We start from the raw sequence: 72,089 nt of genomic DNA on the forward strand, positions 1-72,089 counted from the left end.
ATAGTTGTCGCTTCGTGATATTTTAAAGTGAATTGTGTTTAATTCAGAACCGAGTCAATCAAGGTATTTTTAATTACAACAAAAGAACACAAGTCAGGCTAAGACAGTGATTTTACATCACTTTTTATTATTATTTTTTTTTTATTATGTAACAGGTTGGAGACTGTGGCCTCGAACATTCGCTGGGCTAATGGGCAACTAGTTGAAGCTGAAGTGGCTGATGAAATGCTTGGGCTCATCAGTGAATTAATTCAGGAAGCCAACAATCAACATCATCCAAGTTTGCATGTCAAATAAAACAATTTCTATTTAATATAAGACAATATGAGTAAACACAAAGCAGCTTTTACATGTTTATTACATTTATCAGTGAGATAAGTTTACTCAATACATACAGAATGTGAGAAGATTAAAGCTACTTAAATTCTTTACTGTTTGTGCCACCCTTGGCATCATCAACTGCAATTAAATGTTTGTGTATAAACTGTATAACCAACATTCAAGGCAGTCTCATACACCCCACAGTTGGATATATGATATTCCAAAGCAAATCATTTTAGTTGGGCTCATTGGGCTTTCTATTTCAGTTAAAAGTTCAGAAGATGATTTGTTTTTTCCATTTTCTATTATATTTGTAAATTCTAAACTACTTTCTCATGGACTATAGTTTCTCCTGGTTTTACCGTACCTCAGAAGGCAGGACAAGCAAGAAGACCAGTGAATCAAATAACATGAGCAGTCGCAGATGTTATTATCATTTAACTTGTCTGGTAAACAGATTGCAAACATTAAGTGTATCAAGAAGCACTGTGAAAAGTATAAGGTATGTCTTTACAAAGCACTTATAGGAAAATATGAGGGTCAAGAAATATTTGTGAATTGTTCTGTATACAAATTGAATAATTGACACAAAAGTTTGGAACTGCATGTCAAATTGCACACTGAGGGGGATGTAGAATAACACGTGCTTCCTCCGATATATGTGAAGGCAGTAACTGTCTCTTTGGACCACTCTTCAGCAGTCCAGTCCTTTTTGGAAGTGAGACGCTTGTGACGCTGTCTCTTGTTCAAAAGTAGCTTGACACTGGAAATGCAATAGTTGAAACTCATGTCTTGCATATGTGTGTGTGGTGGTTGTTCTTGAAGCACTGACTCCAGCTGCAGTCCACTCTTTGTGAATCTTCCCCACATTTTTGAATGGGTTTGGTTTCACACTCCTCTCCAGGGTGCATTTATTCCTACTGCTTGTACACTTTTTTCTACCACATCTTTTCCTTCCCTTCACCTCTCTATTAATGTTCTTGGACACAGCTCTGTGAACAGCAATGACCTTTTGTGTCAATAGTCATCTTTTGGACAACTGTCAGTCAGCAGTCTTCCCCATGATTGTGGAGCAAACAGAACGCCAAACAGAATGTCAAATTGCACACTGAGGGGGATGTAGAATAACACGTGCTTCCTCCGATATATTTGAAGGCAGTAACTGTCTCTTTGAACGTCCGCTGATGCAGCATCTCATGTAAGCAAACATGCTCGGAGGAGAGCACTGCTTATGATCCATTACTGTGCTGTACCTGTGCTGACTAGAAGTTTTCTAGAAGAGAGTGCCTGATCATGATAGAGCATGATCTGTTATTCAGACTGGTAACTCCTTGATAATGGTGTCACTCTGACCCCCCTCCATCCAAAATAGGAAATTCTAAGTGGAAATAATTTAAATTTGTATATCAAGTAAGGGGATGGAGTAACTGTTCAATTTTACAGTATAATGCAGCTTAGATTGATTAAATTTATTTGCATAAAATCACATTTTTGACATTGCTCACACAAGTTTTGAAACTACAACTGTACATGATTATTAGTGTTTTTTTTTTATTCATTTAACACTGCAGATGAAAATGCACATTTACTAGCCATATTTTCATAAATGTAATTAAAATATGTGAATGAGTTAGATAGAAACCCAGTTATCTACCTTGTTACAATTCTGTTTGTTTTAGTAATTGATTTATGATTTCGTCACTGTAATGTTTTACCACTGCAACACAATATTAAAATGTTTTTTCCTTAGAGTAAAACTAAAAAAAAATTTATGTACTTTGTGTCTGTAGACAGTAACAATACAATGTATTATTTTTAGGTCTTTACACAGATCTATCAGAAGAAGCACTTGACAACTGTGTGCAGGACATTGTCTCTGCCAATGACGAAATGGGACCTTGCTGGTGAAGGCATCCTAGTCCAAAGACGACATGTTAGGCAAAGTGTAATCAGGGCTAATCCTGAAAGTGTTGCTCTTCGGACTATGTCCCACATTGGGGGAATGATTTTTTATTTTATTTTTTAAAGTGTGAATTCACATGAATGCAACAAATTTTACCCCCTCAATGCTATGAAAACCCAACTCTAGCATGGAGGTATAGTTCTCAGCGTAGCTACATTCAAACCATATAGAACAACATATGCTCCCATCTAAACGTCATCTCTTTCAGGGAAGACCCTGCATTTTTCAACAAGATAATGCCAGACCACATTCTGCAGCAATCACAACATCATGGCTCCGTAGGAGAAGGATCCGGGTACTGAAATGGCAGCCTGCAGTCCAGATCTTTCACCTATAGAGAACATTTGGCGCATCATAAAGAAGGTGCGATAAAGAAAGCCCAAGACGATTGAACAGTTAGAGGCCTGTATTAGACATGAATGGGAGGGCATTCCTATTTCTAAACTTGAGAAACTGGTCTCCTCTGTCCCCAGATGTCTGAGTGTTGTAAGAAGAAGGGGGGATGCCACACAGTGGTAAAAAAATGGCCTTGTCCCAACTTTTTGGGGAATTTGTTGATGCCATGAAATTTTGAAACAACATATTTTCCCCTTAAAATGATACATTCCTCAGTTTAAACTTTTGATCTGTGATTTCTGTTCTATTCTGAATAAAATATTAGATGTTGGCACCTCCACATTGCATTCAGTTTTTATTCACAATTTGTTTAGTGTCCCAACATTTTTTGGAATCCGGTTTGTAGTTTAAATAATTAAATTAATAGAAATGTAGTGCAAAACTAAATTTGTAATACAAAACTAAAGCTCAATTAAAAACACAGTAAAAAAATAAGTCTTTAACCGAGATTTAAATATTTCTACATTCGGGACAGATGCTTGGTTTTCTGGTAGTGTGTACCAGTTACCATACCTGTACCATACCTGCTGAATGCTGCTTCACAAAATTTTATTTGGACCGGGTTTGACTAGCTGACCTGAATCTGAGGATCTGAGAGATCTACTGGGTTTATATTTTCTAAACAGATCTGAGATGTATTCTGGGCCGAACCCGTTCAGTGATTTATAACCTAGAAGCAGCACTTTAAACTCTATTCTGTAGTTAACTGGAAACCAACGTTGAGATTTTAGAACTGGAGTGATTTGCGCCATTCTCTTAGTCCTGGTTAAAACTCTAGCAGCAGCATTTGTGATGAGCAGTAACTGTTTAACGGACTTTTTGAGAAGTCCTGTTAAGAGGCCATTACAATAGTCCACTCTACTGGAGATAAAAGCATGCATGAGCTTCTTCATGATATATCATCACCTTAATTCTGGTTATATTTTTAAGGTGATAAAATTTATACCTTAAAAGTTATTATACTTAAAAGTATAAATAAACAAATCAGCAAAAATATTATCAAGTTCCTCTTCTGTCGGAGACCAGCCGCTTTCAAACCAACGGTAGCTCCCGTGATGCAAAGGGAACAAAATGGTCCCGCTCTTTGTCCTCTTTGACCAATAATATTTCGAGTAGAAAAAAATTGTCATATATGATTGGCTACACCATGCTAATGTCGGAAAATTCTGCTCGTAGGTTGGTTGAGCGCTGCTGCGTCTGGGTCTTGTGGCAGCCAATGGCATGGCGAGGATGACAGTTCCTATTCGCGGATTGGAAGAGCGCTGCTGGTACGCTACATTCAAAGTGACTAACCGTTCGCATACTGTGTTGATGTGAGTTTGTAAGACCCGCTGAAGCAACATAATCGGGAGTTTTAATCCGCCTTTCAATTTAAGACGCTGACACGAGGGGCTACTCGACTACAAAACAGGTTTAGTTGGCGTTTAATTTTTTGTTAATATTCTGTAACAGTTGTGTGTTTATGTTTTTCTCTTCCCGTTGTTTGAAATGTACGTTTGATGTTTTCTGCTCCACCTTAAAAGCCGCCGTAGCTTTTACTTGTGCACCTCCGTTAATCAGCATACGTCTGAAGATGTATTTCTTATATTTTATTCAACAAGTGTAATGCAACGTCTTTTTTATTGTTGGGCATTTATTTGCATGCTTACTAACTACTCATTTTTGTTTTCGAAAGGGCTTGTTCAAACCTTAGTAAATGTGTTACTCGACATGTTTACGTTTTTGTCAGTAAAGGTTTTTAAATCTATTTAAAAATGTCTAGACATATTTCCACGCTTTAGTAACGTCATCATATCTTAAATGTTTATCTTCAAATGAAGTTTCACCATTAAGCCGTGTAGATAATATGGCCATTAAGTGATGTTAGTTAAGGGCGGAGTGATATGGAAGCTTTTTCACATTTAAGGCTTAAATTCTTGTAATGATGAATTGATTGTTTTTCATTTTTGAGTTGAAAAACGCTGTTTAACTAGTGGCATGGATGACCAGCACTCTGTCCAACAGCTAATAAATGGCACATCTTATTTATAATATGCATTTCCTGTCTTTAAAGCCAGTATACTGGCAGTCTAACTTTGTCAAATTCTGTTTTGTTTTATGCGTTACATTGAGGACTGATGGATAAAATGTCATTCAGAATAGTCCTGTGACTGAAAGTTCGTGTGCTCAGATGCTGACTGTTAAATTCCATCTCCAGTCATTGAGTAAACCCCTAATGATCCATCACTGTAAATCAAAGTGACATATTTATAAGTTATTGCTCAAGGGGAAAAAACATCTAATGTCTTAAAAATAATCTTAAAAATACATGCAGCTGTATTGTGTGTGTGTGTACATATATAAATATTTTACACACACACAAAGGTGATGGGATTGGTTACCCATTCTATATTTCCTTAGAGTTTTGTTCTTTTAACTATATATTATTTATTTAAATATTATTTACCCTCCCCTTTGACTTGCAGCCTTAGATCCAAATAGAAGACAAAATTTGACAATGTCTTCATATGGCTCCTTGCCGGCTGCCAAAAAGGAAGAAAAGGGCAGAAATATTCAAGTTGTTGTACGAAGCAGGTGAGCATTTTAATTTCAGCACTGATACATGATGGTAAATGGTGGGTGTTGATTTTTACTTTCTGCACTTGATTTATGCTAGGCCCTTCAATGCAGTGGAACGCAAATCCAACTCGCACAGTGTGGTGGAGTGTGACCAGAACAGGAAAGAATTGACTGTTCGAACAGGAGGAGTGAATGATAAAACGTCCAGAAAGACTTACACCTTTGACATGGTGAGTGTTTGGATTATACTTCAGGTTATGAAGCAGTTTTTGTACCTATTGGCCTGAAGGTATTACATATGCTCCCTGTGTTGAGTAATCTGCTCTATGGATCATAAACTGGTTCATTTGATGCATTCTGCAGTTCATAAGTTGCACTCTAGAAAAAAATAAAACTACTGAATAATAATGTAATATCAATTTCTTTGCTACTTGTTGATGGTACAAATGGATGATTTTTCTGCTTTAAATATTTTAAAACATTTCCTCAAATTAATCTCATTTTCAAATATTCAGGTGTTTGGTCCATCTGCGAAACAAATAGAAGTGTACAGGAGCGTGGTTTGTCCCATTTTAGATGAAGTTATCATGGGATATAACTGCACAGTCTTTGCGTAAGTGAATATTCAAATATTTATTTATTTATTTATTTTTTGTGTGCTGGAGTTTATGTAGGTGTCTGTATTAAAACACACTACTTAAAGTAGATTTGTTTCCTTTTTAAAGATATGGACAGACTGGCACTGGCAAAACTTTCACAATGGAGGGTGAGAGAACACCCAATGAAGAATTTACATGGGAAGAGGATCCTCTGGCTGGTATCATTCCTCGGACACTTCACCAGATCTTTGAGAAGTTGACCAGTAATGGAACAGAGTTTTCTGTAAAGGTGTCACTGTTGGAGATCTACAATGAAGAGCTGTTTGATCTGCTCAGTCCTTCACCTGACGTAACAGAAAGGCTGCAGCTGTTTGATGACCCCAGGAACAAGGTATATATTTTAATCTGTCTCATATACAGCAACAGATTATTATTATTATTTAAGTACCTTTTTTTTTTTTTTTTTTTTTTTTAAATAAAAAAAAAAAAATCAAAAAGTGTCTTTTAGAATATTTTAAGCAATACATAAGAGAGAATGTGGTAATGTGTGGTTTTTGAGCTGGTGTGCTGCAATCACGTTGTAGCACAAACTAATATACAGTTTTAAGATGAAGACAGAAAAGTTAGTTGTTTATCAACTGTCCATAAGGTAACATGCTTGCATTTCGTCACATTTGCCCCTTTCAACACAATCTCTGTTTTTAACGGGTTCTGTTCAGGAGCCAGTCTGCATTTCCGCCAGATTTAATGGGGAAACGAGTTGTTCAAAGCTGCTCTTTTTTTTTTTCTAAAATCAGGACAGTGACAGAGCCAGAATAATATAATTGTTTGTTTACAAAGGGTTTGGATCTTATTGAGAGATGATACAGGTTTAAAGGATGTCAAGTTCTGTTTAAGTTAAGTGAGTATTTGGGCTTGAGAGCAGTCCTGCTGAACAAGAGCAGCAGAAAAATATAAGATGTGCTTCAGTTTGTACAGACAACTGCCACAGAAACTATAGACATAAAATATTGCTGTTTTTATTAGCTTACTATTGCCTTTTGTTATCAAATCAGAAAGCTGGTAATGGCACCAATTCTATGTATACACTGTGACTTTCATTACATCTCTGTACATTTCACACTAATGTCATGTAATCTGCAGTCTTTAAATGTTTTTGTTTGCACACTCATTGATTAATTGGTGACATAGGATCAGGAATGACAGAATGTTCCACCAGCAGGTCACCAACTAGTCTGTCTGTTCTCCTGAAATAGTTTGTCAAGAGTATGCACGAAAAGTGATGTGATGCTGTGTGTGAGACACATGGGTGGCGGTTGTGTTTGGTTTGAATGAGGAAAAACATTTAAATAAGAGGTGATACAACACAGTAGGATCCTCTGTCCATATTATTATTTTATACATTTTTAATTTATATATTAACTTTTTAAAAAACATTTTGGAACTTTGTCTTGGTACAATGTTTCAATGAAATATAGGCGTTAAATGATTCATACATCTTTGCAGTTTTTAATTACATTTTGGAGAGTACCTAAAAAAAAATCTTTGGAAACGGGTTCCTAGATGTACCAAATGTATATTATACATATTAAGATGTCATAGTTTTTAATTCTATCTAAAGACTAAACTTTAGTTATTTGGCATAAATTCTGAAATCTCTTATTTAAAAAAAAAAAAAAAATCATAAATTGTGTTTTGCTAGAGAGGTGTCATTGTTAAAGGTCTGGAGGAGATCACTGTACACAACAAGAATGAGGTGTATCAGATCCTAGAGAGAGGAGCCGCCAAGAGGAAAACTGCCTCCACCTTGATGAACGCATACTCCAGGTACAAAAGACAAAATATTCACACATTCACATTCCACTGGTTATTTGGGTAGCAGCCTTTTAAAAAATGTAAGAAGTTATGGCTTTTTTTAAAATTTCACTTTCTCTCTCTGTCAGCCGTTCACACTCTGTGTTCTCTGTGACCATACATATGAAAGAGATTACACTGGATGGAGAGGAGTTGGTGAAGATAGGAAAACTCAACCTGGTGAGAACTTGGTTGCTTAAGTCTATTTTCGTTCCCTGCAGCATTCTACACACGACAATTTTCACTAATTTATTGACTTTACATATTAGTGAAATGGTATCAAAAGCAAATTGCACTCATTTTAAGTTGCTTTGCTTGGATAAATTTTATTTGTGGATGATTGAGAAGGCATAACAACACATCATAATGAAGTACATATTTCTGGACTACATTCAAATTTTTTATGTCACTATGGATAAAAATATCTGAAAAATGAATGTAAATTTAATGTGTCCACCCACTTTCAGGTGGATCTTGCGGGCAGTGAGAACATTGGCCGTTCGGGAGCAGTGGACAAGCGTGCTCGTGAAGCCGGCAACATCAACCAGTCTCTGTTAACCCTTGGCCGTGTCATCACAGCTCTGGTGGAGCGTGGACCCCATGTACCATACAGAGAATCCAAACTCACTCGAATTCTGCAGGACTCCCTGGGGGGACGTACAAAAACCTCTATTATTGCTACTGTCTCTCCAGCGTCAATTAACTTGGAGGTGGGTTTCATTACTTGGATAATGAGGCATAGGTCTTGATCTCCTTAATATCCTTTTAGATGCATACTAATTTATTTATTTTTATTTCTATTTAAACTTTATTAATTAACTTTTTTATTGTGCTGTTTTACAATATTATTATTTTACAACATTATTTTGAAATGTGCACAAATACCCATTTTAAATTGTCAAAAAATGTGCATTTCACATACTATGGTTTTTGCCTAATCCAATGAGAAAATACTTTCTATTTATTGAAAATTTAACTTGAACAGCAACTGAACTGACCTGGCTCTTAACTCTATAATTAAAGGAGACTCTTAGCACTCTGGATTATGCAAACAGGGCAAAGAACATCATGAATAAGCCTGAAGTGAACCAGAAACTCACCAAGAGAACCCTCATTAAGGCAAGTTACTTTAGACTTATGTGCTTTTTTGGTAGTTTCTATTAAAATCTGTTTTGACTAATAAATCTTGTTGACTAATGTGTTCCGTCCAGGAATACACAGAGGAAATTGAGCGCCTAAAACGGGATTTGGCTGCCACCCGTGACAAGCACGGGGTGTATATTTCTCCTGAGAACTATGAGTATGTGCACAATTTCTTGTTTGAATACCGCAAGCTTGATGACATTTAGCTTACAAACATTTAGCTTTTAAGTGAATTATGGTGAACAGAAAACCAGACATTGTGTCTTGTTGCTTTTATAGCTTAATCCTTATTTGTTAGATTAATATTTTTAAGAATGTTTATCTGCATGTTTGTAGGAGCATGAACAGTAAACTGGTGAGTCAGGAAGAGCAGATTACAGAGTACACAGAGCGCATCGCTGCAGTGGAAGAGGAGCTGAAGAAGGTGAGCCTTTCAAACTTGAAACTGTTAAGTATGGAGCACTTCTGTTGTCTATACAAGTATGAAGCAGTTACTATTTACCTTTTTAAAATTGCACTTTCAAAATCATTGTGATGCTTCATTGACCTGTATTGACAATACATGAATGTAGCCTCTGTTATAACTATTCAGAACTCAGCAGTGCAGATTCTGCAGTGCTATGTACAGGTAGGAAACCACATAGCCCTCCCCATTAATTTCTGTACAGTGTAAATGAAGTACAATGGGCAGAGCCTCAGGAGCAAAAAACTCCAAGGGGGTTTTCACGTGACACGCGGTCTCCCAATCGCTGCTTTGCACTCCGCTTGGCTTCAAGCGGTGTTTGCATCAGTGTGTGCTTTTTAAGCAGGCTTGTTGCTAGCAGGCCTTGTAAATGTGAAATTGTTATCCAAGTGTCAACCTGGTAATTCGCCATTTGTGTTTTTCCTCACTATGTAGTGATACAGTTTTAAAGTGGTGTTATAGAGCTCTGGCTACTGGGAAACTGAGAATGAGTTTCTCATCCACATCTACAGTATCTGTCAACCTGAGGTGCTGCTTGTTACATCATACACTTCAGTCCATCTCATTGGTTGTACTTCAGAAAGGTTAACGGAAAGTAGGTCAAACTTTTTGGTTGAGCTTTGAGCAAAGCAGCAAAACTCTCTCCATAGAAAAACGATGGCATCGTCGGTGCAAAGCAGTTTTGCTGCATATCATGTGAAAGTGCCCTAAGTGTTTCTTTTAAGTGGAAAGATTCATCAGATAACCTAGAAATTATGAACTGGCATGCTGCATTCAGTTTTCAAACCTATGAAATTTGGAAAAATTTCATACAAAAGAGGCACATTTCTGTCACAATTTGTCCTAAAATAAGAAAACTTGAATTCCCCCATCCCAAGTTTGTCAGGATTTGTGTGGATTACACAGGATGGTTCTGCCACATGCTACACATCATTTAGAATAAGCCAAACCATTTTTGTATTTGTAAATGTTTGATCTTTCAAAATGACAAGTTTTATTTCTTTAAGAATTTTGTGTATGTCAAAGTGGCTATTTTCTTGCTGTAGATGGTGGAGCTGTTCTCAGACAGTAAACAGAAGCTGGAGCAATGCACTGAGGACCTGCAGGAGAGAAATAATCAGCTAGTAGAGATTCACAAGGACTTGAAGGAGACCAGGCATAGGCTAACACAGGAGGAGTTCGTCAGCACTCAGCTGCAGAGCACAGAGGAGCAGCTGTATAGCACTGCAGACCAGGTGTTTGTGGAGTGTAATATAGTGTGTTTGTGTGCGCCACCAAACCAGTTTTATTCAAATACAAGGGTTGGTTTATCTAAATAAAATGGTCATATCCATTGTAACACCAGGCCTTTAATACTCTGTCACAGTTGTTGACCACTGTAGAAGCCAGCACATCTGATGTGGGTGGTCTCCATGCGAAGCTGCAGAGGGTTCGTGCAGTGGAACAGCACAACAGTAGTGTGCAGAAGAGCTTCAGTCAGCATATGGAACAGACCTGCAGAAGCATGCAAACTACATTGCAGGAGCAGAGCCTCAAACACACTGCCATCTTGGACCAATACTGCCATGCTGTTGGTTAGTCATTCAACTCATGAAATTGATGGTTGAGCTTACTTTTGGCCTAAATGTCTAAAAAAGGGTGTAATACATGTGAGTTGGGTAGCACTGGATAGTATGAAGCTTGTCATTCTACTCAGAATAACATGCTCAGTGGCAGGTGTCAACTAGTGAGTTATAAATTTTACCATCTGACTTGATGAAGCAATGTTTTTATGGCTTCACCAAAAGGTTTTCTCTTAATGAAGTAACTAGATCTAGAAATGCAGCTTGTCTAAAGCAGGTAAAGAGGTCTGTCTCTTTCTGTAGTGGAACTGCTGTCTGGAACCAAGCGTGTTTTTGAGGAGGCATCCAGCAGTGTGATGCAGTCCTTCAGCACAATGAAGGAGGCGGTTGGAGAAGGAGTGGATAGCTGTAAGAGCAGACTGCTGCAACAGGAGAACCTCACCCAGAAAAACAAGGACTTTATCATCCAGCTGCTGGTGAGCTGCCCCAAGACTGAACCATAAGATTGTCTTAATTGCTAGTTGCGCAGCAGGTAGTGTCACAGTCACACAGCTTCAGGGACCTGGAGGTTGTGGGTTCAAGTCCGGGTGACTGTTTATGAGGAGTTTAGTCCCCATGTTTCCTCCCGCGGTCCAAAAACACATGTTGGTAGGTGGATTGGTGACTCAAGTGTCCATAGATATGAGTGTGTCTCCCCTGTGAAGGACAGGCACCCCCCTCCAAGGTGTGTTCCTGCCTTGTCCCCAGTGATTCTGGGTAGGCTCTGGACCCACCACAATATTTCAGTTTAAATGCATTTCCCAGTTTAAGTTAAAATGTTGCATGTTATCATACAACAATTGTGTAAAAATAGTAATTAAAATGGACCTTATATCCATTTGTACTCTGACAATGCATTTATAATGTAATTTTCAAAATTATCACACCAGTAGAAGATGGCAAAATTCAAATGTTTAAGAAGAAGCAGCACCTCTCCACGGTGTAACAGCGTTATCATCCCAACTGTGCTCAGTCTGGGTCAAAATGCTTGTGGAGATGTAACTGAGCAGATTACGCTTTCATTTCCATAGACTTCTACACCCCTCAATCTTGCATTAATTCCCCACCAGTTAGACAGTTTGAGTTCTTTCTGTCCATCAGTGGACAGACGCCCATGCTAACCATGTGCAAAGGGTCTATGCTACCAGCGCAATTAAGCTTTCTAGAATTCCACCCTCAGATGACTGAGGCATCACCAGGGATCAAACCCACACTCCTAATAATAAGAATAATGAAAGGATCCTTTTTAATAATTTCTGGATGTTTGTTTGTAAAAGGCTGCATCAGTATTTAATAGCTGTTGTTGTGGGGTTCATATTAATGCATTGTTCTGTTCACAGGATCAGCATAAGCTTCAGCTGGAAGAAGTTTTGTTTGCTAAGGCAATCCCTGGCATCCAGTCAATCATGACAATTAATGACAGTTTGAAGGAGACACTCAAGCAATACAATGCCTTGGCTTCAAAGGTGTGTTTTCATGCCCTAAACAAAGTTTAACAACAGTGAACATTAAGTATATAGACATTTTTCTGCCAGCAAAGGAATGTAATAATGCAATGAATACTGTTTGTTGAGCCAAAGCACATCATGAAACTGACATGCCACTTGCTCACTTACTTTCCCAGAATGCTCTGCCATGGGTGCAAATCAGTTATTTACTTTAACGACAGTCTTTCCTGTTTTTTATTTGTTATTTATTTTTTTCTCCCCCCCCCCCCCATGTATTATGTATTATAAATGGATTATTTATTCCAAATATAATATTGGAATTTGTATTTATTTGTATAATTTATAATTAATAGTTAATATCTGGTTCTAGTTTATAATACAATACTTGCTAGTGAACTTTATTGTTCCAGCTAATTTATGGGATAAGGCATAAATTCTAGCAGCATTTTTTTTGAAGAAATTTCCTCTCTTCCAGATGGAGGGACTAAAGGCAGAGATGAGTGTTTTTTTCAGTGGTCATGTCGTGGCACTGGCAAGCTTGCGGGAGACTGCCATGCAGGGTTTCATCTCCCTTCAAGCAGAACATGACACATTGAAACAGCAGATCAATCAGGCCAACAACAAACACCAAACGGTATATTTATATATACAAAAACAGCATCATGTTATTACCCCCCCCCCCTTAATAAACATTTGGATTTGTGGGTTTTGGAAAACAATTCTTATGGTTTGAGGTTTTAAGCCAATTTCTATATTCTTTGTAGCGTGTGGCTCAGCTTCTTCAGTGTGTTCAGGATCAGATGAACCTCCTGGTTTTGGAAACGCAAACAGATTTTGAAGGGCTTCAAGAGATGTCAGATGCACAGAGGGTGCCCATGGAAACTCTGAATGACACGATACAGAGGTGAGGAAGTATTAAAGTTCTTAGTACTCATCATTTATTGTTTTTTGCTTGTGTTGAGTTGCTTTTGCAACAATAGATGGCGAAGGATAGTGGAGAAATTTAAATTTAAGCCTTGACTTTTTAAATTATAGGCCTATCCCAAAACATAGTGAGCTGCCTAGAATGCTTAGACAGCTGTTTTAAGTAGGCAGTGTTCTAACGGTTGTCTGTCCTTATGAGGCAGGTTATTGAAACACTCTAGGTGGAGAGCAATTGCATCACAGCTTGTGTGTGTGTTAAATTAACATCAGCGGCTTCCAGTTTTTATTGCAATTTTAATTATTTTTGCTCTGGGAGAAATAGATGGGAGTTCTGGCGTTGCATCATAGGATTGTCTTCTTGGCTTAGGAAGGGTTCGATGCTGTCTTAAAATTTGGCCAGATTATTATTTCTTAGAGGCGGCACGGTGGCGCAGCAGGTAGTGTCGCAGTCTCACAGCTCCAGAGACCTGGAGGTTGTGGGTTTGATTCTGTCTGTGAGGAGTTGGTGTGTTCTCCCTGTGTCTGCGTGGGTTTCTTCCCACAGTCCAAAAACACAGTTGATAGTTGGATTGGTGACTCTGAAGTGTGTCTGTGTTGCCCTGTGAAGGACTGGTGCCCCCTCCAGGGTGTATTCCTGCCTTGCGCCCAATGATTCCAGGTGGGCTCTGGACCCACCGCGACCCTGAATTGGATAAGCCGTTACAGATAATGAATGAATTATTTCTTAGTTGGCAGCATAATGGTGTATCTAAAAATTAGGGATCGACCAATATATCGGCCAGCTGATTTTTGGCATTTTTTTTATAATCTGCATCGGCCGATATATTAGCACAAGAGGTCGATATTTACACAATGCACACAGGCAATGCTGTGGGCAGTTCTGTCATTCTGGCTGTGAGAGCACCATTTGCGTCCATTTTACCATCTTACAGACAGAAATCATTGAGCACAAGTACAGGAGTACAAGCCTCCAACCTGTAGCTGCATGCCGTCTCATCAGAGAAAACGGTATGAATTATTTTCTCTTCTTCAGCTCTCACTATTTGTTACTGGCTGCTCTTTGTTACTTGCACTCAATCTGCATCATAAACGACTGAGTTGATAGTTGTAACCTAGAAACCCAGCGTTATTTAGCCTCTTATTTCGCTCATTAATCGGCGGTGCCTATTTTAAAAAAAAATAATAAAAGAAAATTCACTCATTGTTATCTCAGTCAGTATATCTCAAGTACTACAGGTTCATTAATTTCATAATTTTATATATAATCCCACTTGATAGATAAATATTTTTGCTGTTTGCAGATTTTTCACGGCGCCATATTTGAGTAATGTGTACATATCATACACCAATCGAATGGACAGACTCTCAGGATCATGAGGATATAAGCCATTATACGCTAAAATGTAGGACTAAGGAATTAAAGCCAAAAAAATAAGATATTCCAAACTTCAAATTTCTTCCTCGTCAATGACAAAACCGCTGCGTCTCGAAGCCTGAAGAGCCCACAACTGGCTCACACACAGTTAACACAGCAGCGCTTACCTTAGATAGTCCCCTTCAGAACGAGACTAAATCTGAGGCTCTCTGTCAAACGGTTTGTGACTCATCCTCATGTGTCGAGTACAGGCCGAAAAATAGTATGCATTTTCAAAAATAATTAAAATATCCCCGTGGAGCACTGCCGTGTAGCTTTCCAATGACATGTCAATCAAGTCTGTCGACCAATCGGGCAGAGTTATGGCGATGTGCACCCAAGGAGGAGGGACAAACACGCAGCAGAGCGCATATGTTTTCAGCGCCTAACAGACCCAGACACCGCGAGAGAGACTCAAATGGTTCTGTTTGGCAGCCACAAGCTCCACAAACAATAATGAAGTCAATAAACATGTTTTAAAGCTTAGATGTCTTTTACTAGTTATATTTCCCCCACTGAAGGCATTTAAATGCAGCAGGGGTGTTGGGGAGGTTGCTTTGCTCTACAGCCAATCAGAGTGCAGCTCTCGCCTTTTAACACGTCAGTCATTTAAAGGAACACTGTAGTCTGTGAGAAACACGTGTAAACATCAGAAATAAACTCAGTACATCAGGATACACCATAACTAAAGGTTTTTTTACTGTTTGGTGAGGGTTAAATGGCCACTTCGTGTGTTTCTTTACTTTCTATGAGAAACTCGTCTCCTGTCCCTCACCAAGATGTTGACATTAGGTCTAGACAAGATGTGTATATATACACTGTATTTTTGCAGTAAAAGTAATAATTTTCCTTTATGGAGAGCTTGGGGTCTAAAGAGACACTTGGAGAGGCCATCTGTCCACTGTCTGCTCCAGCTTGAATAACTTCAAATCCGTAGGAGGTATCAACTCCAAATTTTACCTGACGAAAGTAGACCTCTGGAGACACAATTTTAAAAAGAAAAAGTAATGGGACTCATGAACGCTTCAGTTTAGTCACTAACTTATTTTTGAATAAGAAAAAAAAAGACTTTTTTTTTTTTTTTTTGGTTTTCTTAAGCTTTTGACCACTTCATATATATTTCAGGACCTCTAAATGGTTTCTTTTACAAATTTTGAAGGGATTTCTGTAAAAATAAATCATGATAATGTCTCTAGTTTATTCACAGCTTGAGTAATGGGAATATCGGCTTTACATATCGGCCACTACTGCTGTCCAAAAAATCGGCATCGGCCATCAAAAAACCCATAACGGTTGATCACTACTAAAAATTTTGAATTGTTGTGTTTGGAGCGCGCACACTGATGTCATTTGCTCACTAGGTTTTGGGACAGACCCTATGTTGCATGGAGGGGGAGTGTTGTGCTGCATAATGCAACTTTCAAACTATAAAATTGATTTGCTCCCTCAGCAAATGCATGGAGGCTGAGGAAGAAACCTCATCTGTCCACTCCCATCTGGGCTCCTGTGCAGAGAGAGTAATAAAAGAGATGAGTACAGTGGCAGAAGAGGGCCAGAGGTCATTAGAGGAATGTTCTGGTCACTGTAGCCTCCTGCAAAGCTCTCTGAGTTCTTTGGCTGATTCAGGTCTGCAGTGTTGCTACACAGCCATAGATGTGACTGAAAAATATGCCCAGGAACAGAGAACCTTCATCAGTGAGAGCAAGGCTGTCATGCACGACCTTCTGGAGGTAATGAATGCTGCAGGCTAGTTTCTATTTTAAGTTGATTGTTATGTATCTATTTTTTTTTTAAATGCAGTTGTATGATGCTACTGACCTACACTTGCTGTTCTAATCTCAGTTAAGCTACTGTGTTGCTGAGATGTAGAGCTAAACAATATCTTGGTGGTAGTTTCTGTTTATGGCCAATATTTACTTGACAATACTGCTACAACCTTTTTAAGTATAATTTTCTCAAAATATAAAGTTCCAGACCCATTGTGGCTTGGGTTTGTGATGACATAGCACATGGGTAATTAGTTGCTACTGACTGGTGTAACCTACACAGCCAGCAGTTAGATTTCATACTTTAAGATGACCTCTCTGAAAGTAGGCTGTAACTAAAATGGCACCTTTTTGTGCAGCAAAATGAAATCCAAGGTCAGGCTGCAGTAGAGGAGTGCAGAAGTCGTCTCTCTCCAGTGCAGCATGAAATGGAGGGAGTTCTGAAAAATGTGAACCTGCAGGTGAACAAAGACCAGGCCACTTTGCAGCAGGACATAGAAGAACTCACTGTCCTCAATACAGAGGTCCTAGATACAGTCAGCAACTTCCTCAGCAAAGAACTCAAACAGGACCTGCCCACTGGTAAGACCCTATGGTTTTATTTGTGTGTAGAGATTAGATTAATTAGAAAAACTTAAATATACTGACAACTGTTTAATATAATTTTATGGAAGGTGCTAGTGGACTCTTTGTGGCACATCATGAACAGTAAATTGAAATTATTGAAAATGAATGTTCTCATGAGAATCACCCATCTGGCACAAACCTAATACCCTTTTTGCTAATTTTTTAATAATAAATTATGTCGAATTTTAGTTTTAAGCTCATGGCTGTGACCTAAAAGGTAAGCCTGCAACATGAAAGTAATTTTGTTGTTTTGACATTAACATCACGTCTTTGTTTGCTTGAGTCTGGCTTAGCTCATCTTGGAGGCAGTTAATGAGACATTCAATATTTCTATATTAAATGTTTAAGACATTTTATAAAACTATTAAAACATAATTGAAATGGTATAATGCTGTATTTCAATTTGCAAATCTGGTATAACAATTTTGTAAGAATTATGCTAATGCATACAGGCCATTAAAACACTATTGGGTTTAATATAGGCACAACACCCCAGCGCAAGGAGTTTGTGTACCCTCATGTCCTAGTCCCTCTAAGAAGCAGGGCAGAACTGGAGGACGAGTTCAGGAATCAGCAGGCACAGTTAATGAGTGCGCTTAATCAGTGTGATGCTCTCACCGAGGAGGAAGAGAAACCTGTAGAACAGGTATGACACAACAGACATTCAGCTACTGCAGTATATCTCATCTCTGCTACCTGCTTTTATGGCTTTTCAGTGACATAATTTGTAATACAGCAGATGTCATCATATATCATGTCAAGTAATCCAATAATACTTTCCAAACTCAAAGCTAAATGATAAATTGAAAAGATTTTATGTAATATTTAGAAGTGTATGTTTATGTTAATGTTCTGAAAACTCATTAAATTTAACTGGTATCTCCACATGGGCATAAAGATGAACCTAATCTAGTCTGTATGCATGTAGTAGAGGAATTTATACCCTTGATATATTATTCATATGTCATGTGTCTTTATTTAATAGGACTCCCTTGAAGATGAAGTCAGCAGCTCCAGTGACAGTAACTCCACACAGCAGTCTATTCCAGATGAGAATCTGATATGCTATGAGGAAGGAAGGGTTCCCTTCTTTAAGGTAAAATTTGAAGTCCACAGAGTAGATTTGCTGCTAACCTGAATTTCTAAGGATCAAAATTTTATGTTTATATTATATATTTGTGATTCCAAAAAAAATGTAAGCGTTTCCTTTTTATGGCAAGACATTTAAATGGGAGATATTTAAAGTTCTTACAAATGTATGTAAAGATTCGATGGCAGTTAACCACATAAACATTGATAGTGAGTGATTTAATTCTAGATCACAAACACTCATTCCAAAGGTACTGGTTGGAGTACACAGTCCAATAGGCTGACAGCCCAGTTTTGGCAAGATCTCCTGTAGCCAAAAACATGAGCAGGGTCACCTTAGCCATGTGTGCACTTGTGCAATATTTAGAAACAATGTCTACAAACTTTGATGTAACATATTAATTCTGGCAAACTCTCTTTTCAGAAAATGTCCAACAAGAAAGAAAACCTTAATAACAAGTCCATGAATCGCTCAAAGGTGGCAGAAAATGAGAGCCTCGTGACCCCTCCTCGGTCCAGATTACCTCTCAGGTCTCAGAACCAGTGACTCTTCCATGGCATTTCTTTACTCTCCATTTACTGTAGTAAATTGTACTTAATTCAACTATCTAGAAATGTCTTTTCAAGCTGTCTGTTTGTTCCATTAATTTTAAATATTTACATGTTTTGTCTTAATCAATGATCGGGGCATTTACCTTTCCCCGTGTCACTTGTTAAAGCATGTGTATGGTTGAGATGTTTGACATTGAGAAAATGGATGAATGAAGATTTGTGACCTTTTTTTTTATTATTATTTTTATTTAAATTTTTTTTTTTTTTAAATAGTATTTTGTGTGTATAATCTAAACTTTTTTGTGGATGTTTGCTGTGGGCAACTGCGCAGATATTCAAAAAGGTTTTCTCAGGCATGGGGATGCACTTGTGCAGATGGTGATGCTAAAATAAATATTTTTAAAAAAGTATGTCCTGTAATATCTTTATAGGTAAAACTGAAAGTATATGTTTCAGGTGTGCCAATTCTGTCAGTGGGTGCCAGTTCAGTTTGGGCTGCATAATTAGGACATTATTCATAGATTGATTAGAGTATGATGATAGTGAGATTGTGATGTCCCATCTTGAAGGCTCCTTTTGCATGTGTCTGTCAAATGCATCCAGAATAGGTTCAATTTAAGTAGAATAATCAATCTTATGGTTAAAGAAAAAAAATCCAGTGCCACCACAATTATTCAGTTCAGAGTGCCAGAATTCAGAAGGGAAGAGCTGGGGAGAGCCTTTTCTTATAAAGCCCCCCAACTCTGGAATGAACAAAGTCCACAATGTTCTGGACTAATTTTCAAGTCTAGCAATCGTAAATAATGAAATCAATGATGTTGGAAGTAATAATAATTGTAAAAACAGACAGATCATCCAATCATCATGCAGAAGCTGAGCGTCCGGGCCAGCCGAGGCCAGCCCACTGCCCCATAGACCCCCAGAGACGCTGAGCGTCCGATGGGCGGGACAAAGCCCAGCATTTATCCAATGACTCGTCTCGTTTCGCTGCACTTCGCTGCTTCGCTACTGAACTCTGGACGCTCAGTGTCCCCACTGTTAAAGCACTGTGCGGCTGCGGGAAAGCCGCGTCTTTACCAGTGATAAGAAACCGATTCTGAACATAAGTTGAGCGCGTTTTAGTGCATATTTATTCACTGACATGTGCACACAAAAGTATATATTTGATCACTTATTTTTTGACATTTTAGGGGAAGCTTAGCTTCCCTTGCAGTCTTAGAGCAATCGCCTCTGGTTGACGGTTAAGTAAAATACTCAAAGTCTATTTGAGTCCTGTAATGGGGGAAAAAACGCCGAACTGAAATTATCCACTGGCAGCAAACAAAAATGCTGTCCTCTCTCTGCGTGCAGTCAGCTGTCAAAAAGTTCAAGAAACCGCACTCTGGCGGGTGTCGCACATTGGAAGTTGTGACGTGTATTAAGAGCGACAAAATATTTTAGATATTAAAATATTTTAGATTTTACAAGATCGCCATAATCTTTATAGAATTACATTTTGAAAATGAACAAACTAAAATAAAATACATTTAAATTAAATACTCAGTAATTATTTTCAAAAGCTGAGCCTCATCAGAGGGACCAAAGAGCCTCGTGCAGCTCTGGAGCCGCGGGTTGCCGACCCCTGGGCTACACCCAACTGCACAGCTCTACTTGTAATAGGTAGTGTTTTTACTGTGAGGGTGATATGACCTTAAAATAATATGATAATTCAGGGTATTTTGGCAATAACAATATCATTGTCAATATGATTATATATATTATACAGGGGTTGGATAATGAAACTTAAACACCTGTCATTTTAGTGTGGGAGGTTTCATGGCTAAATTGGACCAGCCTGGTGGCCAATCTTCATTAATTGCACGAGTGAGAGCAGAGTGTGAAGGTTCAATTAGCAGAGGGTAAGAGCACAGTTTTGCTCAAAATATTGCAATGCACACAACATTATGGGTGATACCAGAGTTCAAAAGAGGACAAATTGTTGGTGCACGTCTTGCTGGCGCATCTGTGACCAAGACAGCAAGTCTTTGTGATGTATCAAGAGCCACAGTATCCAGGGTAATGTCACCAAGAAGGACGAAACACATCCAACAGGATTAACTGTGGACGCAAGAGGAAGCTGTCTGAAAGGGATGTTTGTTTGGGTGCTAACCCGGATTGTATCCAAAAACCATAAAACCACGGCTGCCCAAATCACGGCAGAATTAAGTGTGCACCTCAACTCCCCTGTTTCCACCAGAACTGTCTGTCGGGAGCTCCACAGGGTCAATATACACGGCCGGGCTGCTATAGCCAAACCTTTGGTCACTCATGCCAATGCCAAATGTCGGTTTTAATGGTGCAAGGAGCGCAGATCTTGGGCTGTGGACAATGTGAAACATGTATTGTTCTCTGATGAATCCACCTTTACTGTTTTCCCCACATCCGGGAGAGTTACGGGGTGGAGAAGCCCCAAAGAAGCGTACCACCCAGACTGCTGCATGCCCAGAGTGAAGCATGGGGGTGGATCAGGATGGGCGCGTCACTGCCAAGGACTACCGAAACATTCTGGAGGACAATGTGCATCCAATGGTTCAAACATTATATTTATATATATATATATATATATATATATATATATATGTGTGTATGTGTGTGTGTGTATACATGTATGTTTTTATTTATTAACATTTTTACAACTTTACAAATGTAAGTTTCAAATATTCAGAAGTGACCAAAAAAACTGTAAACATTATTTTGTAAACAATAGTATGTTACCTAGATTCTGATTCTGTATAAAAAATAATGAAGCATATAACTCTACCACACAACCAAAGTGCAAGAATTTTTAGTGTGTGCAAATAAACAGCAAAAATAAACAATTATACAAAAAGTATCCTTAAAGCTTCAAAGTAAATGACAAAACAAATTCAAAATAGCTTCTATGCTGAGTCATGGTCGTTTATCCACTGGGGTTAGAGCTCATTGGCTGTTGAAACTATTCTAATAGCATTTTTAATTTTCTCGTCCTCAATGAGGTGCTTCTGTTTGAGGTGGTGAAACAGATTAGTTGTGTTTGTCTCTTCTGTTACTGGTTTTCATTTCTTACATTTCTTTTCATTTCTTACACAACACCATGGTTAATTGTACATCTGATATTTTGCAGCCAAACCACCTCCACACGACTGAACTTGCTCCCCTATATCTGGAGAAAAATTCCTCCATCTCAGAGCCACTTTCAACCATACATGTCACTGTGCCTAAATGACTGTAATATGGCACAGACCTAGCTAGTACTCTCTTTAAAAATAAATAAATAAATAAAGGTACAGTAAAGGTACATTATTGGTTACTAAAGGTACAAACTGTCACAGAGGTGCATGGGACGAGAGAAAGCAAATGTATAGGTATCACTTGAACTTAAACATGAAAGTTTAATAAACAAAGCAGATAAAACATTGAAACACAAACTAACCAGATAGAAGAACACAATGAAATTGAGTACAAAACAATACAATACAATGTACACTTATGAAAGATCCCAAAAACAGCATATAAAGGGAACAAAATAAATGTACTTTAAAATGTACAACAGTGGTTTTAAAGTCCAGTTTTGTTCTCTAACGGTACATTAAATTCTCCTCTCCAGAATGAGGGGTGGTGTTACATGCCTGTGAGGCACATTGTGAGCAGTAGTGGTCTAATTCAGTTGCTTTGTTTGTAAAATTAAGTTATCTGCTGTAGTCTCACTTTGATATTCTCTATTCTCTATTGCCCTTTTCTGATACAGTTTTTCCTAGCAATGTGTGGCCAAGCAAATGTTGGTATGCCAGTACATATTATTATTATAATCATTCACAAGATAAGATGTAAAATATCTTATGCCAATCCATTAGAGGTTCACATAGGGCCCACCACACTCTCTTCCTACCTGCAGCCACAAAACTCCTGTTGAATCCTATACCTCAACACTAAGGTTACTGTGGCCATTTATGATCTGATAAGCACCAGCTATCCTTAACAACTACGGCTACTCGTTGAGCCCAGCCCATGAGTACCCAAGCCAACAACTGTATCACTAGCTCTTCATCAGGAAGGCATCTCCTCTAGTTAAGGGTTTGCTGAATTAAGCCAACAAAACCACCAGAAGGCTCAACAGTGAACTCTGGCATCCCAGACCCACCTCCCTCCCAGCCAGCTATACCTTACCCTTTACCATCAACAACCGTAAATCCACACTGGCCTTCCTGGTGACTAAGGCTGTATCTAGCCCCACTGGCACGGTTAATGTATACTCAGTGCCACCAGTTCCATGTGAACTTTATGTGCTACATCACCAACAATCACAATAGCATTTCTACACTGCATTTCTAAGTAATCTGTGGTTTCCTTATCGACAACCACTGACTAGACCTTTCAGCTATTTTTGATAACAACTTCACAGTTTGTGCCGAACTGCACAAGCAGGGATGTGGCCCACTTGGCTACAAATCCACTAACACCAATCTAAACTGGTCTTACATGTGCCTATCTGTTTACTTTCAAAGTAGATCACCATGTCTGGCCACAGTGTAGTTAACATCATGCACTCTGGGACCTGCAGCTTTTTCCTACGTCCACCAGTAATTTCCCGTCTCATGTTTCACCCCATCTACCAATATTTGCAGCCTGCACACATTCTCAAATCCTCCCTCACGCACAAACTATTTTATTACTACAGCCACTCATCAATGCATTAACCTGTAGCCATCATTCCAACATACTAAAACCCTTAGCACCTGATTATGTCTCCATGTATACCGACCCTGTGACAAACAAATTTTAAAAGCTGATAGAATATGCTTCAGCATGCCAACCTCTGTAAATAATCCACAGCTAGGGTCTTCACCTATTCACTGTGCAAGATGTTACTGTGTTGAAGGACATCACAAGTTGCTCCAAGCAAAAACTTAAAATGACTTGCCTCCATCACCCACAACTCTTGCCAGGAAATCTTCTGCTTTTCTTGATTATCATGTCAAAACCACTGGCATTGTTTTGCCTGTGATGCTGCTGTTGCGCACCGTGCCTCCTCTTCCTGGTCATGAATAAAACTAGTCATCATTTGCCTTCTTTCTGGTGATGTAGCCTTACTAAAAGCTTTCCGCAAATCACCTGACCCAAGGCCTGCTCTTCTGCATTGTACTTGGCCAATCACATCCCTTATCTTTAATGAGCTCCTGGCTACCTGCACGGCCACTTTCCATTTCCTTCCGGATTCCATTTCCTTCCTGCTTTTGTGATAGGCACTGCTGATCTTACCAATTAGAATTTTAGGTCCTTAATCACTTTGGGCCAGCACAAATACACATCTGATAGACAGTACTAAGCTGTTTCTCAGTATACATTCTTGTGTTCTTGGGGAAATGTCATCAGTCGCAGCCCAAGTACTGTTCCGTTTAAAAGTCTACATCTAGCCAATTACAGTCCAAATACCCATATGTGTTCTTGCCCTGCCCATAATATGGAGGATATTTGTTTCCTGATGCTCAGAATAGATTCATTGGTAGTAGACTCCTCATCAGTAAATACGTTTAGACATTATTTGGCGAGATGGCTTTGGACCCATACTCTGAATATTGTTTATTCCATATATGTACCACATGTTGCAGGAATGTGAGGAAGAATGTGAGTTCTTTAAGATTTAAAAAAGCATTTCAAACCAAAATCTCCTCAAACTCCTAAAGGAAAACACTTTTCTTCCCCATAATCATGCTAGATTGCAACAAATACACTGGTGTTATCTCTATGCCACTTTCTCCATCAGAAATCTGATCAAGAAAAATTTCCAGTTTTTCATTCCATTTTCTACACCATGTTTGTGGTTCTGGAGGAGGCGCTCAGTCACAGAACCAGGAGACCTCAGCCAATAGCATTCGATACATGCCTAGCGAGTCCTCTGATTGGTCACTGGTTCTCCAATCTCCGAACAGTACCCGCTCCCTGGCCCTACAAATTAGTTTTGCACCACACTGACTGAGATATTTGGTGCAAAAGTGAGAGCGTGCAGAAGGTGTCATGTGTGAGCGAAAAAGACAGCATTTGTGACTCATAGCTGCAGATTCGTTCAGGTGTAATCATTGACTTGTGTTTGTGCAAAAAATACAGGTGTGTAACTTGCATTGCACAGATTCATATTGGTTTGCAAATGTGCAACTTTTGTGCATATTTTATACGAGCATGTGAATGGGTTTTGCACCATTTTCACTGCTGCAACTGTAGCAAAACTGTGACCGTATGATATTTTTGTACTTGTGTGTGTAGAATTGGATTTGTGCACCTGCAATTAAGAATTGGTAAAGGTGTAACAGTTGTGTTTGTGTGAGAGTAAAAAATCTACAGGTTTGCAACTCCTGAACAGATTTTCTCCATGACTTCAAATGTATTGATACAAACATGTGAATATTTTCTACAACGATAAATTTCACTGTCATATGTGCTCAGGGGTTTTGCACCAAGTATACCTCCGTACCTCCACCTCCCCCCTCACTCCCCTTTGGGTGAGCTCACTCTAAAACTGAGAAGAACCTCCAGTTCATAATGTATAGCTAATAAAAATGAAGATAGTGTCACAGCAGATAGTGTCACAGTCACACAGCTCCAGGGACCTGGAGGTTGTGGGTTCAATTCCCGCTCCAGGTGACTGTCTGTGAGGAGTTCTCCCTGTGGATTTCCTCTCTGCGTGGGTTTCCTCCGGGTGACTGTCTGTGAGGATTGTGGTGTGTTTCTCCCTGTGTCTACGTGGGTTTCCTCCGGGTGACTGTGAGATGTTTGGTGTGTTCTCCCTGTGTCTGCGTGGGTTTCCTCTGGGTGCTCCAGTTTCCTCCCACAGTCCAAAAAACACATGTTGGTAGGTGGATTGGTGACTCAGAAGTGTCCGTAGGTGTGAGTGAATGTGTGAGTGTGTGTGTTGCCCTGTGAAGGACTGGCGCCCCCTCCAGCGTGTATTCCTGCCTTGCGCCCAATGATTCCAGGTAGGCTCTGGACCCACCGTGACCCTGAACTGGATAAGGGTTACAGATAATGGATGGATGGTTGGATAAAATTAATTACTTAGCACTTATTACAAGTAGATAAAACCATAGCAGAACATCTAGTGGAAATCACAATGATTAAATGAGCAGGGATTGTAGTGCTGTGGCCTAAAATAACATGAATCAGTTTAATAAGACAAACACCCAATACTTATTAGCGCTGGGCGATATGACCAAAAAACTCTCAATATGCCTGAAAGAAATGGCGATATACGATATGATCTGAAAACCATAACATAATATAATGTCAATGTATTTGTGTTCATTTTTAAATCAAATCAAATCAAATCAAATTTATTTATATAGCGCTTTTCACAACTGATGTTGTCACAAAGCAGCTTCACAGAATTCCAGTAAGACAAGATTTGACATGAAATGTAAAGACAAATGTAAAACCCTCAAGTGAGCAAGCCAGGGGCGACAGTGGCAAGGAAAAACTCCCCCAGCTGAGGAAGAAACCTTGGGAGGAACCAAGGCTCACAAGGGGTGACCCATCCTCCTCTGGTCAATCTACTGGTGATGATAGTTAGTAGTCCATGAGAACTTCAGTGTAGGGACAGCTTCAAGGCACTTGGTGGTTGCTGGAGCGTGGGCAGCTGGTCTGAAGCGTGGAGGAGGATCTCGACAGTCATCCATCAGTGTCCAGACAGACAGGTGGGCAGTCGTTTACTCGGAAAGATGTAAAGGGATGGAATTAGTTTTGAACTGTTTTGTGTTTGTAAAGTAGAAAATATGAAAATTTCCAGAGTGTGGCTAATGACTCCGGCAGATCTGACTATGACAGCATTAACTAAAAGGAGAGAACCAGGAGGACACACAGACACGGGAGCATCCTGAAACACTGGCATCCCTCCGCTCCACCGTCAACAAACCTGAGTGATCGCGAGAAACGGCGGGACGACAGCACCAGCATCTCAGTTTACTATAATTCCCTGTGTCCATGGACCCCCCGGATCTGCCGCCTTTATCTATGGGGGAGCATTAGCTACCAAATGATAAACTAAACAAATGAGTTTTTAGCCTACATTTGAAGATTGCGACTGTGTCTGAGTCCCGAACATTTTCTGGAAGATCATTCCAGAGTTGGGGGGCTTTATAAGAAAAGGCTCTTCCCCCAGCTGAGGCCTTCTGAATTCTGGGAACATTTAAAAATCCAGTATTCTGTGATCTGAGTGAACGTGGGGGCTCATAATAGGAAATTGTATCTTGAAGATATTCAGGAGCAAGCCCATGTAGGGCTTTATATGTTAATAACAAAATTTTGTAGTCAATGCGGAATTTAACAGGCAGCCAATGAAGTGATGATAAAACTGGTCTGATATGTTCAAATTTTCTAGTTTTAGTGAGGACCCTAGCTGCAGCATTTTGAACTAGTTGAAGTTTTCTTAAATTGCTGCTGGTGCATCCTGACAGTAGTGCGTTACAGTAGTCAAGCCTTGAAGTAATAAAGGCATGTACTAATGTTTCTGCGTCCTGGAGGGATAAGGCATTTCTAATCTTAGCAATATTGCGAAGATGTAAAAAAGCTGTCCTAGTGATACTACCTATGTGTTGATCAAATGATAAATCCGGGTCAATTATGACACCAAGATTTTTTGCTGCTGAACCAGGTTTAACTGGAAAGTTAGCTAGATTTAAAATTAAGTCTGATAATTTATTTCTTGTCACTTTTGGACCCAAAAGCAGGACCTCTGTTTTGTTGCTGTTTAGGAGGAGGAAATTACGCAACATCCAGCCTTTCACGTCTTTTACACAGTCCTCTATTTTCTTTAATCTGTGTTTGTCATCGGGCTTGGCTGAAATATACAATTGTGTGTCGTCTGCGTAACAGTGAAAGTTAATGTCATGGTTTCTTATAACTGTGCCTAGCGGTAACATGTATAATGTAAATAATAATGGTCCTAAAATAGAGCCTTGTGGAATTCCAAATCTTACTTTAGAATAATTTGAATTTAGATTGTTTACTTTTACGAATTGATAACGTTCCGTTAAGTAAGATTTAAACCATAATAGGGCTGTCCCTGTGATTCCAACCATGTTTTCTAACCTTTCTATGAGAATATTGTGGTCTATTGTATCGAAGGCTGCGCTTAGGTCAAGAAGCACCAACAGGGATACGTGGCCTTGATCAGAGGCAAGAAGAAGATCATTTGTTATCTTGACTAGAGCTGTCTCTGTACTATGATGTTGCCTGAATCCAGATTGGAATTTTTCATATATATGATTCTTATGTAGATATGAACTAAGTTGTTGGGCCACAGCTTTTTCTAAGATCTTAGACAGAAATGGCAAATTAGAAATAGGCCTGTAATTAGACAGTGTACTAGCATCAAGATTTGGTTTCTTGATCATAGGTTTAATAACTGCTAGTTTAAAAGCTTTGGGTACATGGCCCAGACTAAGCGATGAGTTTACTATAGTTAAAAGAGGATCAATAATAGCTGGTAGTACTTCTTTGAGCAACTTTGTGGGAATTGCATCAAGTGTGCAAGTTGTACAGTTTGCGGAGGTGATAATCTTCTCTAGTTCTAATTGTGGGAGTGGGTAAAAGGTTTCAAGTCTTTCTTTTACAGTTATATTATGTTTTATTTCATTCACATCAGGTGGCAGCCAGGATGGATTTGATCCTGTGGCTAGAGTTTGTTGTCTAATATTCTCAATTTTATTATTAAAAAAGTCCATAAAATCTTTACTGGTGAGAGTTGCTGGAATTAGTTGTTCAGAACCTGCTTGATTTTTTGTAATTCTAGAAAACACACTAAACAGTGCTCTCGGATTATTTTTATTATGGGAGATCAGCGAGGCCAGATATGCTGAGCGAGCTTTAGTGAGGGCATTTCTATACTCTATAAGGCTGTCCTTCCAGGCAGAATGGAACACTTCAAGCTTGGTTGATCGCCATTTCCGCTCTAGTTTTCGTAATGTTTGTTTTAAAGTACGGGTCTTATCGTTATACCATGGTGCGAGCTTTTTCTGTCTTATACTTTTATGTTTAAGTGGTGCTACCTTTTCTAAAGTAGATCGACAGGTATTTTCTAGGTAATCAGTTAGTACATCTAGGTCCATTTGGTCTGATGGAGTTGGAACTGGGGTCGATAGTTCTGGTAGGTTTTCTATAAATTGTAGGGCGGTAGATGGTTTTATTATACGCCTTGTAGAATAGCGAGGGTTCTTACATATATTATGGATAAAACGTAGCTCATATGAAATTAAGTAATGATCGGAGATTGCTGAGGATTGCGGTAAGATATTAATTTTGTCAATGTTAAGACCTAGTGTCAGAACTAAGTCTAAAGTGTGGCTGCAGTAGTGTGTAGGCCCTGTTACATTTTGAGTAATACCAATAGAGTCTAAGATTGAGGTAAATGCCTTTTTTAGTGGGTCACTTTCCTTCTCAAAATGGATATTGAAATCTCCTACAATTATAACTTTATGATTGCACACCGCTAGGTTTGTAGCAAAATCGCTGAATTCTTTCAGAAATTCTAAGTAAGGCCCTGGTGGTCTGTAAATGTTGCATAATAAAAATGCGTCCTTTTTTGTGACCGGATTTGTAATAATAGTGGAGAGAACCTCAAAAGAAGAGAAGGTGTCACATTGTTTAAGACTAATTTCTAGGGTATTTTGGTAAATTACACATACTCCACCTCCTTTGCCTGATATTCTTGGGCTATGTGCATAATTATAGCCTAGGGGGGTGGCTTCATTTAGTGCTAAATATTCATTTGGTTTAACCCACGTTTCCGTGAGACAGAAAACATTGAATTTATGATCACTTATAATATCATTTACGATGAGTGCTTTTGAGTTTAGTGATCTTATGTTGAGTAACCCAAATTTTAGTTCTGAGGTGTTGCTGCTAGGTGTTGTGTATGATTTAATATTGATTAGGTTGCTGAAACAGGCTGATTTTGTTTTTCTACTTTTACATTTAGTTCGGGGGAAAGACACAGTCTCAATACAGTTGAACCTGGGTGACGTCTCAAGACAGTTCGCAGACGGTCGGTTTAGCCTGTCTGTCTGCGGCCTGGTCCCGGCTCTGGATTGTCAGCAGCTATCTACACTACTCTGCCGACTAACTAAAAGACTATGTGCTATACTGCAAGAAAGTAAGGCAGCACCCTCCCGCGTGGGGTGGATACCATCCCTACCTATAAGACCAGGCTTGCCCTCAAAACGTAACCAATTGTCTATAAAGCCCACTTGATTTTCGGAACACCACTTGGACATCCAGCAGTTTAACGCCCAAAGTCTGCTGTAAGCTTCGTCGCCACGCCGCATTGGTATGGGACCAGAGCAGATTACGGCATCGGACATAGTCTGGGCCAGTTTAATCACCTCTGTAATATTACCCTTAGTTACCTCAGACTGCCGCAGACGAATATCATTGGCCCCTACATGAATGACTACCCTCGAATATCTCCTATTAGCTAACAGTCTAAGGTTGCCACTAATATCCGGCGCTCTGGCTCCCGATAAACAGCTAACTGTTACTGCCGGCGCCCCTAAAGGAGTAGCTAATTTCACGTGCCGAACAATAGAGTCTCCTATAACCAGAGCACTCTTAACAGGCTCCTCAGCGGGTGCTTCGCTGAGCGGGGCAAACCTGTTTGACACGCGAATCGGAGGAGCGTGGTGTCCCGGTGGGCTAGCTTTGGCCTCAGCGTTAGCATCAGCCTTAGCTTTCCGGCTATGACGCCGAGACGTCACCCATTCACCCCGCTGTGAGGGCTCTAACGCCGGAGTCGTGGGGGTGCTAACTCTCCCTAAGGCACCCGGAGTTGCTAACACTGAGTCTCGCTGTTTATCCCTCAACAATAATAAGCTCCGGATGCGCACTTCTAGCTGGTCCACTTTATCCACCAGAGAGCTAACTAGCTGACACTTACTACAAATACAACCACTATATTTATCGCTAGAGGTGGAAAAGGGCGTTAAACTAAACATGCCACACTCTGAGCAGGCAAAACAGCCAGTAGTAGCCATGGAATTGCAGGTACTTACCGCTTTTAGTGAATTTTAGTAACTTACACCAAGAACGTTACTCCAGGGTCCGGTGGCAGTTTTAGTGCCTCTGTAATGAATATTCCTGCGGAGACAATCCGAGCGATCAAAACAGCTTCCAAACGGGTACAGAAACAGCCAAACGGGTTGCCAGATCTCCACTCCCATTTTTAACACCAAATCATGCTGCATTATCTAACTGTAATTATCAACTGTATGTCTAAGAAATAGTGATGTCCCAATCAAGTTTTATTTTTTTTGCCCCGACCTCGATTTAAGTCTTTTAATATCGAGTAGCTGCCAAATCCGAGTCTGGATCAGATACTTAGATTTACCTAGATAGTGCTGTTACACACAGTGCACACTTCAAGTACACTCAGCCCAGTGTATATGCTTCACACTGAATATCTCGCATTAAGAAACAAGCTGCCTGCATCCAAGCGGCTGCTTTATTTTTGTTTTATTACAGAGTAAACAAATGGTGTCTTCACAAACAGTTCATATAAATAATTGAATAGTATATTTAATCTTATATGAAGTTATCTAATGTGATTTTCATGTATAAAGCATGAGTTTGATTCTAAAAGTCAGTCAGTTTTATTGTAATCACAGATGTGTTGAGGGAAAAATTAAATGTAGTTTCTTTGAGACAGTGTAAAAATATGATTTAAAAAAAAAAAACCCAACAAACCCCTTTAGGCGGGACCGTGACTTCATTGGCTGCAGCACTAAATGATAGACAGATAACTCTGGCTGCTGATTGGCTAAATAAAAGTGATGACCAATGGGAAGCACATTCTCTATTTAGGAGCCGTGGACTGTCTGCCCATCCCTCCGGCTGAGGGAGAGCTGCGTGTCTCAAACAAGTCATAGCCTTAACAGCACACCTTTTTGGAATTAAAGCTTCGCCACTGGATTCATTTTTGTCCATTGTTGACTTACTCACAGTTATCAGACCTGAGTGTGTGTAATAAATGTGCCGAGAACTGTTCGAGCGGTATAGACGAACAATAGCAGGACAACGTGGTGTGTGAATATGTGCCTGTTTGTTTGTTTGTGTGTGTAGGTGGTTCCACGCATGTGAGAGAAATACACAAGCTGAACGGGACATTTGTGCACTGTTTTAAATGTTCCAAAAAAGCCGAGCATCCTCGGCATACTCCATACAACGAATATTTACAAAATCGTGTAAAAATACTATAGAATACATGGATATTTGCCATATATCTACCAACTCTACCTTGAGCTCTAGTCACAATCACACGCCTGCGTTTGGAAGCTTGAGCTTATGTCACAATATGACGATATGGCAAAAGTCTTATTGACTTGATATGAAACATACCGATATTATCGTGAATGATATTATATATTGCCCAGCCCTAACACTTTTACAGTTATTTATTGAACAAAATTCTCAAATTCAACATATTTGTAAATGTCAAAATATTTTAAATAGAATATTATAAACAGAATGTGTTCTCCCCACCCAGACAGGGAGCATTTATCGGTCCACTGGCATAAAAAGGCTGACACACCACTGACTGTAGACCACTGTTGGTCCACCATCGGACCACTCAGATTACTGTCCTGTACAGGATAGAACTCATTTATAATCCCCTCAAACAGATTTTACATTCACAGAGACTTTTATTCTGGAAAACTAACTAATACAAATATTACCAACAACTATGAGAGGTATAATGAGTATAAGCCTGATATAAAATGATTATTATAAAACTGTTGACACTGTGCTGGATTAAAATTATGTTCTAATCTTATTTTTTAAAGAATAACAAAACAAACCTAATGAAGGAAAAAATGTAAATTGGACTGTGAACGAAAAAGTGCTAAAATGCGGCATTTTGTCTAAAATTCTGTTTAATCGCCAGCGGTCCGCCCAGAAAATGCTGTACACAACACTAGTGGACTTCCAACTTTGCCCTCAGTTGGTCAACAGTGGTCCACTGTCTCCTTGCTCTCAGGGCATGTCCACGTGGGTTCCCTCCAGGTGTTTCGGTTTCCTCCCATGGTCCAAAATCACACGTTGGTAGGTGGAATGGTGACTCAAAAGTGTCCATAGGTGTGAATGAGTGTTTGAGTGTGTGTCATCCTGTGAAAGACTGGCACCCTCTCCGGGGTGTTTGCCTTGCGCCCAGTGGTTCCGTGTAGGCTCCGGACCCACTACGACCCTGAACTCTATAAGCAGTTACAGACAATGAATTAATAATTAGAGTATGAATCACTGTGTTCTCTATCAAGTGCAACTCTCTCTGCCTTGACTTCTTTTAACCTTTTCCTGGTTAGTCTGAATAAGGCAAAATCGGCATGAAGGGCATTATTCCTAGGCATTTTCGAATCAGGACTGTAGTGTGATATGATGAATGTGTATTAATGTCTAATAAGAAATTGTGACTTTCTGAAAGTTTATTTTAAATACCAAAACTTTAGCTGGTTTCAGAGACATCTCCAAGCCACACAAGCCCAGATGGGAATTTCACATAACACGGAGCAGGCTCGTAAACCACTCTCCAGGGACCTTTTTTATGACCCAAGGACCCACAGGGCCAAAAAAATAATCTTTTGGGAGACAATCCTGAGGATCAGTTTATGCTCTGTATAAAACTGCTTAATGAAGAACTTCTCAAACTATAGAATTAAACCTTAATTCGCATTGGTTTAAAACAATTTGAAGTCACATATGTGCACAACTATTTGAAATTAATTCCATTCCAGACCTGCCCAGGGAGAGACCGGCATGGACGTTTCTCACAAGACGGCAGATCAGCGATGACGGAGAATCACCGCAGAGAACTTCAGAACGCCACCAGCCCCGACGTAGGGGTCGCCGTCTCTGAAAAGGGGGAGAAAAGAAACGCCCGCGACTGCAACGCTACAAGGCCCACGGCGGAAAGCACTCACCGGACAGCACAGCACGTCAGCGACATGATCCCAGCTATCTCCAGTCTCCATCTCCACGGATACATAAGGTCACATGGTCTCATTTCTTTCATTGCTCAGGGTTGGTGCTGAATGTTTGCTGGGCTGAACAATGGCCTTTTTAGAATTTAGAGTAATTATCATAGAGAAGTTCCCTCATATATTATTCTCCCAGTTCCCTCATGTATTGCTGTAATCCATTTCAAAATATGAATGTATAATCAATATTCATTATTTGATATTATTATTAATAAAACTGTTGTGTGATAAAACCCAATCCTTGGTTATTTGTTGGTGTGTGCACCTTTCTTGTATAGAAATATTACTTCTAGTTCAGATTCAGTTTCAGAGCCAAGAACATACAATGAGCATAATTCATTAATAATAATTAATTCTAGCTAATTCTGCTGTATAATATGTGAAGATGGCCTACTTGTCCAAGCTAAAATTGGACAGGTAAGGACACTACATATTATTTAATGACTCCCAAACAGGCAGCTTATCAAAATGAATTAAATAATTAAATATTAATAAAATAATATTTAATTATCATTGACTCCGCTATGTAGTGCTTATGCCACCACAACGCGTGCATGCTATTTCCACTACAGGACATAGCCCACTCATAGGGCTCGTACACAATATTCTCAGTCCCATTAAATGGTTTATTTGAACTGTGTTTTGCAACCAACCTCCATTGTAAGTCTTTACTCAGTGTAATAGTCTAAAAGCATACCTGTTTTAATGACCGAGCGCTATATATCTTTAAGATGCCATAAGAAAAGCTCTATCAGTACTTTAAACACAGCAGCACTACTTCATACAGTCACAGAAACCATGTTTAATTTACTTTAGAAACTTGTTTCAGCTACTTCAGGTACATACAGCCCAACAAGTTTCAGTTACTTTAGAAACGTATAACAACCCACGTTTCAATTACTTTAAAAACTTCCACCAATTTCAGCTACATTAGAAACATACAATTTATCCAATAACTTTTGGAACTTCCATACGCATACCGAATTCTGATACTATTCTGTTTACCACAGTATGTCGGAAGGATTGGCACGACTCCTCCTGCTATATCTAAATTAAATATTAAGCCTGAATTATCCCTGTCATTAAATTTTCTATATCTTTTTAAATGAAGGTATAACATAAAACCAGCAGTGTAAAGACAGAAATGTTTTTACTTAACGACTTATCTTCCCCAATTTTTGTTTTGGAAAATCCCCTGATTTCCCACGGCTTGCCAGTTGTAGGAAAAACGGGATGTCTCTCAAAAAATGATGAAAATGGAAAACCTTTATTACAGCAAACAGTAGCAAGATACAACGATGTACAGTGGATTTAGCAGAGCTGGACATTGAGTAGTAGAAAAATACAGCTGTTTGAAAAATACAGCCTTACCCCATGCTCCTCCTGAAGGATGTGATGTTGGTTATGTCTGAATACAGTCCATGTGCAAATACCACTCTAGTTCTAACTCTGGGAAGTCACATTGTTTTGGAACTTTTATTATTATATTAATATTGTTGATTGCAGTGAGGTAAGCCAGTCACATCTGAGTTTATGCTGTAATTTCTTAAACCTAGCTGTACTCTAATCTGGTGTACTCTACTGTACACAGTTGTACTATACCTGTACTCTACTGTATACTGCACATTGGTGTACCCTAACTGTAGTGTTGTATTATACCATTACTCTATGGTACTGTTATTATTATTATTATTATCGTTACACTTATATAGCGCCTTTCTAGATACCCAAGGACACTTTACAATCTACACTGCTCAGAACACTCAATTCACACACACACAGTGTTACACATTACCTGTACTTTAATGAACTTTGGTGTACCCTACCTGCACTCATGTGTACACTATTAAACTCTACACTATTCTGCTCTACTCTAGTGTACACTGTTGTACTGTACTGTACTCTGATAAGTTATACCAGTATTCTACTGTACACAGTAGTACTCAAGGGGGGAAACCCACGTAGACACAGAGAACACACCAAACTCCTCAAAGTGACTCCTGTGGTGAGGTTTGAGTCCACAACCCCAGATCTCTGGAGATGTGTGATAGCAACACTACCTACAGTAGTCTATGAATGATTTAAACATTTAGGAGAAGAAAAAAACACCTGGTTGGTGATGCCAGCTAAATAAGTTTATCCCAAATCAATTGGGCCATTCAATTTTTTCCCTTCATGGAATCATAACGTGTCTGCTGTGACAGTGTTGTCAGATACAAACCTAGCATTTCAATGAACAAGCTCTTGTTTTACAGGGACATATACCCCTTTTCTAAATATTAACAATCCTGTGGGATCTTAATGAAATGTTTCTAACATGCATTTGTTAAAATAGCACAAGGACCAAATAATACATCCTTGACAAATGTCCTTGTTCAGAATTAAATATCACAGCTCACTTTAACAAAAGTGACCAGGAGAGAGAGGCAATGAGCAGAATCTCTGGATTTTAGCCATTTTCACTTTGTTATTTTATCTCTGCACTCTGAGATGGTAACTCTCCACTTAACCTTGTCTTTGCAGTCAGATAAATGCAGGTCGAGCACTGTTATTGGAGAGACTCAGATGAGGAGGTTGGACAACTCTAAATTTGTAGAATAGCTAATAAACAACAGCAAATTTTATCCCATGTTTACTGACATGGGCATTCCAGAAAAACAAACAAACAAAAAACTGAATGGGCTGCCTTTTTTCACATTTCTTACCAAACGTATATGCACTGAACTCATTTATAACATGCCCATGTTCATTAGAACATCTTAAGTGTACGTTTTTAGCACTGCTGCCCCTAGTGGTGTCTAACAGCTGAAAACCTGTTCACAAATGTTTTGGCAATTTGGCTACAAATTTTAGCCCTCCATTGTGTACTACACACATCTATATGATATAAAAATAAGATATCCAGAAATCCTCCTCAAATATTCCAGGCAAATGGCAACGAAAACTTTATTGTCAGTAAAGATGAAAAGATACAAAACTGTAAAGCAAATTTATTACAGTGTAGAGAGAGAGCAGGCAGCTGGTTCCTTCAGATTACTTTAACAGGTGACAAAAACATACATACATACATACATACAGCAATAGTTCACTAAAAATAATCCCCCCCCCCCACCCACAGCTTATAATGTAGACCATACTGGAGCGCCAGATGGAACAGAAGCCTAGTATTTATATTAATTCTAAAATGTAAACAAGAAAAACACTAAATTTGAAATTAGATCTGTTTTCCTTGAACTATTCTTTTAATGCACATGGACGTCTTTGCCTGGAATCAAATATATATTTTGTTTGACATGCAATAAAAACAATTATACGCAGTTTATAGATTTAATTGAGCTGTGTACATAAGCACAAATGTTTTTGCATGTGTGTCTAATAAATTTTAATATACAAGACACTAATATGCAATTAGATGTAACAATTCTTCAGATGAACATTACTGTTCAAGCATTATTATTATTTGATCTTGGTTAAAAATGTTATTTAACCTAAAAAAAAACTGTCTACATGAGCAATAGGATGCAAGGCAGCATCCAGAATTATTAGGACACAAGTATCAGCACATACAATGGGAGTTTGTGCGTGTCTCTACACACACACACACACACTGAAATTTTGGTGGACTTTGGTATCAGACGGGGGAGATCATTTAAATCACAGAAGAAAAAAAAAATCCCTCTTCACTCAGGGTCTGTCTTTACTAATTTATTGCATATCAAACATTTAAAATGAGGTTCATCTACTAAGAAGTCTTAATGCATTAAAAGAGGCTGAATATTCCTGAGCAGTTCCGCTGTGATCCAACTTCACGTTTCAGGTTTCACTTTACAAACCGGGCATGGTTTAAAACGTTCTGCACTGAAACCCACCAGACTCTCCAGGACTCACCCTGGAGTTGTGCTTTAGAGTCAGAATCAATAAAAAAAAAAAAAAATACATCATAGTTTCAAATAACTTCAGATTTTATATAGTCTAGGCTTCCTCTCCTCTTTAAGGTGGTACTGGGAAACAGCTTAAGTTTTGCCATCAGAGCTGTTATAACTGCCCAATATTTGGGCTAATTCCTGTTTATTTTGGCTATTACATATTTCTCATGTCAAGTAACTTCCATTACACAAAATAAAAATGAGCCATAATCTGGGATTTCGCTGCTGAATCTGCACAGCATTCAGTTCAAACTCTCTCACATACACATTCTCTCTCAATCACTCACTCTCTCACACACACACACACACACACACAAACAAACAGACACACACATAGGGCTCACTGGGGCATGAGGTGCCGGACGTTGTATTTGGATGTGTCGTGGTACTGAGTCATCGGTTTGTCAGCTATGCCACACGTCCCCACTCCAACTTTACCATTCACACTCTCCGGAGATGCAAATATACTACGCTTCACCTGAGAGTCAAAGACAGGGAGGGAGGAGGGAACAGAAACAGAAAGCATGGGAGAAACTATTTGAGAGTGACTGAGCAAAACGTTACTCTGAGGTAACGTTCAAATTACCTGATTGAAGTGAGTGAAATCTGCTTTTATTTTGACTTGATATTTTCAGGTCTGTGTGGTCATTTTCATTAGTTTTCCTAGATCAGATACATATACAATTCCTGATCATGCAACAAAAACATGAACAGCCAGATTAAATTCAATGCTTCTCTTTTGCCTGTTACACATGCTCGTAGTGCAACAGAGGAAAGACTTGAATGAGTCCCAAATAGTGCTATACTCCCTACACAGTGCACTTCACAGATTATACAACTAAAAGTACTACACCAATACACAGCATAAGTTTAACATCAAGATGTGAATTTTATAGTCTAATATAAGTGGATTATTTCTACATACAGTGCAGTATGTTATTGCAGAAACCTACTATATACCCTAACATAGTGCCCTAGGAGACAGTTGGGATTCAGCACAGCAGTAATAGCATGCTGGCTTTTTTCACCTGCTCTTTCGCAAGCATTTAGTCTATAAGATGTTTGCTGTCCTCCTGAGCAAAATGTGCTGCACACAAGCTACTAATGTGTGGTTTTTCAGTTTCAATACTGTGAGTCATCTAACCAATATTATGTTTGTTGGTGAAGGAGGGGATGCACATAAACCTATAAGTGTGCGCATGCTAGAGATGGGTGATATGACCCTAAAATAATCTATTATGCGCCTCTGCAGAAATGTAACTACAACTTGCATTAACGCAGACAACATACAATCCTACTATACCAGCTTTAAATTAGGTTTTGTTGTTAAAATCTTACCTGTCCTTTTTTGTTTTTAGAGTAAGCTTTATTGTTGAATTGCTGCCATTTGGATTTCTGGTCTTCTCTTTCCTGCTCCAGCTCCTTCAAACGTTGAACTTTCTTCTGAGCTTTTTTCTTCTTATACTCTCTCTGTTCTGCCAATATCTCTTTCCTACATGCACATGCATGCACACACACACAAAGGGTGAAATATTTATTTTTCATCCAGTCCTGTGTTAAGGGTGTGCTGAAAATAAACTACTTATGCAGCTCTGCAGTCTAACACAAACAAATACACAATATGGCCAAAAATATTTGCTCACCTGCCTTCACATGCATATTAAATTGAGTGATATCCCTTTCTTAATCCATAGGGTTTAATATGATTCCGGCCCTCCCTTTGCAGCTTTAACAGTTTCAATTCATCTGGAAAGGTTTTCCACAAACTTTAGGAGTGTGTTTTGGGGAATTTTTGACCGTACTTCCAGAAGTGCATTTATGAGGTCAGACACTGATGTTGGACAAGAAGGCCTGGCTCACAATCTCTGCTCTAATTCATCCTTGGGTTGATGATCAGGACTTTGTGCAGGCCAGTCTAGTTCTCCAACACCAAACTTGTTCATCCATGTCTTCATGGACCTTGCTTTGTGCACATTTATGTCGGAACAGGAAGCTGTTCCCACAATGTTGGGAGCAGAAAATTGTCCAAATTCTCTTTGTATGTTCAAGCATTAAGAGTTTCTTTCACTGGAACTAAAAGCAAACCCATACCATAATCCCCCCTCCAATAAACTTTATGCTTAGCACAATGCAGTCAGACAAGTAACTTTCTCCTGGCAACCGCCAAAGCCAGACTCATCCATTGGATTGCCAGAAAGAGAAGTGTGATGTGTCACTGCAGTGAACACAACTCCACTGCCCTAGAGTCCAGTGGTGACACACTTTTCACCTTTGCGTCCAACGGTTTGCATTGTGAGGCTTGGACGCAGCTGCTCAGCCATGGAAACCCATACTATAAAGCTCTTTTTACGCACTGTTCTTGAACTAATCTGAAGCCCACATGAAATTTGAAGGTCTGTAGCGGCTGAATCTGCAGAAAGTTGGCGACCTCTGCACACTATGTGCCTCAGCGTCTACTAAGCACACACTGTCATTTTACACAGCCTACCACTTCTTGGTATAGTGTAGCTGAAAAGTCTGGGTTTGAATATTTCAGTTCAGCAGTTTCAGGTTATTTCACTTTATGTTAACTCCAGATTCAATCTCTTTACATGAACACTCTGAACTCTTGTTTGTGTTCCACGGTATGGAAATATTTACATATTGCATCACTGAAATAATAATAATAATAATAATAAAAATAATACTATTAATAAAACTTTTATATATAGCACTTTTCAGGAACACAAAAACACTTAATTTGAACACATTTGAAAACAAATAACAAGAACAGCATAATATACTTAGACAGGACTAGACATAGCAGGACAGGACCTGATGGAAGAACAGGTTAGGCTTGAGGCAGATGATATGCAAGTGTGAAAAGATATGCTTTAAGATTAGATCTAATTATGAAGAGAAACTTAGATTGTTTAACAATTAGAGCAAGAGAATTCTAAAGTTTAGGCACAAATCTAGAAAATGCTCAAGCACCAAAAAATTTTGGACCAGCTGGAGTTTATGCATAGGACCACCAGATACCAGCAAGAAAGGAGTTACACTAGTCCAAACAACTGGAGATGAAAGTACGGACAAGTGTTTCAGTAGACAGGGCCAGTAAACACTATTTTGTGCCATATGAAAGAAATAGAAAAAAGGAAAGCTATGTACTCATGAGTGCACGTGATCTAATGCAAAAAATGAAAGCTGTTCTATTTGTACCTTCAAACCTTTTTGGGGAAATTTCGCTCAGTGTTTTTATTTATTTACTTACTTTCAGGGTTTATGTGTTCCTTGAATAACAAAGCTAGAAACCTTAAGCTTGTAGTGGTGTTTATGATATCGTCCTCCTTTTGATATTTTCCATACTAAAAGTGTACATTGTTTTTATGTAGACAATTGGAAGGCTTGATGAATTTGGGAAACCTTTCATTTTCACCTCATGAATATATCAATATCTGAACACAGTTTGACCAAGCAAGACATAACTATCTGGTGATCTTAATCTATGCAAATAACTGCATGGAAATATAGATGTGAATTCACTGAAAATATAACACAATACAAATATCAAAAAAGTGATGGTCCTGAGGAACATTATATATAAATCTATACGTTTACTGAATGTTTGGTGGGTGGTGAACCCTCCCTTTAAAATGGGACATATATTTTCCCTTTTCAGATCCCCAAATTACAGTGCTAATGCATTGGAGTTTTTCATATCTCCCCTTGTATGTAACCATGATATTAAAAATACAGTAATTGTTACATTGTTGAGTAAAACACACAACTCCACAACACAGACACTCACTTTGATTTGGGTTTGGCTGCATTGTCATTGCTGGTTTTGCCTTGTTCTGCTGGTTTTAGTGTGTGCAGTGGAACCACTTCAGCATTTCCATATCCCATGAAAGTTACAGCAGCCGTTCCATTTTCTCCATCGATCTCCTCAATCTCTGCCTCGTACAGCCTAAACACACAAACACACACACAGAGCTGTGACCGGGTGAGTACAGAAAGCATACAAACAGACTCATACCACTTGATAAAAGTTACAGTGTGGGTAACTCCTACCAGTTGCATCTTGACAGGGTAGTAGTAGTAAATGTAATATACCTGACTTTAATTTGACTATAAATAACAAGACTATGGTTAGTGTTCAGTTAGCTTACAAGCAACTTAACCCTGGACACGTTTACATGCAGCCTGATAATCCGTTAATTCTCAGGCTAAAATCTCAATCAAAATAAAATATGTCTATGTATACACCTCAATCAGAATAGAGTAGTCTGGTTGGAGTCATTCTGATTACATTTTCTATTCAAATGAACAAGATGGGTAACCCTTTAATTAATCCGTTAAATAGAAGAATAATAACCATGTAAACATCTGTATCCAATTACACACACCCAATTGGAAACATTCTGCACACATTACTAACCTAGCTTAAATAAAATAGCATAAAATAATTTTTCCATCAACTTGCAGTTGATGCTGTGTCATACGGAAATTCTCTTTCCACTCCCTCTGTGATTTCCTTGAATTGGCAAGGCAAAATGAAGCTTTATAACTCCAGATAAGGGGAGAATTTATTTTAAGAGAATAGAAACACACTCTTTCTCCCTCTCCCTCTGCGTCTCTTAAAGGACGCCCTGCAGGACTAACTGCGTGTCCCTGTTTGAATTAGGCATGATGTCTTCCTCTCGAGGACAGTAAACTTCAGTAACGTGTATACTAAATGGTACTCTGTGCATGTGCATCATTTCGGCTCTGATTAGTTGTAGCATGCATATAAACTGCAATTTTAATCAGACTGGTGAGTGGAGTTTACATATAAACATCTCAGTCTGAATCTATGATCAGAAAGGATTCAATCTGATTGGAGGAAATCTTTGCATGTACACGTATCCAAAGTCTGTCAAATTGAACTTTTTAGATAGCATGGCAACAAAGGAATGGCTAAGAAAAAAATCTATTCCTTTAAATTTTCATTTTTGTATGTAACAAAATTGATGTAACCACAGCTTCATCATTATAAATAATTTTTATTTTTGTGTTAGTGAGTGTGTGTGTTACTCACTGTCCGTCTTGACTCCACACAGCCAGACAGTGCTCTCCAATCTTCCAGCTACTTTTTGCTGGAGTTGCATCTGAACTATTTGCATCAGCAGCGCCCTCTGCAGGCTGGGATCTCAAAAGATCTTTAGTCAGCTCTATCACCTCCTATAGAAACAAACATCAAAACAGCATTTACAGACTGCTGAATCTACTTTTTAATGACAAAATTCTGACAAACATGGGACTACAGTGTATTTGTAGTGGAATGGTATGGAGTGAGATCACTTTCTTTTATGCGAAAGCGCAAAAACGACACTAAATCAAGCAAGTCAGACTCAACGAGCGCACAGAATCGAGAAAACCGAGCAAAAACAGCGACAGCAGAAAATCAAGCACCATGCTCGCTTCCTGAAGCTCCACACTCAGTTTTCAGTGCGTGCTCCAGTTTTTTTCCTCGCTTCAAAATATTGAGCTCGCTTCTCAAAAATCTGCTCGCTACTCGGTTTTAAAAGGAAATACGTCACAAATTCAAAACCTGGTAACCGATTACTGATGTCACTCTTGAATCTTGAAACTTGAACGCATGCACACAAAATTCTCTCATGTTAAATACCTCATAAAGCAAGCCCACATGAGCCTTGCCTATGGAAACAACAGGCAATGGATTATTCATTCATTATCCATCCATCCATCCATTATCTGTAACCGCTTATCCAGTTCAGGGTCGCAGTGAGTCCAGAGCCTACCTAGAATCATTGGGTGCAAGGCAGGAATACACCCTGGAGGGGGCGCCAGTCCTTCACTGGGCAACACAGACACACACACATTCACTCACACCTATGGACACTTTTGAGTCGCCAGTCCACCTAGGCAGTGGATTAGCGCTGTAATAAATGTAAATGTATTATCAAAAGCCCTGCTCAAGTGTTTCTGCAACAATATTATAATTTTAGATATTAACCGCATAATTACATAACAAGAAGTGCCAACCTGCAACACTGTGAATGTAATTACAACAGTATAGTTTTCCCAATGTGCTTCATCAAGATGTGCTATGAGTGTATTCTAAACTTATTTTTAATATATTACTGTTTTATGTATTGTAACAGAATATTTTATTCTTTCATTCATTAGTTTTCTGCCAAATCAGCAATGAGATATTGAAGAGGTGCACAACAATTTAGTTTTAGTGGTTTATTTTATTTAAACAACAAATACATGGTTGTAATGCAGCCAAACACGATTAAAAGCTGTAAAATGTGACATCTCTTTGCGAGATACAGAAAGCACTTTAAGGTTTGGGCCACCAGATAGCACTTACGTGCACTGTGTCACGAAGCTTCGAGTAATTAACCATTTTCAGATTCAAGAGTGCCATCACTAGGAATCAGTTACCAGGTTTCGAATCTGTGACGTTTTTCCTGTTGAAACCGAGAAGCGAGCAGATTTTTGAGAAGCTAGCTAAAATTTTTGAAGCGAGGAAAACAGTGAAACAGTGAAGAGAGCGCGGAGCTACAGGAAGCGAGCACGGTGCTTGATTTTCTGCTCTCGCTGTCACTGTTTTCACTCGGTTTTCTTGATTCTGTGTGCTCATTGAGTCTGACTTGCTTGATTTAGTGTCTTTTTTGCGCTCTCGCATTAAAGACAGTGATCTCACTCCATAGAACGGTTGTCTTGAGGTTTGAGAGTATGGGTGTGTGTGATGCACTATGGGTACCTGCAGGTCTTTCTGCAGTTTGAGCAGGTCATCATTTTCCTGGTCAGTTGAGAGTGCTGCTTCCACCTGCTGGAGCTGAGCTTTATAACTGCTCAGCTGTTTCACCAGATCCTCTGACATCTACACACACACACACACAATCCAATTTACACACATATCTACATAAAGTAAATTAAATCCTGAAAACCAAACTCTGATTAAACTGTTAAAAAAATCTGAGGTCCATAACTATATTAAGGTGTTAGAAATGGCACCACCAGTACAGACAAGTAAAAGGTAATCCTCGAGCTATTCTATTTATTGTTTTTTTCCTGCAGTCTACTGAATCTCTCTTCATTAACTCTTATAAACACCCAATAAACAAATGAATCTGAATGCATAATTGCAAATTAAAAACATGAATTTCTCAGATATTACCATCTACACCAATAACAAGCTGATAACTTGTAGGTAATAGGACAACAGAATGTTTAAAGTCAGTAAAGCAGATGAACAAATTATTCTATAATTAAAATGTTGCAGAGTATACAAATGATAAAGGTACAAATAAGAAAGACTTTTTCCACATTTTGTGAATGAAACCAAGTGGACCTGTCAAGTGCTGCTATAAAAGCAAGAGTTGACTGTTTGACAGACGAATAATGGTAAAAACTATTTTGCCTCAAAAATACTAGCAAAAATGGATTATAAAAATGCAATTCAGTCTAAAACCTGCTCAACGCTCAGACATCAAACAGGTATAACCATTCCATGCCTCAACTGTGTGTCCAGGCCCCTTATTTATAAAGGTATCCATTCATAAACATATCCATCTATAAAGCATAAAGCTTAAAAAACAAAGTTTAAAATATTAAGGAAGATTAACACTCACTGTTTAAAATAACTTTAATGCAGAATATTAAAAAATATTTATTTACATTGCTTGCTAGATCTCATTCTACTTTTATTTGTAGTATTGTTTTACTACACTCAGTATTTTATTCAGATTTTTACATTGAAATTATTAGTCTATTTTGTTTTATCCCACTGTAATAGATTTAATTGCAAAGCACTTTTTAAACTTTGTTCTGAAAAGCGCCATATAGATTTGTTGTTATTATTATTAATAATAATAATAATAATAATAATAATAATATTATAAGAAATTAAACTCCATAATAAATAGACAGTATATTATTATGGACGGGTAATAGCTGCAGATAATTACAAGCCTAAACAACTGTAACTTGCACAGAATCACAGGTCTATATAAAAAGGCAATGCATCAGAGGCTGATGCACTGTCTGTCATAATGGCTTTTTTTAGCACTACTAAAACCTAGCTAACTGACAAATAAGGTGACGACATGTTTTCAAAGATGTTTTTTGAGAAGGATGTAGCTGGTTAATGAGCCAACTTAACACTGCTTACTGCTGCAGCAACATGTTGTCGCCCAACTAACTTGCGTGTGTTTGTAATGCCATGACTGAGCCCACCAAACAACATTTTTCCTCACCTCAACCTCTGAAACAACAACTTCCCCAAAGTTTCTCGTTTTTGTATTTCAGTCCGCCATTGTCTCGACTATCTCATACAAAAATGAACGGAGTCGATATTTACATATGTACAAGGTTATTTGCGTTGACCATTTATAGGTAAATGTGGGCGTTATGGAGCTGGAACATCTGCGCACATTTTGAAGAAGGTTATTTGTAAAGAGAAAACAGCATTCAGGTGTGCATATGCACGGTTATATAAATCTGACTATTTTTGGTGCACTTCCATTTTCTGGCTTTTCTGTGCATGCACTTTGACTCCAGAATTCAAGCAGAGTTTTATAAATGAGGCCCCAGAGCTTGTAAATTAATAGCCGTTTTTACCAGAGCCCACAATTCCACCAAATACAGATTTGCAAACTGCAACAATGTTTATCTAATTCAATATTATACGAATATTATGTAATGTCTAACTTCAAACTCCCTTAAATGCATCATTCACATGTAATATTGTTTTAATAATAGTTTAATTTTGATTCATTCATTCATTTAATCCCATTCCGACATCAATTCAAACCCTAACCCTCCAATCAGTTCATTAAAATAATACATTTAAAAAAAATTTTTTTGTACATTATTTCATTTTCATACATTATGCCTTCATAAAGCTGACATGATTTGTTCCTTAAGTTTATGAAATAAGAAACCCTGGTTGTCTGAAACAACCAGTTTGAAACTGCTTTGGAATACTGAAGTTTGGAAGTGGAAATGCTTTGAAAAGAGGATGACGACTATTTAATGATGGCTGAGACCCTACAAATGTGTACACTTTCATTCTTCTCCTTTGATCAGTCTACAGTTGAGCTAAAGGCTGTGACAAACAGTAAAGGACAGAACTTGCAGGCCACATCATATACAGCTTTATAAATTGTGTAATGGTAACCTAAAAAAAAAACCCTCAAACATTGGCAAAAAAATTGCCATTAAACATAAGGAGATAAATTGTATCAACGAACCAATCATTCGAAATCTATTAATATTGTGCTTTTTCTTTGCACATAATACTAAATATTTACAAAGAACACAATCACATAATGGGGTGTACCCATTTGGCCTAACATCAGTGTCAGTTAAAGGGTTTTCCCAGCAGCTGGAGACAAGCTACTATACACAGAGCAGAAAATTTTGATATTCTCACCTTTTAAAGGACATTCTCACAAAATACGGTTTGTGTTTTGTTTCATATTCTTGAAAACTGACTGACGAAGATCCTTAAGTTTTTAAACATGCTGAAAACACACAAATTTGGTAACATCAGTCTGGCATGGTTTGCACATCTTGCATTAGTTGTGATGAAATATCAATTGCAACAGTTTAACTTTTTAAAAGTTTATTGATTTTAAGCATTATGGTTGTCCAAACCTCGACGTTAAATGAAAGTATTCTAAAACAGAGATTCAAGAGACAGGAGTGTCCTGTTCCATTCACATAACTGTTAATAATTTAGAAATTGTAGGGAAAGGTCAGTAACAAAACCGAAAAACTCGTCAAATGCCCGGTCCACCTTAAATTGTGTAGCGGTTATACACAGCGTTAGCTGCTGGACGAATGAAGGTGGAAGGAAAAGATCCAACTCAGACGCTGACTTCCAGTTCCAGTAAAACAATGGGCTCAGTTTCGTATCTAACCGCGTTTCATACATTTAAATTTTGTATTATTATTCTTAGTGCTGCGAGTGTGTTTATTGCGCTATGTTAGCATTAGCCGTTACATTAGTTCGAAGAGCTGGGGTAATTTTTAAGCTCTGAGTGACTGTTATTAACTCCTCCGTCTCTATACGCGTTTATCTCACCTCTGTGAATCCCACGAGCCTCGTAATCCGCCCCAAAACTCAGTCTTTATCAGTTTATTATTTCTATTACTCGCTTGTTTGTTTCTCGGCTAAATAGCTCAGCAACCCACCGTCTAAGTACCAGATATGACGTTAAATGCGCGTCACTTCCCCGCTCCTGTCTCGCGATAAAATACAAAGGCGGGATTGCGCTGTAGACAGGCACTGTGTCCGAATTCACTATTTTGGTGTTCCGCCATATTGTAGTAGTGTCCGAAAATATACTGACCAAGTTTCAGTGCGCTCAAACAATCCAAGAGTACACCGCAAAACGTAGTGTAGAACCCATGCACACTAGCCGATATTAGTGGATAGTGGATACCCATGAATAGCGCTGTTTAGTAAAAAACTGCATGGGGTAGGGTCTGAAATTGTTCACTACTCTCCTGACTTCAGTTCCGTATAATAGTGTACTGTACAGTGAGCAATATAGGGCATAGTGATTAGGGAGCCATTTCGGACACAGGGATTGGCTGCGTCAGAAATCGCTGAATTCTTGTACTAAACAGTATGCAAAAGCTTTGCGCGAGAATGATTATGGTGTGCGAACACATAGGCTGCGTCCGAAAACGTGTACTTCCATACTGAACTGTGCTTAAAGGGTTTCTGAATACACAGTATTCGTCAAACAGTACGAGAAACGTTCCTGGATGGAAATTTTGAAGTATGCACCTCCAACACAGTCCTATCCCATGGTCCCATATGGCTGAGGAAGAAAAATGGTGGAAAGGTTTGGGGGTGGGTGACTGGGGGGACCAACTGTTTAGTGTATTATAGAACAATAAAAAAAAATAAAAATATTATGATTATGGAATACATGAAGTAACAGAGTATATCTGCAGAAAACAATTCAGTGGTATTAATATAACCTATTAAAAAATATTAGAAGTCCCTATGGGTTTCCTCCGGGTGCTCTGGTTTCCTCCCATGATCCAAAAACACACGTTGGAAGGTGGATTGGCTACTCAAGTGTCCGTAGGTGTGAATGTGTGTGTGTATGTCGCCCTGTGAAGGACTGGCGCCCCTCCAGGGTGTGTTCCTGCCTTGCATTCAGTGAATTCTTAGTAGGTTCCGGACCCACTGCAACCCTAAACTGGATAAGCGGTTACAGACAACGAATGTATGAACGAATATGACTTTAGAGACATCTGGGATCTGCAGATGTGGATTTATTTGTAGAAATTTACCAGAAAATGTTTTGAGTGTTCCAAATTTATTTATTTGTTATTTATTCAGGTCTAAATAGAGGATCTCATGTGTGTCTCAAAGTGTTCTTTTGGGCATCAAAAATTGTAAATTAATTGTAAAACAATAAAAAAAAACTTTTATAAATTACTGCAAATATACATTGTGTGGTTTATGTTTGGGCCATGAAAATCCATATTGGGCAATATTAGGTTCTAACAAGCAATAATGGAATTACTAGGTGTGTAACTATTTGTCCTTTTTGAAAAATTGGGGTAATAAATCTCCAGAGTCAAATATTGTGTCTAACAGTACTTCACGGCCTTGAATAAGGCGTTAAACGTATGGTTAGGGTGTCCTTTGTGTCCATTAAAAGTTATCGCACGATAACGTGCAATTTGCTTGAGGCGGGTTCCTCAATTATTTGTCTTTATATTTACATAAATTAGACCACTCCAATAGAAAGGCAGTTCCGGCTTTCATATGATGCATCATGCATATATCTTCTAAAATATGAAAGTTATGAAGCAGAGAATGTGAACATTACTGGAACCAAAAAAGTCTGAAACCACCAGCAGATCTTCGATGCCATTGCAGCTTTCTTCTCTTAGTATGTTATGGTGTTTGGTGATTCCTATCTGTGTTTTGTTGGTGGTACCGTGATGGTACAAAAGGATGTCTCCCGTTCGGCTTTAGTTTTACTCCAGCTGCATTTGCATCTACAATTTGTAGGGAAATTGAAGAGGAACGTCTTCAGAGAGGACCAGACTTGATTTGCTCCTAGCTCCAGGTAACCACAGTTCTTAGTAAAAGTAGAAATATTCTGATAAAATTCTGGATAAGCGGTTACAGATAATGGATGGATGGATGGATAATGAAATGGATTACAACGATACATGAGAGAACAGGGAGATTAAAATATGAGGGAATTTCTCTGTGATAATTACCCTAAATTCTAAAAGAGCTATAATTTATCCCAGCAACGATTCAGCACCAATATCTTGAGCTTTGAAAGAAATGAGACCATGTGACCTTACGTATCCCTGGAGATGGACTGGAGATAACTGGGAGTATGTCACTGACAGGCAGTGCTTTCCGTCATGGGCTTCCTGGAGCACTGCAGACGCAGGCCTTGTAGCGCTGCAGCAGTAGCCGTTCCTCTTCCCCCTCTTGTCCAGAGACATGGCGACCACTCCGTCAGAGCTCGTGGCGTCCTGAAGGTCTCTGTGGGGATTCTCCGTCATCGCTGATCTGCCTCCTGGTGAGAGACACGTCAATGCAGGTCTCTCCTGGGCCTTTGCTCAGAAGATAATTCTGAGGGAGCATGTAGCCTTCTTCTTTGTCGCTGATCCTGAAGCTCTTATCACCACTTTGAGGGTCAGAGGTCTGTTTCCTTCATGCTCTGGGTGTGGCATTGAGCTTTGCTGGACTTAAACTATAGCTTTTATTAAACTATAGATTTCTACTAAAAATAAAGATAAAATAAAATTTCTATTGTTTTTCCAAAATCCTAGGTTTGACTACTGGATGGATTCTACTTTCCAGCACCCTGGCATAGACATTCCCAGGGAGGCTGAGAAGTGTGATGCCACAATAACTGGCACATTTTCTTTGGTCACTTTTTTTTAAAAATGGGGACCACCACCACCCCCATGGCAATATTGTAGAGGCATGTCAGCCAAAACAGCCTCAACATATCAAGTGCCTTCAGTAAATCTGGGCAAATCTCATCCACTCCTGGAGATTTTCCACTGCATTTTAACCACCTCAGTGACTTCAGCCAAGGTAATCTGACACCCCAGACACTTAAGGCCCTACCTCCTGCACAGGATGCATGTCACTTGGCTTTAGGAGTTCCTCAAAATGCTCCTTCCAATTCCCAACGATACTTTCAGTCGAGTTCAGTGTTTCACTATCCTTACTGAGTTGTCGGAGTGTTTTCCAGAACCTCTTTGAGGCTGTCAGGAAGTCATTCACCATGGCCTATCCAAACTCCTCCCATGCTCTGGATTTTGCTTCTGCAAGTGGCACAGCTCTAGCCTTTTGCATCTGCCAGTACCTATCTGCGTAATTGGGCCCTGAGCCAGCCAAGCTCGAAAAGCCTCCTTCTTCCACTTGACAGCTTCCATCACCGCTGGTGTCCACCAGCAGTTTCTTGGGTTATCACCATAACAGGCACCAGCAGCCACTTCCACAATGGAAGTCCAGAGCAGGGGGCATTCAGACTCCATTCCACCTACCACCTCAGAACATGTCAGAAGTTTTCTTGGAGGTTAGCGTTGAAATTTCCCCTGACAGTGTCCTCTTTTCCCAGCACACCCTCACTATACGTTTGGGCCTACCGGGTCTGCACAGAGTTGCTCACTCACCCCCAGGTTTTGGCATAGACCCTGGATTCTATATTGATGCTCACTTTATGGGAAGCAAAGTGTCTTATTGATACTGGTGCACAGGTTTTTTGATAAATAGTCATTTTTTGGGTGGGTTATTGGGAGATTTATTCAGGGGCTTGTCAGTATACCAAGGGGAGGTGTGAACTGCAAACAGGGTCCAGATAGATTTTCTTTCAATGTTTGGAGAGGCAGTATATTTGCAGGCTTGTACTTGCCTGTTACTGGGTAAGAAGTTGCCTTTAATTGGTATTTTAGTTAAAAGAGAAGGAGGAAGGGTAGTAGTAAAAGAAGATATTGTGATTTGTCTTCGTTCAGAAATGATGTTGCTCTGATGTATATGGCCTTATTGAACCTTATTGATGTTTTTTTTAAACAGCAGGATGTACTTACAGCTAGGTCTATAAGTCGGGCTGATAAGGGAGAGGTTTTTGTAAGGGTTATGAATCCTTGTCCAATTCCATAGAATTAAAAACACAAATTACCCTTGGTTCATTTTCTCCAAATGTACAGCTTTGCTGCCAGAATGTCACTGAGGATTCACAAGTTGTGTCTTCTCAAAGCCAATTAGAACAACTATTAGAGAGCCTGAATATTTTTGAAAGGGGCTTAAAAAGTGATCAGTTTGAGTGAATAAGGATGCTTATAGGAGCTAATAAGTCAGTTTTTAGCTCAGGACATTACTTGGGAATAACTCACCTTAGCTCACGTAGTATCAACACCAGTGGCTCCTCACCCATCAATCAAGCTCCAAGAAGGGTCCCTATTCACCTGCAAGGAACAATGCAACAGGAGATCAAAGTCAAAGTGAACTTTGTCATTTAAACAACACACAGCAGTGCACAGCTAAACGAGATTCCGGTTCACAAAACTCCAATGTGCTAGGCAAAATAAGACAATACGTAACTTAAATAGACATACTCACAATCAACTATAGACAATACAACTACACAGAATAAGACACTATATCTAATTAAATAATAGCAGCAAGGAATTGCAGTGTGTATAAATAAATAGGTATACGCGTAGAATGTAATATACATATGAAGCAGAAAAATATTACACATGAATATTGCACATCGGGTATATAAATTAATGTAAGCTGTGCTGTATAAAATATGAATATATTGCACATCAGATATTGCATGTCTGCATTATTGTAGTATACACAGTATACATGGATTTATATCAAGATAATGGTGATGAGTTGTTGTATTTTTTTTTAATTGTCAGCATGTATTGTGTGAGCTTTTACAGTTCAAAAGTTTGATGGCCTGAGGGATGAAGCTCTTGCAGAGTCTGGCAGTCTTGCACTGGATGCTGCGGTAACGCTTCCTAGAGGGCAGAAGCTTGAATAGTCCGTGTGCAGGGTGGGTAGGATCCTTGACTATCCTTGTAGCTCTGCTGAAACAGCGTGACTGGTGCAGCTGGGGTATGAATGGGAGTAGGGTACTGATGATTCTCTCTGCTGTTCTCACCACTCTCTGGAGAGACTTCTGGTCTGCAGATGTACTGTTACCATACCAGACAGGGAGGCTGCAAGTCAGGATGCTCTCAATGGTGCCCCTGTAGAAGGTGGTGAGGACAGGAGGGGAGAGATGTGCCCTCCGCAGCCTTTGCAGGAAGTGGAGGCGCTGCTGTACTTTCTTGATGAGAGAGGTAGTGTGTTTTGTCCGACTGAGGTTGTCTGCAATATGAACCCCCAGAAACATAGTGCTTTTAACCGATTCCACGATACTGCCGCGGATTATTAGTGGAGTGTGAACTGTGTGTTTTCTCCTGAAGTCAACTGTGCTTTCTTTTGTTTTGTTTACATTCAGTATCAGGTTGTTTTTGTCACACCAGTCCACCAGTTGGTTCACTTCATCTCTGTAGGCCACCTCATCATTGTTGTTAATGAGGCACAATGTTGTGTCATCCGCAAATTTGATGATATGGATGATATGAGGCCCACTGTTGTGTTGTCCGCAAACTTGATGATATGGTTGGAACTGTACTTTGTACAACAGTCGTGAGTCATCAGTGTAAACAACAGGGGACTCAAAACACAGCCCTGAGGAACCCCAGTGTTCGTACTGATGGTTTGAGAGGTGTTCTTTCCCACTCTTACTGTCTGGGGTCTATCGGAGAGAAAGTCCAATATCCAGTGGCATAGCGGTGTTTTGATAATCTTTGTGAGCTTCTTTATCAAGTGCTGGGGGATGACTGTATTAAATGCAGAGCTGAAGTCAATGAAGAGCATCTGTACATATGAGTTTTTTGCTCCAGATGAGTCAAGCTCAAGTAAAGTGCTACTGATATGGCATCATCTGTTGATCGGTTTGGGCGATATGCAAATTGGAGTGGGTCGAATGTAGCAGGGAGATTTGCTGTAATGTGATCTTTGACCAGCCTTTCGAAGCACTTCATTATAATGGGGTGAGTGCAATTGGACGGTAGTCATTAAGTAATGATACAGGTGATGTTTTTGGCAATGGCACAATGGTGGTGGACTTGAAACACTAGAGATCCAGAACATGTTAAGTCTTGGGATCATTAGCCCCCCTCATAGCCCATGGGTATGAAGTCAAAAAAGGGTCAAAAAGATTTTGAGTTTGTAAAACAATACTCACAAATGTAACAGACTTTGTAACCGTGTTTGAGCAACTACATACACATAAAACGAAAATCCACAAATGTATTGGAATGCACAAATTTAAAAAAATAACAGCAATAATAATAACTTAAAATTACAAACGGGTAAAAAAAGATTTGCATTTGTAAATCAAATGTCAGGAATGTGTGAGTCAGTACCTTCTCAAACGGCTTAAAATGTGCAAGAGCAAACCTTTTTAAGGTTCCAAATGTAACCGTAACACATTCGCCTTCTCTGCTGCGTGTGCGAATCTCTTTTTGCAGGTGCAGATTTAAGACCCTGTTTTGACGGCCAATTGATGGACCAATAGGAAAGCTTTAGCTGGACTAATCACATCACGAGGTTTGTTTAACCAATCGGAACATTGATTTGTTGCTGTTGTCCATAGTGCTTTTCCACCAAATGAACTGAACAAATGGAAGAAGTTAAATGAGGTTACTGTAAAGAATGATTTTCCTTTGCCAAGGATAGATTATGCCCTGGATTTTCTTGCAGCAGGTAGATGGTTTTCTACCTTTGACCTAGCAAGTAGAGATTGATGCAAGAGGTAAGCTGCTTCTGTTACAAGAACAGGCCTATATGAATTAAATGTTCTTTCATTTGGATGGGTAGTGCATCTTACACCTTTCAGTGTCTTATGGAGTTAGTTCTGGCAGACTCCTGGCAATGGACATTTCATTCATTCATTATCTGTAACTGCTTCTTCAATTCAGGGACATGGTGGGTCTGGAGCCTACCCAGAATCACTGGGCGCAAGGCAGGAACACACAATCACATGTTCACACCTATGACATTTTGAGTCGCCAATCCACCTACCAATGTGTTTTCGGACCGTGGAAGAAAACTGGAGCACCCAGAGGAAAACCACACGGACACGGGGAGAACACTCACTCAAAATTCCACACAGTAAGACTTGAACCCACAATCTCCAGGTCCCTGGAGCTATGTGACAGCGATACTACATGCTGCGCCACTGTGCCGCCCTGCTTCCAATTGCTTTTTAAAGAACATCTTAGTCGTTTACAGATTGTGACAAAGAAGTTGAAGGGTGCTAATTTAAAAGTCAAGCCCAGTAAGTGCCAGCTTTGTGCAAAAGTGGTGCTGTATCTAGGCCATGTCGTCTCTCAAGATGGCATTATGACAGATCCAGCAAAAGTGGCTGCGTTTAAGAGTGGAAGATCCCTCAAAGTCATACTGAGGTGTGCAGTTTTCTGGGATTGGCCTCATATCACAGGAGATTTGTAAAGGATTTTGCCACAATTGCAAGGTCACTTCATAAACTGACAGAAAAGTGGGCTAAGATGGTATGGAGCGCACCGTACCAGAATGCCTTTGATGAGATAAAATAAAAATGGACTATTACTCCCATATTAGCATTCCCAGATCCAGAGAAACCATTCCTGCTTTATACAGATGCCAGTGATGTGGGCATTGGAGGGGTCCTGCCTCAAATAATGGATAGAAAAACTGAGTAAAACTGAGAGGAACTACACTACTACTAAGAAAGTGTTGTTGGCAGTGGTCATATTTATGAAGCATTATCTCCTGGGAATACGGTTCACAACAGCTGAAACAAAGTGTTGTATATACATAATTATTATAAATAATTAATACAGAATAAAAACAGTAAAGAGGAATAAAAAAAGGGTAAACAAATTAAAAAAGAGCAAAAGTGTCATGGGTTGAAAGCCAAAGAATAAAAATTTGTTTTAAAGGGGACATATTATACCTCGCTTTAAACAAGTTAGAATAGGTCTATGGTCTATACAAAACATGTTCTTGAATTTCTTTGCACAAAATCACTCTCATATAAAGAGATTTTACCAACTCTATTCTTGCCAGTTTCAGTCCCTTTCAGAGTGAGCCGTTGAAGGTCTCTGTCACTTTTACGCAATTAAGCTGTTGCTAGTCATGTCCCAGACTATGTTTATGCAGAGCGCTTACCACACGTGAAAATGACTATCCAACCCTATATTGTTGACGAAAATATGCCAGTGTTAGTGTGATTGTGTAAATATAGCGGCAGCATTTAAGGTGGAACTAATATACAGTAGTAAGCAATTTTTATACTGCAGTTTGGTTTGGGGAAGTTTAAACAAGTACTAGACTGTATAAAAACGTCTGTATATTTTCACCTTTCAGCTTAAGGTCTAGGAGAGCAGCTGCGCAGTGCATGGCACCTCTAAATATATTCCCACGGCTATGTACATAGACTATTTTTTATTAACAATACAACCTCGAGAAGAACAGTCACAGGTTTACCTCACTGCTGTTCCTGCAGCTCAGTCTCGTGGAGTCTTTTTTTCCTCTTTACCTTTCCTGAAGAATAGTTTCTCTTTACCTTCTGATTATACACAAACTCTCCCTAACACGAGGGGGGCCTTCATCAATTTGCGGGACTGTACGCAACATGTGTAGTGAGCATATAGAGCAGTCTGTGTCTGCCTGCACAAACACCTTTACGAATGCCAGGGTGGTTCTATGCAAATTTCCCTTGTGTAACGTTACAATATGGGAGCCATTCAAACGGCTTGTAGAAGCATATGATTCCTGACACCAACATCTTTCAACTGACTCACAGAAAACAAATGAATGGTTTTATTCATGCTTGGAGTGTTTATAGGAGCAGTAGAGACCCAAGTGGAAATACGAAAGCATGCAAAAAGTGAGTTTTGCATAATATGTCCCCTTTAAGACTACTTTTTAAAGATAGACAGTGAAAAGGCCTACCTAATATGCAATGGTAGGTTGTTCCATAATTTAGGCACAGCAATTGAAAAGGCTCTATCCCCTCTGAGCTTACGCTTTGACCTTGACACCTCCAGGAGCAGCTGATCAGCTGACATGAGGCACCGAGCAGAGACGTGGGGCAGCTCAGGGAGGTAAGGTGGAGTGAGTGAATTTAACAATTTAAAACCAAATAAAATAATCTTAAAATGTACTCTAAACTACACAGGCAGCTAGTGGATGTAGGCCAGAATGTGGGGTTATATACTCCCTCTTACATGATCCCATTAAAATTTGGGCAGCAGCATTTTGCATTAACTGGAGACGTTTGAGGGAGGACTAGCTGACACCAAAATAAAGGCATGATTACTGTTTGAAAGTGCTCATGTGCAAGGAATGACTTCACTGTTGCCAGCTGCCTCAAGTGAAAAAAGCTGGACTTGAATACTGCACCAATCTGGAGGTCCAATTTAAATTCAATGTCCACCTTAAAACCCAAGTTTGAAGTAATTGGCTTCACATACAGTGTGGAACCACTGGTAAGACAGAGCATAGTTCACTTAAGTGGCTTCACTGTTTTGATCAGCCTGAGGGCCAGATTGCATGGGGATTGGAACAACTGGCCTCCTTTGATTGTGACATAATCCACCGTCCAAGAAAAAGCCATGGGAATGCAAATGCTCTGACACGTGCCTCCATGCCCAGTGAGTCAAAGGCTGTATTGAGGTGTACGAAGATTTGGAAGGTGACTGGAGGCTGAAACAGGAGAAAGACAGGCAACTCCAGAAAGTAAGAGACTGGGAGGAAAAGCATGGACTAAAACCTCCTGAAAAAGTGAAGCAAGACCCAGATTTAAGGGGATATTGAGACATGTAGAGAACCCTTTGTGTGAAGAATGGTATACTTATGGAGTGTATATATATATATATATATATATATATATATATATATATATATATATAGAGAGAGAGAGAGAGAGAGAGAGAGAGAGTCAACAGAGGCGTGCTGGCAGCATTGATTTGTCCCTAGAAAAATTATACCACAGCTGAACTTTTACATAATTTCAAGACTGTTGGTCTTGTGGCAGTGGCAAAACTAAAAGATAAGCTCAGAACCTGGTTTTAAAAAAGGTGGGAATAGACATAGTAGGACCCTTTCCCATCACCTCTAAGGGACACTTTTCTATGAGGGCTCAAGATGCAGAGACTGTTGCTAGGGGTGTTGTAGAGCAGTTTCTTCTTAGTTGGGGTACCCCGTAGCATCCATACATATCAGGGGAAGAATTTTGACTGTACTTTATTTTGGGCAATTTGTGAATTATGAGATATTCACAAAACTAGGACTATGCCATTTCAACCCCAGTCAGAGGGGTTTTGGACCATCACAACTATGCTCTCAGTGTTTGTAGATGCTAATCAAGGTAGTTGGGATAAACTTCTCCTATATGTCATGGGTATGTAGAGGAGCTGGAAGGGAGACTTAGATCAGTTCATGCTGCTATCCATAAACATCAGGAACTTGCATCTCTTGCATTTTTATGACTTAACCTTCTGATGTGATAAATCAGAACTTGCACAAAAACATTTATACAAGTGTAACTCATATGAAGTATTGGGCTACTAAGCCTGTTTATGTGATTTAAGCTGCAATATCTGTTTTGTTCCAGTATAGAGTGCGCCTTGGTGATGCATGTTTATGTGAGCACGCCACAGCAAACTCTACACTCTGACTTTGACAACGCCAGAATCAACCAGCAGTTAGCGGAAGCTGACAAGTAATAAAAAATGTATGAAATATAAATAAAAGCTCACGATAAATAAGCGAAAGTTGATAAACGAGTCTGGACCACAGGAGTTTATATGAAAGCTGTCTAATGTTTGCCACACTTTGGTGCATGTTGTATCATTGCTAATTACAGAAATCAATGTTTTAGGTATGCTAATGCTAGCGCTAGTTGCTAATGCTAATTGCTGCATAGCATATTTTCTTGCCACATTTTCTAAAGTTGATTGACAGGTATTTTCAAAGTAGTCAGTTAGTATATCTAGCTCAGTTGGGTCTGATGGAGTGGGAACTGGGGTTGATAGTTCTGGGAGGTTTTCTATAAATTGTAGGGCGGTAGATGGTTTTATTATATGCTTAGTGAACAGTAAGGGAACATACATATATTATGGCTAAAATGTAGCTCATATGAAATTAGGCAATGGTCAGAGATTGCTGAGGTTTCCGATAAGATATTTAGTTTGTCTATATTAAGAACTAGTGTCAAAACTAAATCTAAAATGTGACTACAATAGTGTGTAGGCCCTGTTACATTTTGAGTAATACTAATAGAGTCTAGGGTTGAAGTAAATGCCTTTTTAGTGGGTCATGGGCTTTCTCAAAATTGCTATTGAAATCTCCTACAATTATAACTTCATCATTGCATACAGCTAGGTTTGCAGTGAACTCACTAAATTCTTTTGAAAAATTTTGAGTTATATAAAAATGCGTCCTGTGACGGGATTTGTAATTATGGTGCAAAGTACCTCAAAAGAAGTGAAGGTGTCACATTGCTTATGACTGATATCTAGGGTATTTTGGTAAATTACACATACCCCACCTCCTTCGCCCAATAATCTTGGGCTATGTACATAATTATAGCTTAGGAGTGTGGCTTCATTTAGTGCTGAATATTCATTTGGTCTAACCCACGTTTCAGTGAGACAAATAATGTCAGATTTATGATTACTTATGATATCATTTACGATGACTGCTTTTGAGTTTCGTGCTCTTATATTGAGTAACCCAAATTTTAGATCAGAGTTGATTTAATATTGATTAAGTTGAGGAAACGGGCTGATTTTATTTTTCTAAATTTACATTTAATTCAGGGCAAAAGTGACACCTCAAGGCCATTCGCAGAGGGTTGGTTTAGCCTGTCTGTCCGCGGCCTGGTCCCAGCTCTGGATTGTCAGCAGCTGTTTACAATACTCTGCTGACTAACTAAAAGACTATGTGCTATGCTGCAAGAAAGTAGAGCAGCACCCTCCTGTGTGGGGTTGATACCATCCCTACCTATAAGACCAGGCTTGCCCTCGAAACGTAACCAATTGTCTATAAAGCCCACTTGATTTTTGGAATACCCTTTGGACATCCAGCAGTTTAATGCAGAAAGTCTGCTGTAGGCTTCAGCGCCGTGCCACATTGGGATGGGACCAGAGCAGGTTATGTCATTTGATATTGTCTGGGCCAGTTTAATCACCTCTTTAATATTACCCTTATTTACCTCAGACTGACACAGATGAATATTATTGGCCCCTACATGAATGACTATACTGCTTAGTTTAATTAGCAGTATGCTTAGTTTAATTAGCTCATCTAAATCAACTACATGCTTACTGGATCCTGTACCAACACAATTATTTAAACAAATTTTACCTAAAGTCATTAGACCATTGCTCACAATAATAAACTCATCCCTCAACATTGGATATGTACCAAAACCTCTGAAACTAGCGGTAATCAAACCAATTATTAAAAAACCTAATCTTGACCCTCTTGTACTCGCAAACTACAGGTCAATATCAAACCTCCCTTTTATTGCTAAGATTCTAGAAAAAGTCATGTCACAGCAGTTGTGCTCTTATCTACAAAACAATGACATTCATGACATTTTTCAGTCTGGATTTAGACCAAATCACAGCACAGAAACGGCTCTAACAAGAGTAACTAATGACTTACTCCTTTCACATGATAAGGGCTATATCTCTATTCTGGTGCTGCTTGACCTTAGTGCAGCATTTGATACCATAGATCATGTGATGCTTCTTGATAGGCTGGAAAATCTGGTAGGAGTAAAAGGATCTGCCCTCTCTTGGTTCAGATCTTATTTATCCGATCGTTACCAATTTGTTTATCTGAATAATAAATCCTCTAATCATACTTTAGTTAAATATGGTGTTCCACAAGGATCAGTGCTTGGCCCTGTATTGTTCACACTCTACATGCTGCCACTGGGTCGACTAATCCGTAAGCATGGGATTCAATTCCACTGTTATGCTGATGACACACAACTGTATATATCAGCCAAACCCAATTATGTTGCTTGTCTACATAAAATAACAGAATGTCTAACTGAAATTAAAGACTGGATGATGCAAAACTTTCTCATGTTAAATTCTGATAAAACTGAGGTCTTGTTACTAGGTAAAGATACTCAGATACATTCACTCAGAAATGCTGCTATTGATAATTCAACAGTAAAACACAATGCCATCATTAAAAACTTAGGGGTAGCCTTTGATTCGACTCTCACATTTGATACCCACATATCCAATACAGTCAAAACCGCCTTCTTCCACCTACGCAATATTGCCAAAATTCGGCATTTTTTATCATTAAAAGATGCAGAGAAACTAGTGCATGCTTTTATAACTTCACGTCTAGACTACTGCAATGCGCTCCTGGCAGGGAGCTCGTGCAAAGCGTTACACAAGCTTCAGTTAGTTCAAAATGCAGCAGCCAGGGTGCTCACTAGAGCTAGAAAATTCGAACATATCACCCCAGTTCTCTCGTCCCTACACTGGCTACCTATAAAATTTCGCATTGACTATAAAATACTCCTCTTAGCTTATAAATCTCTAAATGGTTTAGGCCCGCAGTATCTTACTGAACTTCTCATACCTTATCGCCCGTCACGTACACTTCGTTCACAGGATGCCCATCTACTCTTTGTTCCTCGCATTAAGAAAAACACAGCAGGAAGAAGAGCCTTTTCTCACAAAGCTCCTCAACTCTGGAATAGCCTTCCGGTTACTGTTCGGGGCTCAGACACACTCTCAATCTTTAAATCTAGATTAAAAACCTACCTTTTCAAACAAGCTTTTGGTTAATCACTCACCTTCAGGTTACTCCTTCTATATTGGTGTTCGGGCTGGTTTTCATATTATCACTGTTCTGTGTTAACCCTGTCATATCACCATAGTTACAGCATTCTTAGTTAGCTTTGTAGTAACCGCCAACACGCTGTCTGTCGCTGGGTTCTCTTGCCTGACCAGTGGAAGCTTTTTTCGCAGGACAAATTTCCCCGTTCTTTACCATGACCCTACTAACCTCTGTATTTTTATTTGTTCCCTTTGTCTGGCTTTCTTTCTCCCGTCTCTCTCTCATGCTTTGAGATGTTCTGCTGCTCTCCAGGTGTTGCCCTGATCCAGCCCGTGTCCTGTACAAGATCCTGGCCTTGTCTCATCTACACTATCATGCTTGGCCATGCTGTTTTATCTCAGATTAACTCTGCACCTAATTTTAACTCACACTGAATCCCTGATCACCTCCTCCTTCATCAGACTCATACATCACTAATATCATCATCCTCACCATTTTCATTTCTGCTTCTCCATCATCACTAATATACTACATTTATATTACTATAACCCCTTCATCGGTCATTTCACTTTTACTTCTGTTCTCTGTTGTGTCTCCGGTGTCGACCCGAGGAGGATGGGTTCCCCGTATGAGTCTTGGTTCCTTCCAAGGTTTCTTCCTCGTGTGCTGAGGGAGTTTTTCCTTGCCACTGTTGCCCCTGGCTTGCTCATAGGAGGCTTGGACCCGGATCTCTGTAAAGCTGCTTTGTGACGACTTTTTGTTGTGAAAAGCGCTATATAAATAAAATTTGATTGATTGATTGATTGATATACTCGAATACCTCCTATTAGTTAACAGTCTAAGGTTGCCACTAATGTTTTGCCCTCTGGATCCCAGTAAACAGCTAACTGTTACTGCTGGTGTCCCTAAAGGAGTAGCTAATTTCACGTGTCGAACAATAGTCTCCTAAAACCAGAGTACATTTAACAGGCTCCTTAGCATGTGCTCTGCTGAGTGGGGCAAACCTCTCTGAATCGAAATGGACTGTGGTGTCCTGGTGGGCTAGCTTTGGCTCAGCTTTCGCATTAGCCTTAACTTTCCGGCTATGTCGCCGAGACATCACCCATTCACCCTGCTGTGAGGGCTCTAACGCTGGAGTCGAGGGGGTGCAGACTCTCTCTAAGGCACCCGGAGTTGCTAGCACTGAATCTTGCTGTTTGATAATAATAAGCCCTGGATGCGCACTTCTAGCTGGTCCACTTTATCTACCAAAGAGATAACTAGCTGGCACTTAGCACAAACACAGCCACTATCGTTATCACTAGAGGTGGAAAAGGGGGTTAAACTAAACATGCCACACTCAAAACAGCCAGTAGTAGCCATGGTATTGCAGGTACTTACCGCTTTTGGTTCATTTTAGGAACTTACACCAGAAACGTTGCTGCAGGAGCAGGTTGCAGTTTTAGTGCCTCTGTAATAAATAATCCTGTGGAGATAATCTATAGAATAAATCTATGTATGGTTAGTAAGTGGTAAGAACAGAAATACCAGGGGGCAACTAGGGTGAGCAAAACAGCTTCTTTTAATGGGTACAGAAACAGCCAAAAGGGTTGCCAGATCCTACTGATGAACTGTGTAGTGTTGGACAACAGGGAGGTGAGTATGGACAAAGTGTCTCGTGTCTCTGATGGACTGTGTAGATTTATTTAAAGAATTGGGGTGTACATGTTTATTTGTTTTGCATGTTTTTCACATATATTTTTAGATTACATCTTGTAGTGATTGTCCTCCTAGTCATAACCAGTATTTTACACTAGTCCTTTGTATTTGATTATATTGTGGAATAAAATCTAAAAAGCAGGAGTTAATTCTATAAGGTATGGTTTGATTTTGTGGGCACTTAGTAATTGAGTCTGGCCAGAGCTTACTTGCTTAACAAAGGTGGTGGCAGCAAGGACACTATGACAGTAAGAAAGCATTACATTGGTGGCAGCGGTGGGAATGGCAAATGGGATTGAGCCAGTTTTAAACAAATTAGTCTCATTTAATTCTTTGTAAATTAAACCTTGATTAACTGTAAATCTGTACCTTTTATTTGAGTTCTGTGTCTGTAAAACTCGGCATATAAGGGGTATTAATACATGGGAAGCCGTAGACTGTGGTGCAATGTATTTGTGTGTGGTATTGCTTTTGGCTGTATGAAAGTATGTAGTGCTGTGTAAATTTATTTTTAAAGGAATGGGGTGTATATGATTTTTTTTGCATCATTTTCCATATATTTTTACATTACAGCTTCTAGTGATTGTCCACCTAGTCACAACTAGTATTTTCCCCAGCCCTTTGTATTTGATTATATTGCTAAATAAAATGTAAATAGTAGGAGTTAATTCTATAAGGTATGGTTTGGTTTTGTGGGCACTAAGTAATTGAGTCTGGCCAGACCTTACTTGCTTAACAAAGGTAGTGGCAGCAAGGACATTATGACAGTAAGAAGGCATTACATTGATGGCAACAGTGGGATATATTTTTAGAGAGATCTGAATTGGTGGCCCAGAAGTTTTTACTTTACAGGCAATACCACACCCTGCATTTATACTTGAAACTTTTGAAGGCCTTATTGGTAATTGGCAAAGCCAATCTGACCTGGCCAGACCTTACTGTTATTTTTACTTAGACCTTCAACCTTACTTAGTTATTCTTCAGCATGTATGCTAACTTAGATAACATCCTGCTTTCTAGAGGTACTGTTGCCCCAACAAACCACTCAGTAGAAAATGGCTGATGCAAATTCTGTGTTGAAAAAGGTCTTCAGAAGTGCCCAGTGCATTGCAAATTACCTCAGTCTCTGTGTTGTCTGAAAGTTCATTGTTGATGTGAACACATTGCATCAAGAGTTAATGTTTGACTTTGTGGTCCTGTCTTATTTTTGAGACATTTCTTTTGGACACACATGTAAAGACAGGGGCTAAACTGTCAGCTGATCACCATCTCGTGTCGAGTTTGAGCAGAGTTTTCATAGCCAGTGATGGATTAAATGCGGAAGGCACATTTCACTATACAGTGACAAGTAATTACATATTTCATTTCATTCCATTATGGATGCAACCCAAGTACAATGATATTTAATTATTAGGGAATGAATATTAAATCATATTTAATATAATTTATTATATAAGTATAAGTATTTAATATAAGTATTTAATATTCACTCATAAAATGTTGTTACCTTTTGTTTAATTAAGACAATATTAAATTAAATTTTACCACATATAAGCATTTAAGTATAGGAATTATTATGTTCCAATCACTAAATGGGGATATTCCAAACTATGCAACAACTTTTTTATTAAGCAAATAATTAAGAGTAATTACAGTGTAATTAGAATATTAAAATGACATGTAAATATATTACATCTTAACAGAAAGAAACTTTTCTTCTTCTAAGTACATGTTGCTTTGCTGAAAATATAAACATGGCATACTGATTAGTATGCTCCAGTTCTATGCAGTAAGGCTTCATGTAACATTATGTCCTGTGGAAGTCATATCTCTTCAGGCTGGCTCAAAAATAATTGGGTCCTCTGTGGTTACATGTCAGTTCTCATACATATGCAGGTGGCAGTTGTCATGGCAACAGTGCAGCAGCTACACTCATCAAGTTTATTTTCTGTTGAAAGAAAGAGGGATTGAAAAAAAAGGCACTGGACTCCACTATCTACTACACCCCCTCAGGACTGGGATTCACAAAGGCAAGAGACCGTCCTAAAACAGACACTCTAAAATACAGTACTGCAGTATTATATAATATTTATAATATTGCATAATTATATACAATTATAATTATGTACAACTAATTGCAATTATAAATAACAGTATTACAATAATTTCATGAGAATCAGAAATAACTGTATATATTAAAATAACCAAATATCTGCACTTTGTCTGTCAGATTTGGGCATACACTTAAAAGATGAACTGGTTCATGCTGAGAGGTATTTGAGTGTGTGCTCAAAAAGATATCCATTCGGTAACTTCTTTCCTCCATATCAGTAACCTACAAAGTTCAGAAATGTCTTATTGAGAGCTATACATTCTTTCAGACAAACTGCACTGAGTTCTTCTGACAGGAACATGTGTTGAGTAGAGTAAGGTTGAATATTATGTTGTTGAATGTGGCAAAAATGGATGCCCCTCTAGATATACAAAAATATCATAACTCAAAAAACATCTAGCAAGAAAGCACAGAACCAGAATCCAAGAAGAAAATACTGAAGTTCAGAGAAATCTTGAAGAGGCCAACATACAAGAAGCAGCCCATATAGACATGGCTCCCTCTAAATTAGAGAAACTAGCAGGTGTGGAAAAAAAATGAAACACCATCACGCCTTTTTTCAGGAGATTCACACATTACCCCAAGTAGTACAAACCAGTATTACTGAAGGTGTTGGGGAGCTTTTTCATAGTTTCTGTGAGCACTATCAAGATCTGCTAAAAACCTGATTGGAGGAGACTGAAATAGATAAAAACCTCAACATCCTTTTGAGGGAAAACATATCCGACGGGTGTTTTGAGGACATTGATAATGAATACATTTTCCATCAGTACTGTGTCAATGAATTTGGCTTTATAGAGCCAACTGAGTGATCGCGTGGACATGATTCAAATGGCAAGAAGGAATCCTTCCAATATATCCCAATCCTGAAAGTTTGTGACAATAGAAATCATATTTTAAGTGATATACTTGTGTCTACAGGAGATATTCTACAGGACTTTCATGATGAGTCTCTTTTTATAGGAATCATGTTTTTTTCAGTGTCTCAAAAAACAATCGCAGTTACAGGTATACACTGATGGATTTGAAATTTTGAATTGTTTGGGGTCTAAAAAGTTGAAACACACATGTTGACTTTTTATTTCCTTATTGAACTTCTGCCCCCAAAATGTAGATCACAACTACAGAACATCCATGTTACTGTCGTGGTAAGACAGGGCTTTGTAGGGAAATATGTATATAAACCTTGTAAGGCCACTGATATGAGACTTGTTGAGACTTCAAGCTGATGGGGTGGCTCAATATTGACAGTGAGGAGCACACAATCAAAGGGGCACTTGTATCCATTGTATCAGACAATCTTTCTGCTCATTCTTTGGCTGGATTCTCCACTTGTTTCAGCAATGGAAGGATTTGTAGGCACTGTGTATGCCACTAAGGATATATTGCCACCCACACAGATGAATATTAATATGTACTGTGTACACCTGTTGTCCACAAATATGATTTAGACCACCCTGACATAAAAGGTCTTGTATGGTGTAAGAGGATCATGCCCTTTTGATGTCATACCATATTTTTGGTTTCTGAGAAATTTCCCCCAGATGTAATGCATGATGTTCTGGAAGTTGCCATTCCACATACAATTAAATTGACAACACTCATTTGAAAAAAAAAAATTGCCTTAGGCAGAATGACAAGACACACAAGTATGTGCCTGTGAAAGAATCCATTCTTCATGATACACCTTTTCCAGGGAAAGCAATAAAATATTGGACTCTCCTCCACCTTCTTCCTCTTCTGATCGGCAGGTTTTTTCCCTAAAGATTTGTTCTTCACTGGCCTCTGTACCTTCTTCTGTGGAACATTTGTGAAATCATCTTAGCACCAGAAATCAAGCTCAATTGGCTTGTACAATTTTCCTCACTGATCTCTGATTTTCTTGCTGAGTTCCAAATCCTGTTTCCTGGCAAAACTAACACCAAAACCCCAATATCCTGTACACTATCCATTACTTATTAATGAATTTGGGCCTCATAGAAGTTATTGGTGCATGCAGTTTGAGGCCAAACATCTGTACTTCAAGTGCATGAAACATGCTAAAAGACTGAAAAAATTGTATTAGATAACATCTCATACAAAAGTTGGAGATTTTTTTGTCCTTGATGTAGTGCATGGAAAAGAAGTTCCAATTTTTGTGAAAGTACTCCATCTTGTTAAGTATCGAGGTCAGTGGCTGATTTGTGGACATCTGTATGTGTCTTCACATTCTGAGAGACACTATCATGTTTACAGAAGTGGGTAGCTTTAAGCCAGGAGAAGAAGCAGATTTCCATCTATTAGATGATAAAATATGATATTCAGATGATAAAATTATTGATCACTCTACACCACAAGCCAAACTGCAACTTCTGTCATGTGGATTTTTCAAATGGCGAGAAATTTTTGACTGTGGCTTCCCACAAATGTAACAGAAGTTTCTTGTTTTCAGAACAAGACATTACAGATGACTTAAGACCTATTTCAGCAACAGCCATAGAACCCTCCTGTCCTGTCACTGATGCATCTTGATTTTCATGCAAATCACTCTAACCATCTGCACCACTTACATCCAATAGCTTTACCCTTGTAAATGTTACAGTTACTGATCTGGAAAAACCTAAGTCATTTGTTCCACTACCTAAAGCTGCAGCGTCTAAAGACATTACAGTGTCGGAGCTTGGCTTGACCTGAACTTTCATTGAAAGAATATCAGCCCATTCTCTAGAGCTGTCTGATTCATATACCTGTCAACTGCTCCTCATAGCAAAATAAATCAGCTTCTTCACACAAACATGCTTCGTTCCTGGGCTTCAGACACTGCTTGCAACTGCCTTTGCTTTCATATTTTGGAAATAACTTTTAACCACAAGATTTGGTGAACTCGAATGGGACTTGAATGGCTATGCGATCTGCTCATTGACTTGGCTTTTGTTTGCGCATTATAATTCATGCTCCACTGAACTCTCTGATTCACTGTCTGAGTCTGACTCTGGCACATTCTTCATCTGACGACTGAGAGTTATTCTCATCAGAACTTGAATCCCCTTTCCCCTAGTTCCAGAATATGGAAGATCACTATACAATACTTGGTAACAAATGGTAACCGTTCATAAAACATCCGTGAATGTATGTATCCATAATCTGTGACCCTTACAATCTTTTCAAGTTTTTTAAAGCAAGACTTGTGCCAGAAATAAGAGCAGACTACAAAAGACAAACACATTAATGCACTGATGCATCCGAAACTAAAAGCACACATTAACTGCAGCCTTTACACAAGGAGATGGACAACTGATGTAGCTCACTGCTTTCTTCTAAACTGTTTAGACTTACACTGGTTTGACTCAATATTACAAACAATCAATTTTAAAAACAATTTTAAATTGGGGTACCAGACCAATACAAAATGTATTCTATATTGTGTGGAAACAGTCCAAATACTTTAAATGAGTGAGAATTAAAAACGAACTTTTCCACTTACGAACCGGGTCACGGAATGGATCAAGTTCGTAGGTAAAGGTTCCGCTATATTTTGGGTTCAGTTTGGTTTTTGATATTTTGTAAGCTAAAATGAATTAATGAGTTCTAATTATATACACAGAAAAAAGAAAAAGAAAAAAAAGTCATTTGAGCATGTGTTCAAACATATGGCACCTGAAATGTTAGGCATTTAACATTACCTTTCTGTCTGTTCCCTTGCTGCTATGGGACTCTGTCAGTCAGACTGCATTAAGTGCTGCACAGTAGTCACAAAACCACAAAAGAAATCTGACTATGGACCATGGATGGTCAAAACAAATACTAACAGTTAACAGAATCATGTGATAAATGTTTACTGTAACACAGACAGAGTGCCTATTTCACTGTAATACTCACAGCACAAATCCTCTCAATTTCCTCTGTTTTTTTCTCTTGGAACCTGTGGATGCTGCTTCTCAGGCTGCAGTTGGTCCTTTATAGTCAACAATGGGGTAGGCGAGACCAGGGTATCAGCTTGAGTTCTAGAAACAAAATCAGGAATGTTGCAGATATTACAGCCAAAGCTGAAACAACTTTTCTTTCTTGATTCACTCTGTGTGACTGGCCTCAGTGATGTCAGATTCAGTCGTGTGTACAGGTTTAAAAAAAATTCCCTAAATGAATTGCTGTATAGTAGTTTTGTTTTAAACTGTACAGCTTTTTTCTTTTCTTTTTTAATTTTCTTTGTGGTGTTCTTTGGCGTGTACTCGTGTTTAAGGCAAAAAATAATAATAAATCAGCAAAGAAAAACATCACCAGATAAGCAGAAATGCACATTTGTCACCAGGTTTATGATTCAGGTATTTGTTTACAAGACTGATTCAGAATTGTGGTTTATGTCTTGCCTTTTTTCCCTATCCTTAACACAATTTCATTTTCCAGAAACCTTAATAATGTACAATTAATGTTCCACATACATTATGAATGATGACTTTGTTAAACACATATAAGTTTTTGTTTTTTAGAAAATCCCATTGAAGAGTTCTAGCAATATCTGTGGAGTTTTTGTGCTTATAGTGAGTTAACAACAGTTAAAAACTAATGATTTTGCTTGATATTAAGTTCTAATCTCACTGTGTTTTTAATTTCATCTACATTGTACACTCTACAATGTACTGGGAGGAAGTTTTGACTTTACAGAGGTAAGTTAGTAGGCCACAACAAAATCATTTTAAAGTTTAATTTGTGATTAAGTTATAATTCCTTTGTGTTTTTTAAACCTCAGGCAGACATGCCTGCCATAAGAAGATGGTGGTGTGCACTCCTGCTATATGACTACTTGGAGAGAGTATTACTAGCATTTCAACTGATGTACTTTCAAGCATACTGGCACATTTTAACTTCCTATTTTATATTGTATTATAAGATGCACTTCAGGGAGACATGACAAGACAGACATGCATGGTAAGTTGTCATGCATTTACCTCGTTTTAGTCACTTCTGCTTTAACCACAAAACTGTTTCTGCTCTTGTTTAATAAGAATTATCTTTAGAGAGCTTAGTTAAGAAAAATGGCTTCTAGTCAGTCATGCAGAGACTATTAGTTGAAAATTGGGAGTAGTATTTTTCTTTCTTTTTCAGGCCTGAAACCAGCAATGTGTGTTTTTGTGCTGCTGAACAGTTGCCTCCAGAGATGCTCAGATAAATTCTTTTAGAAGTTTTCTATGAGGATGGAGATGCAGCTTTTCAGAATCTGCCACTTGTAATCAGAGACTTCTGCAATATTGTGAGCAAAAAAGAGGAGGAAAGCCCACTTTGCTTGGTTGGGCAGTATGTAATATTATACACAAGGGCACATTTATGACTTGCACACTATCGGTTACTCTTAAAGCATACCTTTTTATTTTTGTGATTCAGGCATTGTCAACTGCAACTCTATTGCTGAACATGTAAGAAGAGAGTACATTCATAAAAAAAAAAAAAAAAAAAACAATGCTATTCCTGTACGGTGTATGTGCTTTCTAAATTAATTTCTAAAAATATTAACATATGTATTAAACAACTGAAAAACAGTTAAAAAAAAGCATATGGATTGACTGCTGAACCAGTGGCAAACCTATATTTGCTAACAGAATATAGTTTATGGTGCACATATTTGCATATAGAATGACCAGATATAAATTTATATATTTATTCCAAAGAAAACAGCCATACACAAGTATCCACCCTGTTGAACGTATAATAATAAAAAAGACACAGTGCAGGTACATTATTGTTTACCAAGATAAACCGTGGAAGTGTATGTATATTGGTGAAAAATGGTACAGTTTATACTAAAATTACATATTACATAAATTTTCACAGCAAGATGGTGCATATATACATCTTTCAATTACCCTATTTATTTCAAAACAGAGTGAGAAAACTATGAAATAAAAATGACAACTCACAATTGCACTAAAATGCAGTATGAAATTATGTTCCACATGTTAAAAGTAATTAAGACGTGTTTCTTCAGAGCTTTTGTACTGAAAGTGAAAGGAAAATTCTGCCATGAGTCAGAATTTGACCAAATAATAATTTAAATGTAAAAATGAAAACCTGTTCTTTGGAGGTTTCGTACTTCTTAGTACTTAAAGTGAATAACTTTCTGCTGTAGAGTCTGGCAACTGGCAAACCGTTTTTATCTCACTGTGTAACTGACAGCATGTATCAGCATGTATCAATAGGTGTGACCTTTATGGCTGAGACATTTTCGCCATATTCGTTTTTTTATTTTTATTTTAATTTTTTTTATTGATTCACAGCATATTCAAGCTATGCTAAATAAGCAAAATACTACATTTCCAGGACTCATCAGAAGCTAAAATTTTGTTATTCGTTAGATGATTGTCTTTTTTTACCATATTTACATTTTTATTTATTTATTTTCATTAAACATAATCTTTCACACTGACTAAAATTCAAAAAACGTCCACATACTACAAAAACATTCATAAAAAATAACACAGCTGGAACATGCTGAATTCATAAAAGTTTGTCTCATAAATATATTACTATATTGTACCAAGTCCAAGATAAAGGAAACAGGGAAGACAGAATAACTGATTAAAGTATGCTTAAAATTTAAAATAAAATAATAATCACAAACTAACTAACAGTTGGAACACACCCAGGGTCCCCTTTTAGTCACACATTGCACAGCACTCAGTGCTCTGGTTTCTGTTGCAGTGTGTCTGC

General features: G+C 38.8%; 2 protein-coding genes across 3 annotated transcripts; one reads left to right on the forward strand and one right to left on the reverse strand.

The window, feature by feature from the left end:
* The first annotated feature begins 3,955 nt into the window (after nt 1-3,955).
* kif11 (kinesin family member 11) lies at nt 3,956-19,094 on the forward strand. The gene is made up of 22 exons (XM_066682796.1): nt 3,956-4,091; nt 5,146-5,254; nt 5,337-5,469; nt 5,755-5,852; nt 5,965-6,229; nt 7,541-7,665; nt 7,782-7,872; nt 8,160-8,402; nt 8,716-8,811; nt 8,904-8,992; nt 9,172-9,259; nt 10,345-10,533; nt 10,665-10,872; nt 11,164-11,336; nt 12,240-12,365; nt 12,823-12,981; nt 13,112-13,251; nt 16,136-16,415; nt 16,811-17,033; nt 17,561-17,724; nt 18,064-18,174; nt 18,592-19,094. Exons 2-22 carry the CDS (start codon nt 5,178-5,180, stop codon nt 18,712-18,714), a joined length of 3,201 nt encoding a protein of 1,066 aa, XP_066538893.1. The 5' UTR covers nt 3,956-4,091; nt 5,146-5,177; the 3' UTR covers nt 18,715-19,094.
* A 15,954-nt stretch (nt 19,095-35,048) lies between these two features.
* On the reverse strand, nt 35,049-47,892 carry smndc1 (survival motor neuron domain containing 1). 2 transcript variants are annotated; one of them, XM_066682816.1, is made up of 7 exons: nt 47,756-47,891; nt 47,102-47,192; nt 44,429-44,548; nt 42,734-42,876; nt 41,465-41,623; nt 39,013-39,166; nt 35,049-38,152 (listed from the first exon to the last, which is right to left on the reverse strand). In XM_066682816.1, the coding sequence occupies exons 3-7, from the start codon at nt 44,546-44,548 to the stop codon at nt 38,015-38,017; spliced, it is 714 nt and encodes a 237-aa protein (XP_066538913.1). In that variant the 5' UTR covers nt 47,102-47,192; nt 47,756-47,891; the 3' UTR covers nt 35,049-38,014. The 2 variants fall into 2 exon arrangements, with proteins under 2 accessions (XP_066538913.1, XP_066538904.1); XM_066682807.1 differs by lacking the exon at nt 47,102-47,192 and having other exon boundaries at nt 47,756-47,892.
* Between the last annotated feature and the right edge of the window lie 24,197 nt (nt 47,893-72,089).

Source organism: Hoplias malabaricus, chromosome 1 (assembly GCF_029633855.1).
Source record: "Hoplias malabaricus isolate fHopMal1 chromosome 1, fHopMal1.hap1, whole genome shotgun sequence".
Classification (NCBI taxonomy): domain Eukaryota; kingdom Metazoa; phylum Chordata; class Actinopteri; order Characiformes; family Erythrinidae; genus Hoplias; species Hoplias malabaricus.

Excerpts from the sequence above, each read along its gene's own strand:
- kif11 (XM_066682796.1), top strand. The coding sequence starts at position 5,178 with ATGTCTTCATATGGCTCCTTGCCGGCTGCCAAAAAGGAAGAAAAGGGC. Across the intron at positions 5,470-5,754 it reads AGACTTACACCTTTGACATG|GTGTTTGGTCCATCTGCGAA; the intron begins GTGAGTGTTTGG and ends TCAAATATTCAG. Across the intron at positions 5,853-5,964 it reads TATAACTGCACAGTCTTTGC|ATATGGACAGACTGGCACTG; the intron begins GTAAGTGAATAT and ends TCCTTTTTAAAG.
- smndc1 (XM_066682807.1), bottom strand. The coding sequence starts at position 44,548 with ATGTCAGAGGATCTGGTGAAACAGCTGAGCAGTTATAAAGCTCAGCTC. Across the intron at positions 41,624-42,733 it reads GTGTGGAGTCAAGACGGACA|GCTGTACGAGGCAGAGATTG; the intron begins GTGAGTAACACA and ends TTGTGTGTTTAG. Across the intron at positions 39,167-41,464 it reads GCAGCCAAACCCAAATCAAA|GAAAGAGATATTGGCAGAAC; the intron begins GTGAGTGTCTGT and ends ATGTGCATGTAG.